The sequence below is a fragment of the Vicia villosa genome, linkage group LG3 (assembly GCF_029867415.1).
Source record: "Vicia villosa cultivar HV-30 ecotype Madison, WI linkage group LG3, Vvil1.0, whole genome shotgun sequence".
NCBI classification, from domain to species: Eukaryota; Viridiplantae; Streptophyta; class Magnoliopsida; order Fabales; family Fabaceae; genus Vicia; species Vicia villosa.
Window position 1 is genome coordinate 120,640,519 of NC_081182.1, and position 72,089 is coordinate 120,712,607.

General features: G+C 34.3%; 2 protein-coding genes across 6 annotated transcripts in view; both read left to right on the forward strand.

Moving 5' to 3' along the window:
- The first annotated feature begins 32,962 nt into the window (after nucleotides 1-32,962).
- LOC131662400 (GDP-L-galactose phosphorylase 1-like) lies at nucleotides 32,963-35,964 on the forward strand. The gene is made up of 7 exons (XM_058932171.1): nucleotides 32,963-33,612; nucleotides 33,702-33,820; nucleotides 34,022-34,081; nucleotides 34,205-34,447; nucleotides 34,758-34,943; nucleotides 35,073-35,321; nucleotides 35,438-35,964. Exons 1-7 carry the CDS (start codon nucleotides 33,504-33,506, stop codon nucleotides 35,774-35,776), a joined length of 1,305 nt encoding a protein of 434 aa, XP_058788154.1. The 5' UTR covers nucleotides 32,963-33,503; the 3' UTR covers nucleotides 35,777-35,964.
- A 26,319-nt stretch (nucleotides 35,965-62,283) lies between these two features.
- Nucleotides 62,284-72,089, forward strand: part of LOC131662401 (pentatricopeptide repeat-containing protein At5g15280, mitochondrial-like) — a 13,154-nt gene continuing 3,348 nt past the window's right edge. Inside the window, exons 1-4 of one of the 5 annotated variants that reach the window (XR_009301550.1) lie at nucleotides 62,284-65,994; nucleotides 66,588-66,646; nucleotides 66,796-66,916; nucleotides 67,075-67,165. Coding sequence is in view for 2 of the 5 variants with exons in the window: in XM_058932173.1 (XP_058788156.1) it covers nucleotides 62,454-65,994; nucleotides 66,588-66,716; nucleotides 66,796-66,916; nucleotides 67,075-67,102 (3,819 nt within the window). In the remaining 3 variants the exon portion in view is untranslated. Of the gene's footprint in view, nucleotides 66,510-66,587; nucleotides 66,717-66,795; nucleotides 66,917-67,074; nucleotides 67,674-72,089 lie in introns of those variants that run through there. The other 4 variants (XM_058932173.1, XM_058932174.1, XR_009301549.1 and 1 more) reach the window with 4 other exon arrangements.

Here is a 72,089-nt window from a genome sequence, read left to right on the forward strand (position 1 = left end):
ATTAATTACAAGATAATTATCTAAATTGAATCACGTGATTGTGCACCCACACACCTTTTATGGTAACCCCTCTTGTTGCCTGTTTCCTGTTGCCTTGTTGTCTTTTCAGTGCAGAATAGTCAAGTCCCTCGGATACGAGGACGCCTCAGCAAATGTTTCCCTCAGTTCATTCTCATCACTAAACATCATAAGTCCCTACGATGCTGCCTTCGATTATATGATCTCGTCCCTCGAGGTTGCCTACGATATGATGTGATAGTCCCTTTTGATTGCTGAGGTGTCCTCTTTGGTTGCCTAATAATGACTATTCTTATCCTTCCCTTAGACTACCTGCCCTCTCTATGGTAGGGACAGTCTTAAGGCGAACGATAACCTCGACGACCCTTCAACCTCCAATAAAAGAACTTCCTACCCTCTTATGGTATGGATAGCCTTTTCTACTCTTTTCTCAAAAACCTTCAAAAGGGCTACGCTTACTTACAAGCTAAAGTCTTATTTCATTTCTAAAATTTTGAAAACTAAAGAGCTAAGCAATTAAGAGCCCGTGGAAAACCATGGATGCAAAGGGTGCCTTACACCTTCCCTTTGTATAAATTACCCCCCGAACTCAAAATTTCTTTTAAAGGTTTTTTCTGTTCTTTTAACCTTTCTATTAATTTGGATAAAATTAAAGTCGGTGGCGACTCTTGCTTACCGCGACATTTTCTTTAAAGTTAGTTCACTGCTGGGGATTTTTCGAATAAAAGAGGGGTTACCTTAAAGGTTTAGGATCACTTAAATGTTTTCTATTGTTTTCTTTGCTTGCTTTATTTTTAAGGGCTGTTTTGGGAATTAAATGAAGGACGAATCCTACACCCGGATTCAAGATCACTTAAGATAGAAGCGTCATAGTCATGGAGACCTCCCTTGTGCATGCTTGGGATTGGTCAAAATGAAGTTCGCGCTTGAGTTAGACCTCCACTGGTTATTGTGTACCTCTTTTGCATGAGAGAGGTTTACGCATGTATCTTTGGGTGCGTCGGAGCTCAAGGACCTTTAGTCACCTTTAACCCATCTTAACTTTTAGCAACATGGTGGGAGGGCTACTCTTGGTGCATGCCAAGTTATGGTCGCAACCTGATACTACAACTCAGATAGGTTTCTTCCTAAAGTATCATTGCGTGGTATGCATGTACCATGTTCGAGGGTGCTTTAGAAGGGGCTGACAATTCTGGGTCACTGGTAGAACCCGTTGCTAAAATCTCTTTATCCATAGAAGTACCTTTGGGAAGGGTATCTCACCTGGTCAAACTCCACGCAAGCTGAGCCTAAGGAAATTGTGTGATTTGTGTAGACTTATCTGTGTTTGTGACTCATGCATCCATGCATCATTAATACATACCATGGCTAACTCATTACAATGAGTTAAAGGATTGTTAACCATAATTTGTTTTGTAGGTCATGGAAATCAAAGTTCGTAAGCCTTTCTGCCTCAGCTTCAAGGGAGTGCCCACATCTCTAAAGATTCTTTGTGGTAATGTTTCTGGTGCTTTCGTGCTTTCTGAATCTCTTAACAGATTAATCATCCGGTTTCATGATCCTCTCCTTCATTGCTTTACTTATAGAGACTTTCAGCTGGTTCCCACATTAGAGGAATTTTCCTCCATACTAGGATTACCGGTACTTGATCAGATGCCCTACACTGGTGAAGAAGAGATTCCTAAGTTGGAAGATGTTGCTGCTGCATTGCATTTGCCTCGATCAGAAATCAAAATGGCTTGGGTGAATAAAGGAGAATATATTGGTTTGCCTATTGACTTCTTGTATAGTTAAGCTGAAATCTTGATTAATGCTGCAAGCATGGACGCTCTCGAAAAAGTCACCGCTTTCCTGATCTATGGGCTAGTCTTGTTCTCTCATTATGACAAAATTGTGGATATGATTGCCATTAAAATCTTCATCAGCAATAATCCCGTTCCTACCTTATTGGGTGACTTGTTGCATTCCATCCACCATTGATCATCTAAAGGAAAAGGTTGTATTCTTGGATGCGCACCTTTATTGCATAAGTGGTTTATTTTGCACTTATCCCGTTCTGTGATAAAGAACGAAGAAGATTGGACCTGTGTGCCTGTCGGAGTCTGAAGGTAGAAGAGGATTGAACACTAGAATACCCAAAAATTTGCCTTTGCTGAAGTAGGGACCTTTGTCGGAGATGGGCTTGAAGATGCCATCCAGTAAATCATGCATTAGATTATGTTTGGAGTGTTTGAGAAGTAGTTGTTTGAGTGTTGATCGTTACGGAACTGCTTTTAGATTTTGAAAAGTTGATTGTTTAAGGAATCGTCTGAGATATCGACTTAAATCTGAAGGTAGATTGTTAAGTGTCATACCCCAAAATTTGCCCATGCTATTTTCCATACACAAAATCAAATCAATACATAAATCTCCAAGAACACATTTATTGAGTTAAAATGGAGGAAGTTAAGGATGATACAAGTGGGCTAAATTTTGAAAGGAAAAAAAATACATAAGTGCCAATTCAAAGAACTTAGAGATTGGGACTAATGGGCCTATCTTGTGAATTTTAAATATGTCTATAAGCCCATAAACCCATCATTGCCTATTTTGTGATTTATTTATTTTAATTTTGTATTTATTTATTTAAATATCAAGTTAAATCAAATAAATCATATATGTGATTTCAATTAATTCCAATCAATTGCACAAAAATCTTTTTCTTCTCCTCAGTAATCAATCAAAATCGAAATTAAAGTTGGATTAAGGTCAAAACAGCAAGTTTCAAATCTCTTCCCAAATCAAATCTCTGAGTAATTTCAATCACAAAGATTCCATTAGATTTGTTTCATCTTTAGTAACCTAAATCCATCTCTATATATATACTTAATCCTAATCAGAGGGGGGGGGGGGCGCAAGAACGATGGCATTCGGAGAATTCGCATACCACACTTCCAATCGATTCAAGCCAAATTGAGTGTGCCAATAGACTTCTGGAAAGCCTCACCGCTGCTGCAGCGTCACGGTTCTTGTTTCAGATTTTTTTTATTTTCAATTTCGCACATACGCATAGTTTCAATTCAGTTTGACCATACATTCTTGTTAACGTTGATGTTTCAATGATAACTGGGTGATTTAATTGAGGTTTTGGTGCAAGCATAATCATGTTCCATGTTTAGGGTTCTAAAGCTTCGGATTAGGGGCTCTCAGTCTAGGCGAAATCCGACAAAACCGATGTTGCCCATGAATTCAAGGACCGATTTCGACTTGATTTATGATTTTGCTTTGAGTTTATGTGCATTGTTTCATGATTCTGATGTATACAGGGCTATGGTGGCTGAAGAGCGTTGCATTCTGCAGAAATCAAGTGGAAGGGATGAAGGAGCCTGGGCGGATTTTGTTTATTTTAAAATTCGGGTATTATGCTTAGGACTAAAATGGCGCAGCACACTTGGTAAAGGAAGGGATTCTGCAATGATTAAAGCGTGGGTTCGAACCCTCCCCACGCCAATACATTTTTCATGTTTAATCTACACGAGATCTAGCGCACTTCCTCTGCATGTGTATACTGTACACCCCTCGCTAGCAACCGATGATCATTGCCCATTCAGATCCGACGCATATGGGACTGAAGATGTATATCATGGACTCCTCCATCCACCACACCAGATCAGCGCCCCAGCCAGCTAAGTTTTCTAAACCTTATTTTTCTTTTAATTATTATTATTATTATTATTATTATTATTATTATCATTATATGATTACTTTCATAATTCTTTTTGTGTTCATTTATATATATTTATATAATAATTGAGTTTTTATAATACTTTTATATATATTTATTTCAATCAAAAACCCAATTTTTTTATATAATGTAAAAAATAATAATAAAAATAATAGTTATTTTTAGTTAAATGATTATTTTAGGCTAATTAAACCTTACGCCTTAAAACCCTGATTTTATCATGATCACGTAGATGTTGTCCACTAATGCATCTTTCAGCCTTACAAACTTTGTAGGTCACAATAAGTTTTCTTAAACAAACCTTTTAGAGTTTGCAAACCTTTTTAGGGTTCGTAGATCTTGCATACACTAACCTCTTCTCTTCTTTGTTCAAATTTTCAGGGTTAATCATGACCTTCCGCCCACGCGCTCCACTAATCAAAAGCTAAGTTTTTTGTTATTTCCTTATTTAAATATTATTTTATTTTATTATTTTTTGCCTTTTTGCCCAAAATAAGGTTTGGCTCGAATAGTCAATACACTAACCGCTATTTATTTTCTGTTCAATTCTTCAATGGTCAGGGTCAATACTTCATGCTTCAAGGCGAACCTCTGCCCATCAACCTTCATCAATCGAAGCTAAAGGTTTGTCGAGTTGCCAAAGCTACGAATGTTGGTAATCCTAGAACCCTCTTTGTCTTTATTAGTAATTATGTCAAACCCCATTAAGGGATCCGCTGGTTTCATTGTCCCCTCCCCCATATTATTATGTATCTGTTCCTGGTTTGTATTGATTGGCCTTGAAGGCACTTAAACTATGATGTTATATTATTATATTACTGCGTGGTTAGTAATATAGGGAGTGACAAGACTAATCAATCAAACGTTAGATCACTAACTATACAAGATAAATGTAATCAAAGTTAACCACGTGATTGTTGCACCCACACACCTTTAGGGTAATCCCTCTGGTTGCCTTTGTTGCCTGTTGCCTGTTGCCTGTTGCCTGTTGCCTGTTGCCTGTTGCCTGTTGCCTGTTCCTGTTGCCTTGTTGCCTTGTATTTTGTGCAGAATAGCCAGTCCCTCGAATACGAGGATACCTCAGCCATGTTGCCTCGATTAAAGGTCATGGTCCCTAATGATGCTGCCTTCGATACACTAACATGACCTTGACCCTCGAAAGTTGCCTACGGAAAAGGCTGAGGTATCTTCTGGTTGCCTACGAAAAAGGCTATTCTGATCCTTTCTCTTAGACTACCTGCCTCTTTATGGCATGGGTCAGTCTTTGGGCGAACGATAATTCGATGACCCTTCTACCTCCAAACGAAAGGTTTCCTGCCCACTTATGGCAAGGATTGACCCTTTCATTCTGAAAGGCTAAAAAGAGACCTATCATCTGAGTTTAAGGTAATTGCTCCTAATTGCCTTGTCATGCTCTATTTTCTATATTCTTTCTCAAAATTCTTCAAAAAAAACTGGCTACGCTCATTTACGAGCTAAAGTCCATTTTTCCTCTTTCATCTACATTTTCTGAAAACGAGCAAGCAAAGCAATTAAGAGCCCATGGAAAACCATGGATGCAAAGGGTGCCTTACACCTTCCCTTTGCATAAATTACCCCCCGAACTCAGATTTCTTTAAAAGGTTTTTTTCTGTTTCTTTTAGCCTTTCCGATTTAGTTTGGATAAAATAAAAGTCGGTGGCGACTCATGCTTAACCGCGACATTCCGATCGATTAAAAAGTCAGTTCACCGTATTACAGAACTGGCGACTCTGCTGGGGATGCTTTCGAATAAAAGAGGGGTTACCTTAGAGCTAGGATCACTTTAAATTTGTTTGACTTGTTTGCTTTATCTTTAAAAGTTGTTTTGGGTATTCTACTGTGGGAAAGATCCTACACCCGGATCTAGTGTACCTTAGGTATGTGGCATGAGACCAGGGAGGCTGTACGACATGTATCGTTATGGTTGAACTGGTGGCCACCGTTAGTGCGATGCTTTGGTTTGTCCTGATGGCCCTTGAATATGATCGAGGAGACATTTGGCTACCGCGTGGTGTCACAAGCACTAATTCGCCCTTAGAACCTTATTTGAACTTGACTTTGGCCTATAGGAAGTAGTGAGATGGCTGGCTTTGGATTCCTGACTGAAGCTGGTTGATACTCGATGCTACACTCGTTGAGATTGGACTCAAGGGATGCTTTTGGCTGGCCGATTGTGCGCTATGTTGAGACAATGCCCACGAGAAAGATCAGAGATATGAGCACCATAGAACCCGGTTACTAATCTAGGACAGGTTGAACCAACTTAACTTCAGTGGGGAGGATACTTACCTACGAACTTCACGCAAGCCTTTAAACCTAAGGACACTTGTGTGACTTGTCTGTGCTTTCCACTAACCCTTTGGTTTTCCTGCAGGTTCTTCTTATGGGACTCACTTGTCTTTACTATCTAACGCTTTTCCTGATGCATTGCATAACATCCTGACATCATGACATCATAAGCATAACATGATTTAACTAACCCTTCCAAGGATCTTAGGGATTTAGGGCGCATAATTTCAGGTACTCTTATCAAGGACTAAATTCCTATCAAAGGGCAAGAGGATTTATTTTCCTCTAGCCACATACCTTCCGATTCAAAGGTTTAGCACCTAACAAGGGGCAAGAAGATTTATTTTCCTCTGGCCATGTATCTTCAAATTCAGAAGTATCCCGAATCAGAGGCGATGACCCACTCGATATGGTGAGCTTGATTCTCAAAGAAGGACGTTCAAAGACAAAGTTCTTAATTCTTCAGACAAAGAAGCAACCAAATCATCTTCTAAATGTTGCTAACTAAATTTCCTATAGATCCTTGAAAACATTTCATTTGCATCCATGACATCGCATATTTCTAACTTTTTTCAGGTTCCGCCTCGACAATCATTCCTCTCAGATATAATCGAGCTGGAGATTCATTCTGACAAGCCCTTTTACATTCCAAAACTTCGTCAAATAAGCATTCTCTATCAGATATGGTCTAATGTATGACCCGTTCCGGTATCTTCAGTCAGATATGGTCTAATGTATGGCTCGTTCTGATATTCCTCTTCAGATATGGTCTAATGTATGGCTCGTTCTGATATTCCTCTTCAGATATGGTCTAATAGATGGCTCGTTCTGATATTCCTCTACAGATATGGTCTAATATATGACTCGTTCTGACATTCCAACAGATATGGTCTAATGTACGACTCGTTCTGATTGTTCCTCTTCAGATATGGTTTAATGAATAACTCGTTCTGATGTTCTACTGCCAGATATGGTCTAAAGTACGACCCGTTCTGGCCTCCCTTTTTAGATATGGTTTAATGAATAACTCGTTCTGACGTCCTACGCCGATACACTCCGGAAGCTCGAACCCCGGATACTATGAATCTCTACACCAGTTCCACAACTACGAAGAAAACCAGACGTACCCAAGCGTCAATTCACCAAGATTAATGAGACGTTGGCCCAAGCATTACAACATCTGTTGAAGATCAGATTGATTACTCTGAGAGATGCTCTTAAGAATTCTAACACCTCTGGCTTTAAACTCAATGCAAGGTGCGCGTACCATTCCAATATTCCTGGACATTACACAAACAAATTGCTGGACATTGAATAATAAGATCCAAGAGCTGATCAATGACGGAGAAATTAGATCCAACTCTCCTGAAACTCCTGTGGTGATCACCGCTCCTATGCCTAGTCATGACAAGACTGATTGACGTCTAGACGGACGAACTTTTGGATCATTAGATCTACTTTCATTTGCAAGTTCCTTTTCTGTTTGTTTAAACATCTGACTCATGATAGACATTATCGGTTTTAATAATCATCATCAGTGCATTGCATATGTTTGTCTTGAATAAATTATTTCGTTATCACTCATTTTAAATTATGTCTTTATTCTGCATATGTTTTTGTGACACTCAACTCCTACTAAAGCTGTATGCCTTTTAAGGGAGGATGACGAAAACGATACCGCAACCTCATACAATATGCTTTTGAACGGACTATGCTGACGATGTACAGGCATTGTTTCAATTCCTGAACAGTGGAGATATAAGGATGATAATCCCTCGTCAACCCCTTTTGAGCCTAAGGAGTAGAAGTTTTTCTTTCACGTACTAAATTAAAACCCTTGATCATAACCTGGGGCAGGGTAGTTCTCAGTTAATTTGGCTATGCATTCTATTTTAAGAGAATCATTCAGTACACCTTTCAACAAAGGTTTCAATCGCAAGCGTTCATCCGCACACATCAAAGAAGTGTTGGAGATGTCAATCGAAAGCCAATGATGGTTCATCAATCGTTAAGCGAGGCAGTCAATATCTTTCAAAAAGAAAAAACGAATGAAAAAACATATATACAAAGAAAAGCCTGCTAAGTCAAAGATCAAAAAGACGACTTAGGCAAAAATCAAGGCATCCCGCTGACTGTAATTTCAAAAAAAAAAAAAAAACAGTTCAGGCAAAAGTTAGGGATATCAAAAAATGAAAAAAGAAAAGTCAATAAATTCCTGAACAACACAATGTCGTGACTACCAAAAGGAAGAAGTGACTGCCAACTCAAAAGTTCTCTTTGCTTGTGAACCATCGTCACTATCAAATGTGCAAACCCAAAAGTCTCTTGGAAACTGAACGCATAAGTTGAATCAACTGAGTTTAGGACTGAAGATCATCACGAAGAAGGGGATGGGTATAAATAAATTTTGAGCCTTTATCCTTTGTTTCTTAAACCGTGAACCAAGCCACGTTACAACCCTTGAAAGTCCTAACTGAAGCATGGTTAGTTCGAAAGCATACTGTCGCCAAAAGGTATCCTGACTCCTTAAGGTCTACCACAAATGCTGAGTTGATATTTTGTTTTTACAAACATCACATTGTTACAAGTAGCATGTTTTTACAAATATAACGCTTTTACATCTCATGTTTTAATCTTTTTCAAAAAACTCAAGACAGACGTATGCATTGCATCTCATGAATTCATTATTAAACATATTCTGCTACATAATTTCAAATGTTAGCATCAGAAAGAACTTGCGCAGGGTACAACTAATGACTGGAAGTTATTCCGACAGATAAGATTAATCCAAGAAGCAATGTCTCCTACGTATACAAGGGGAATGACACACTTTGCCCAAAATCAATCTGGGGCAATCAAATAAAGAGCAGAAGAATCTCTCAAGGGCGCCAAAACAATCAGGGGCATGTCACCCATAGTGCACATCTCATAAAGTCCTCGCGAGGCGAATTTTTCCAAAGTCCCTACTAACGGGGGCAAATTTATGCAAGTCCAGTTTGACATCTTGATCAATACTCAGCGGTGTGTCCTAATCAAATCTAGGAATGGTAGTTACTATAATACTGAGGGCAATGTTCAAGACATCCACGCCTTCCCACGGCTCCGATTTCACAAGATCATATCCCCACAGAGCAATTCTCAAGAAGATATCTTCAAACATACTCGTCCCGACAAAGACATGACTCCCCAACAGAGTTTACATCTTCAACACTACCGGTTCCCCAAACACTTCGCGCTTCTCCAACACTTTGCTTCTCTCCAAATCCCCAATCAGGGTACATCAAGTTACTGATCATCCCCAAGTGAAAATCATAAATCCCCAGCTGAGCATCTTCAAGACAATCACAAAGACCTGGAAATTTATTTTTTCGACTAAATCATATTTGCATACCATATGACACAAACATATTCATACATCGCATACATCACTACATAACAAATCCATAACATACAAAGTTCCTCATTCATTTTGAGATACTCATTACATAAACACATGCATCATAACATAAGAAAACTAACCTCTACTTTTCAGGATACTACTATCTCTATTTACAAGAGTTAAGTCGACACCTTTGACGGTTCCTTAACAATCTATTCTCAAGTATTAAGTCGACACCTTTAACGGTTCCTTAATACATCAAGAGTTAAGTCGACACCTTTGAAGGTTCCTTAACGACACACTTCAGATATAAGTCGATACCTTTGACGGTTCCTTATACAATCTATCTCCATATCTGAGTCGATACCTTTGACGGTGCCTCAATGACATGCTTCAAAGTTAAGTCGACACCTTTGACGGTTCCTTAACAACCCACATCAAGAGTTAAGTCGACACCTTTGACGGTTCCTTAACGACACACTTCAGATATAAGTCGACACCTTTGACGGTTCCTTATACAATCTATCTGCATATCTGAGTCGATACCTTTGACGGTGCCTCAACAATATGCTCCAAATTTAAGTCGATACCTTTGACGGTTCCTTAAAATAACCCAACAACAGAGTTGAGTCGATACCTTTGACGGTTCCTCAACATTCAAAAAAGGGAAGACAACAAAAACAGAAATTTTGCAACAAAGCCATACTCCAACAACTACCAGATGGCGTCTACAAGCCCATCTCCGACAAAAGTCTCAACTTCAAATAGGGCAAATTTCTTGGTATTCTTGTGTTCAATCATCTCCAACCTTCAGATACCGACTGGCATACAGACCACTCTACATCTTCAGGTTTAAGATAATTGAACAGGGGCAGCTGTCATACCCCAAAATTTGCCCATGCTATTTTCCATACACAAAATCAAATCAATACATAAATCTCCAAGAACACATTTATTGAGTTAAAATGGAGGAAGTTAAGGATGATACAAGTGGGCTAAATTTTGAAAGGAAAAAAAATACATAAGTGCCAATTCAAAGAACTTAGAGATTGGGACTAATGGGCCTATCTTGTGAATTTTAAATATGTCTATGGGAAGCCCATAAACCCATCATTGCCTATTTTGTGATTTATTTATTTTAATTTTGTATTTATTTATTTAAATATCAAGTTAAATCAAATAAATCATATATGTGATTTCAATTAATTCCAATCAATTGCACAAAAATCTTTTTCTTCTCCTCAGTAATCAATCAAAATCGAAATTAAAGTTGGATTAAGGTCAAAACAGCAAGTTTCAAATCTCTTCCCAAATCAAATCTCTGAGTAATTTCAATCACAAAGATTCCATTAGATTTGTTTCATCTTTAGTAACCTAAATCCATCTCTATATATATACTTAATCCTAATCAGAGGGGGGGGGGGGCGCAAGAACGATGGCATTCGGAGAATTCGCATACCACACTTCCAATCGATTCAAGCCAAATTGAGTGTGCCAATAGACTTCTGGAAAGCCTCACCGCTGCTGCAGCGTCACGGTTCTTGTTTCAGATTTTTTTTATTTTCAATTTCGCACATACGCATAGTTTCAATTCAGTTTGACCATACATTCTTGTTAACGTTGATGTTTCAATGATAACTGGGTGATTTAATTGAGGTTTTGGTGCAAGCATAATCATGTTCCATGTTTAGGGTTCTAAAGCTTCGGATTAGGGGCTCTCAGTCTAGGCGAAATCCGACAAAACCGATGTTGCCCATGAATTCAAGGACCGATTTCGACTTGATTTATGATTTTGCTTTGAGTTTATGTGCATTGTTTCATGATTCTGATGTATACAGGGCTATGGTGGCTGAAGAGCGTTGCATTCTGCAGAAATCAAGTGGAAGGGATGAAGGAGCCTGGGCGGATTTTGTTTATTTTAAAATTCAGGTATTATGCTTAGGACTAAAATGGCGCAGCACACTTGGTAAAGGAAGGGATTCTGCAATGATTAAAGCGTGGGTTCGAACCCTCCCCACGCCAATACATTTTTCATGTTTAATCTACACGAGATCTAGCGCACTTCCTCTGCATGTGTATACTGTACACCCCTCGCTAGCAACCGATGATCATTGCCCATTCAGATCCGACGCATATGGGACTGAAGATGTATATCATGGACTCCTCCATCCACCACACCAGATCAGCGCCCCAGCCAGCTAAGTTTTCTAAACCTTATTTTTCTTTTAATTATTATTATTATTATTATTATTATTATTATTATTATCATTATATGATTACTTTCATAATTCTTTTTGTGTTCATTTATATATATATTTATATAATAATTGAGTTTTTATAATACTTTTATATATATTTATTTCAATCAAAAACCCAATTTTTTTATATAATGTAAAAAATAATAATAAAAATAATAGTTATTTTTAGTTAAATGATTATTTTAGGCTAATTAAACCTTACGCCTTAAAACCCTGATTTTATCATGATCACGTAGATGTTGTCCACTAATGCATCTTTCAGCCTTACAAACTTTGTAGGTCACAATAAGTTTTCTTAAACAAACCTTTTAGAGTTTGCAAACCTTTTTAGGGTTCGTAGATCTTGCATACACTAACCTCTTCTCTTCTTTGTTCAAATTTTCAGGGTTAATCATGACCTTCCGCCCACGCGCTCCACTAATCAAAAGCTAAGTTTTTTGTTATTTCCTTATTTAAATATTATTTTATTTTATTATTTTTTGCCTTTTTGCCCAAAATAAGGTTTGGCTCGAATAGTCAATACACTAACCGCTATTTATTTTCTGTTCAATTCTTCAATGGTCAGGGTCAATACTTCATGCTTCAAGGCGAACCTCTGCCCATCAACCTTCATCAATCGAAGCTAAAGGTTTGTCGAGTTGCCAAAGCTACGAATGTTGGTAATCCTAGAACCCTCTTTGTCTTTATTAGTAATTATGTCAAACCCCATTAAGGGATCCGCTGGTTTCATTGTCCCCTTCCCCATATTATTATGTATCTGTTCCTGGTTTGTATTGATTGGCCTTGAAGGCACTTAAACTATGATGTTATATTATTATATTACTGCGTGGTTAGTAATATAGGGAGTGACAAGACTAATCAATCAAACGTTAGATCACTAACTATACAAGATAAATGTAATCAAAGTTAACCACGTGATTGTTGCACCCACACACCTTTAGGGTAATCCCTCTGGTTGCCTTTGTTGCCTGTTGCCTGTTGCCTGTTGCCTGTTGCCTGTTGCCTGTTGCCTGTTGCCTGTTCCTGTTGCCTTGTTGCCTTGTATTTTGTGCAGAATAGCCAGTCCCTCGAATACGAGGATACCTCAGCCATGTTGCCTCGATTAAAGGTCATGGTCCCTAATGATGCTGCCTTCGATACACTAACATGACCTTGACCCTCGAAAGTTGCCTACGGAAAAGGCTGAGGTATCTTCTGGTTGCCTACGAAAAAGGCTATTCTGATCCTTTCTCTTAGACTACCTGCCTCTTTATGGCATGGGTCAGTCTTTGGGCGAACGATAATTCGATGACCCTTCTACCTCCAAACGAAAGGTTTCCTGCCCACTTATGGCAAGGATTGACCCTTTCATTCTGAAAGGCTAAAAAGAGACCTATCATCTGAGTTTAAGGTAATTGCTCCTAATTGCCTTGTCATGCTCTATTTTCTATATTCTTTCTCAAAATTCTTCAAAAAAAACTGGCTACGCTCATTTACGAGCTAAAGTCCATTTTTCCTCTTTCATCTACATTTTCTGAAAACGAGCAAGCAAAGCAATTAAGAGCCCATGGAAAACCATGGATGCAAAGGGTGCCTTACACCTTCTGTCATACCCCAAAATTTGCCCACCATATTTTTATATGCTCAAGCTCATCCAAGCATCAATAGCTCAAGATCTAAGTGGATGCACACTCTCCTAAGCAATAAGGACCAAAACTAGGGTTTTGTGTCTCTTCAAGAAAAGTAAACTTCTGATACTTCAAGTGGACTTCGTAGCCTCTCATATAATTCAAAGTATCCCTGTGCCAAGTTTCGAGCCCTGATTCAAAAGATTGCTCACTCAATGGCCCAAATGATCAACAATCGACTAATTGACCTAAAAAGTCAGACTATGGTCAAACCACAGTCAAAACTTCTGATTTTTGGTCAACATGCTCATTATGAAGTGTAAATCATCATTTGATCAAGTATTGATCATGATTCATCAAAGAAAGTTCAGGAATCAACAAAACCTAAAGTTTCTAAATTAGGGTTTTAAGGAAAAGTCAACCGGACTTTGACCAGCCATAACTTTCACATGGAACGTCAGAAATTTCCCATCCAAAGCTCAATTTGAAGGAAATTGAATTCTCTACAACTTTGTCTCTCACACGCCAAGTGTGAAAATGCACCATTTGAGAGATATGAGCCAATACATTACAAGTCCCTCTAAAGGATCGCGAAAAAGCCATTTTTTCTCAAAGACCATAACATGAACATGGTAGACTCAATTGAGATGAAACCAAAAGGAGGCTTTAGAGGACATCTTGAACTTTCCGAAAAGTCCTAGATCATCCTCATATGATCAAAATTGAATGAGTTATGGTTGGTGCAAATTAGCTAAAATTCAATAAAAATGAGAAACCCTAAATTGCCAAATTCAAAGTTTTAAGTAATGGGCTTCCATTTTTGTGATCCCCACATGGTTATTAAGCTTACAAGAGGCCCATAATCTATTTCCCATTTATTTTATGATTTTAATTTATTTAGTTTTGAAAATATTCAAAATTAAATCAAAGAAAATTATAATTTAATAGACAAAAGATTGCATGGTTAAAGTTCCAAGTATTTTTGATTTTATTCCAACCAATCACAAGGGTATTAAAACACGTGAGAATAAGGGCATGCAAATAGAAAGGGAATTCAAAATAAGAAAGATTTCATAAAATCTTTTTGAATCTTTCTTCTACCAATCAAGTCACGTTCTAACCCTAATCTCACCCTTATATATATCACTCTTAAGACTCAGCCAGAGGGGGACGGAAAAAGTTGGCCTCAAGAACCCTAACCGAGTTTCCAAAAAAGTGACAAAAACTAGGGCACGAAGGATTTCTTTATACAGCGAGTTACAGCCAACTCCAAGCATTCCATCGTGTCCCTGAAGAATTCCAGCAATCGATCCATGCCATTACATGAAGCCAAAGCATCCCAGAACGCTCTCCCTCGATTACACCGGTTGTATCATGTTCTTTAAATTCAAAACTCTTATTCAGGCTATTTAAATGAATTTTGTGTGTTTATTTGGGTTCATGTTAACGTTTGTGGAAGTTTAGAGCCGTCATATATGAGTTTACATGCAGGAAATATGAATCACCATTGTTGATGGTTCGAGCTTGCAAGCTTTCGGTCTCACACTTACCGGCCGTTTCAGACAAAACGGAGCACGCCATTGAGTTCGTAGGGACCGATTTGGTGGATCTGGGCGCTCTTCATTCATGGCTAACGTGTATTCTTGGAGATTCAAAACGCAGGTGTGATAAAGATGAACCCGCGGAAAAATCCGCAGGTAAAGCTGCAACAAACGTCGCAGGAAAAAGCGCAGGTCCAAAGGACAGGGATAATGAACAGTGATGCTGAACCGTTGACTGCGTGCGTGGCACCTGCACACGATTTGATTCGCCCATTCATTCAGCGCTGGGGCCCGGTTTGACTGCATATTTGAGTTTCTTTTTGGCACGCGTAATTATATTTATTTGTTTGCACGTGATTCTTTTTCAGATATTCATGGCAGCGCGGATGGTAAACAATTGACGTTTGTAATTACTAGGACCTGGGTTCAATACCCAGGCCAGACAATATTTTTACAAGAATTCTCCATAGAATCTAGTGCCTGCTGCTCTCGCATGATCTCCATGCACCTTCGACATCAGCCTTCTGGTCCATCAAGCAGTAAATCCAACTCCCCAGGAGTGCCTCCTCACCATAGACTCTCCAGGCTAGTCCACACCGAATCCTGGCCCAGCTAAGTCTTTTAATTTATTTATTTGTTTTTTTTAATTACATAAGTTTTTTATTCTTTTCCTTTTAATTATATAACTTTTCTTCCTATTTGATTTTCTTTTTCTTTTTCTTATTAAATTATTTTGCTAAAAATTTTTACTAAATAGTTTTACAATTGTTTATATTTTATCGAAACTCGATTTTTTTACAATTTTATCAATAATTATTTTTTAAACAATAAAAATCATTATTTTTGTTAATTAAAAATTAGTTTTTTAGGTGTGTAAACCTCGATTCTGTTATAAACCTTAGAATCCTCTGGTAGGTGTTTTCCATTAACGCAGCCTTACAAACCTTGTAGGTCACAATAAGTTTTCTTAAACAAACCCTTTAGGGTTTGTAAATTTTTAGGGTTTAGATCAGTCAATGCACTAACCTTTTTCTTTCTTTGTGCAAATATTTTCAGGGTTAGCCAAGATCTTCCGACTACGCGCCCTGCCAATAAAAAAGCTAAGTTCTGATTCCCCTTTTTTATTATTAAAATTATTTTATCTTTTATTTTAATTTTTGCCTTATGGTTTAAATTATGATTCGTTTCAACATTCAATGAATTACTCATACACTTACCACTATTATTTTCCATTTTAATTTTCAGAATTGATCGAGGGTTCGAGGAAGATCAAGGCATTCAAGAATTTTTGTTAATTATTGTTCTCCCTTATTTTTTTGCCTTAATTTCCCCCGTCCCCGCAGGTGTTTATTGTAATAGCGTAGGACATTTATCTTTCCGCCTTTAATTTCCGTATGATTTTAATTGTGTGGTTAGTAAATTAGTGAGTGCAAGATCATCAATCAAACGTTAGATCACTAACCATACAAGATTAAATATTCGAACTGAACCACCTGATTGTGCCACACACACACCTTTAGGGTAATCCCTCTGGTTGCCTTGTTGCCTTATTATTGTTGCCTTGTTGCCTTACTGATAATGCCTTAAAATAGTCAAGTCCCTCGATTCCGAGGATACCTAAAGCAAATGTTGCCCTCAGTTCATTCATCATAACTTTTGTCCCTCGATGTTGCCTCGGTAAATGATGATTTGTCCCCATTGCTAAGGTATCCTCGCCTGTTGCCTAAAGGTTAAAATGACTATTTTATCCTTCCCTTAGACTACCTGCCCTCTTTATGGCATGGGACAGTCTTATGGCGAATGATTACTCTCGATGACCCTTCACATCCAATTGAAAGACTTCCTACCCTCTTATGGTACGGATAGATCCTTTCGTCTCGAAAAGCTAAAAGAACAAATTTCTAAACTTAGGGTAAGTAGCTTTTAATTGCTTGCTCAATTCAAATTCAAAATTCAAACTCTTTTTCCCATTAATTTTCAAATACTTTTCGAAAAGACTACGCTTATTTACAAGCTAAAGTTCTTATCCGAATTTCTATTCATACACTACTTTTCAAACAATTCAAACATTTTCAAAGTGAGCTAAGCAATTAAGAGCCCATGGAAAACCATGGATGCAAAGGGTGCTTTACACCTTCCCTTTGTATAACCTACCCCCCGAACTCAAAATCTTTCAAAGGTCTTTCCTGTTCTTTTTGCCTTTCCGATTGGATAAAATAAAAGTCGGTGGCGACTCTTGCTATCCGCGACATTCCGATTATTAAAAAGTCAGTTCACCGTATTACACCTTCCCTTTGCATAAATTACCCCCCGAACTCAGATTTCTTTAAAAGGTTTTTTTCTGTTTCTTTTAGCCTTTCCGATTTAGTTTGGATAAAATAAAAGTCGGTGGCGACTCATGCTTAACCGCGACATTCCGATCGATTAAAAAGTCAGTTCACCGTATTACATTAAGGAACCGTCCAAGGCATCGACTTAACTCTGAAGGTGGATCATTAAGGAACCGTCCAAGGTATCGACTTAACTCCAAAGGTAGATCATTAAGGAACCGTCCAAGGTATCGACTTAGATCTAAAGGTAGATTGTTAAGGAACCGTCCAAGGTATCGACTTAACTCTGAAGGTGGATCATTAAGGAACCGTCCAAGGTATCGACTTAACTCCAAAGATAGATCATTAAGGAACCGTCCAAGGTATCGACTTAGATCTGAAGGTAGATAATGTTTATTTGACTGCAGCAGTAACCTGAAAAAGGTAAAGCTAGTCTTTTATGCCATGTCATGATGCATGTAATGCGTTTATGTGACGGGATTCTCAAAATAAATGAGAACCTTGCATGTTATGTACGCACTTGTTGCGATGCATTATGTATTATGTATGAACGTGTATGCAATTGTATGAATATGTTTATGATTTATGACGTAAGACTATGATTTGCGCTATTTGACACATCTTGATTGAGAAGGTGGATCTCCATGTTATTGTAACTTTGATGTTTGATCCTATCTTGAAGATGCTCAGCTGGGGATTTATGATTTCTGCTTGGGGACGATCAGTAACTTGATGCACCTTGATTGGGGCTGAAAAGTATTAGTAACCCATGTTGGAGAAAAGCGAAGTGTCGGGGACCAGCAATGTTGAAGACGTAAGCTCTGTTGGGGAGCTATGTCCTTTGTTGAGAGTATTTAATGCTATCTTCCTAATGAGTACTTTGTGGGGATATGATCTTGTGAACCCGGCTCTGTGGGGAGACATGGGTGTCTTGGAAATTGCCCCCAGTATTATAGTAACTACCATGTCTGGATTTGATTAGGACACGCCACTGAGTATTGATCAAGATGTTGAACTGGGCTTGCATAGATTTGCCCCTGCTAGTAGGAACTTTTGGAAAGATTTGCCTCGTGAGGACTTTATGGGATGCACTATGAGCGACATGCCCCTAGTTCTTAGGCTCATGACAATGTCTCACGTTGATTGGGGAGTAGCTTTAGATATACTTGGATGCATGCCCCTGATTGTTCGAGCATCCATGAGAGATTCTCGGAATCTTGACTTGATTGCCCCAGATTGATTGGAAAAAACATGTCATGCCCCTTGTATACGTAAGAGACATGGCTTCTTGGAGTAATTTTGTTTGTCGGGATAACTTTCAGTCATTAGCCATACCCTGTGCAAGTTTATTCTGATGCTAACATTTTGAAATTATGTAGCAGAATATGTTTAATAATGAATTCATGAGATACAATGCATACGTTTGTCTTGAGTTTTTGAAAACATTTAAAACAGGAGATGTAATAGCGTGATATTTGTAAAAACATGATATTTGTAAAAACAAGATATCAACCTAGCATTTGTAGTAAACCTTAAGGAGTCGGGATACCTTTTTTGGTGACAGTATGCTTTCGAACTAACCATGCTTCAATTAGGACTTTCAAGGGTTGTAACGTGGCTTGGTTCACGGTTTAAGAAACAAAAGATAAAGGCTCAAAATTTGATTGTACCCACCCCTCTTCGTGATGATCTTCAATCCTAAGCTCAGTTGATTCAACTTATGCATTCAGGTTCCAAGAGACTTTTGGATTTGAACCTTTGATAATGATGATGGTTCACAAGCAGAGAGAACTTTTGAGATGGCAGTCACTTCTTCCTTTTGGTAGTCACAACTTTGAGTTGTTCAAGAATTTATTGACTTCTTTTTTTTCCATCTTTTTGATATCCCTAACTTTTGCCTGAACTGTTTATTTTGAGCTTACAGTCAGCGGGATGCCTTGATTTTTGCCTAAGTCATCTTTTGATTTTTTGACTTAGCAGGCTTTTCTTTGTATATTTTTTTTTCATTTTTTTTCTTTTTGAAAGATATTGACTTCCTTGTTTGATGATTGATGAACCATTATTGTCTTTTGATTGACATCTCCAACACTTCTTTGATGTGTGCGGATGAACGCTTGTGATTGAAACCTTTGTTGAAAGGTGTACTGAATGATCCTCTTAAAATAGAATGCACAGCCAAATTAACTGAGAACTACCCTGCCCCAGGTTATGATCAAGGGTTTAAATTAGTACAAGAAAGAAACTTCTACTTCTTAGGCTCAAAAGGGGTTGACGAGGGATTATCATCCTTATATCTCCACTGTTTAGGAATTGAAACAATGCCTGTACATCATCAGCATAGTCCGCTCAAAAGCATATTGTATGAGGTTGCGGTATCGTTTTCGTCATCCTCCCTAAAAAGGCATACAACTTTAGCAGGAGTTGAGTATCATAAAACATATGCAAAGTAAAGACGTAATTTAAAATGAGTGATAGCGAAATAATTTATTCAAGACAAACATATGCAATGCACTGATGATGATTGTTAAAACAGATAATGTCTATCATAATTCGAATGTTTAAACAAACAGAATAGAAATTGTGCATGAAAGTAGATCTAATGTTCCAAAAGTTCGCCCATCTAGACGTCAATTAGTCTTGTCATGACTAGGCATAGGAGCGGTGATCACCATAGGAGTTTCAGGAGGGTAGTGTTAGAATTCGTTGGCTCGATTGCCCTGAGCATCTGGATCATATGAGTGAATTGATTGTTGTGACTCAGTTGTCGTGATTCCATTATCGTGACTCAGTTGTCGTGACTTTGTTGTCGTGATTCCATTATCGTGACTCAATCGTCATGATTCCATTATCGTGACTCAGTTGTCGTGATTCCATTATCGTGACTCAGTTGTCGTGACTTTGTTGTCGTGACTCAGTTGTCGTGGTCTTTTCTGATTTGAGTGTCATGATTAAATCTTTAATCGCACACTTCAACGGTCTATCATCCTTTACACCATAACCTGGATTGTTCGAATAATAAGCGCATCTCGCATTGTAATTGTACCCCAAGAATAGGAGTGCCTTCAATTCTTCTTGCCCCTTGGGTGAGTTCAGAATCAAAGTCTGGGATCGGGTATTCCGAGCCTGGAGGTGTTTGACTGATTGCTCGAAATCAATTTATGCTGAAGTAAACAACAAGAGAGGATGAGATACCTGTTGCGAGAAACCTGTTATGCGATGTTATGGATGCAAATGCAATGTTTTCAAGGATCTTTAGGAATTTAGTTAGCAACATTAGAAAATTATTTGGTCGCGTCTTTGTCTGAAGAAATCTGATTTTTGTCTTTGAACGTCTTTCTTTGAGAATCAAGCTCATCATATCGAGTGGGTCATCGCCTCTGATTCGGGATACTTCTGAATTTGAAAGTGTATGGCTAGAGGAAAATAAATCCTCCTGCCCCTTGATAAGTATTGAGTCTCTGAATTGGAAGGTATGTGGCCAGAGGAAAATAAATCCTCTTGCCCCTTGATAGGAATTTAGTCTTTGATAAAGGTACCTGAAATTGTGCGCCATAAATTCCTAAGATCCTTGAAAGGGTTAGTTAATCATGTTATGCTTATGATGTCATGATGTCATGAATGTTATGCGAATGCAGTTCGTTAGGCACAGCGTGAGATAGTAAGGGCAAAAAAGTCCTTTAACAAAACCTGCAGGGAAACAAAGGTTAGTAGCAAACGCAAACAAGTCACATAAGTGCCCTTAGGTTTAGAGGCTTGTATGAAGTTCGTAGGTAAGTACCCTCCCCACTGAAGTTAAGTTGGTTCAACCTGTCCTAGAATAGTAACCGGGTTCTATGGTGCTCATATCCCTGATCTTTCTCGTGGGCATTATCTCAACATAGCGCACAATCGGCTAGCCAAAAGCATCCCTTGAGTCCAATCTCAATGAGTGTAGCATCGAGTATCAACCAGCTTCAGTCAGGAATCCAAAGCCAGCCATCTCGCTACTTCCTATAGGCCAAAGTCAAGTTCAACTAAGGTTCTAAGGGTGAATTAGTGCTTATGACACCACGCGGTAGCCAAACGTCTCCTCGATCATATTCAAGGGCCATCAGGACAAACCAAAGCGTCGCACTAACGGTGGCCACCAGTTCAACCATAACGATACATGTCGTACAACCTCCCTGGTCTAATGCCACATACCTAAGGTACACTAGATCCGGGTGTAGGATCTTTCACACAGCAGAATACCCAAAACAGCCTTTAAAAATAAAGCAAACAAATTAAACAATTTTAAAGTGAATCCTAAACTTTAAGGTAACCCCTCTTTTATTCGAAAGCATCCCCAGCAGAGTCGCCAGTTCTGTAATACGGTGAATTGACTTTTATAATCGAAAATGTACGGTAAGCAAGAGTCGCCACCGACTTTTATTTTATCCAATAAGAAAGGCTAAAAGAACAGAAAAAGACCTTTTAAAGATTTTGAGTTCGGGGGGTAAGTTATGCAAAGGGAAGGTTTAAAAAGCACCCTTTGCATCCATGGTTTTCCATGGGCTCTTAATTGCTTAGCTCACTTTGTTTTTAAAATGTTTGAATTGTTTGAAAAGCGGGGTGTGAATAGAAATTTGTATAAGAACTTTAGCTTGTAAATAAGCGTAGCCTTGTTTGAAAGTATTTGAAAATAAATGAGAAAAAGAGTTTCGAATTTGAATTTGGAAAAAAAAAGAGCAAGCAATTAGTAGCAACTACCCTAAGTGTTAAAAATTTGTTCTTTTAGCTTTTTAGAGCGAAAGAGTCTATCCATACCATAAGAGGGTAGGAAGTCTTTCAATTGGATGTGAAGGGTCATCGAAATTATCGTCCGCCATAAGACTGTCCCTACCATAAAGAGGGCAGGTAGTCTAAGGGAAGGATATAATAGTCATTTAAGGCATCATGCGAGGATACCTTAGCAATTGGGACAATCATCTTGTAAGGTAGCTTCGAGGGAGTTTAAATAACTTTGAAGGCAACATTGCTTTAGGTATCCTCGGAATCGAGGGACTTGACTATTTTAAGGCATTATCAATAAGGCAACAAGGCAACAATAATAAGGCAACAAGGCAACCAGAGGGATTACCCTAAAGGTGTGTGGGTGCAACAATCACGTGTTAACTTCGATGACATTTATCTTATAATTAGATGATTCTACGTTCAATTCATGGTTTACCACTCCCTAGGATTACTAACCACGCAGTTTAAAATAAACAAAAATTAAAGGCAGAAATTAAAAGTCCTACGCTATTACAATAAACACCTGCGGGGGCGGGGAAAATCAAAAGGCGAAAAAAATAAGAGGGATCAATAATTAGTTTTAAACATTGAAAACCTTGATCTTCTCGAACCTTCGACCGACCCTGAAAATTAAAATGAAAATAATAGGGGTGAGTGTATTGACTATTCAAGGCAAACCCTACTTTGGGCAAAAGGCAAAAAGTAAAATAATATTTAAATAAAATAAAATAAGGATTGGAAACTTAGCTCTGATGGTGCGCAGTCGGAGGATCTTGGCAAACCCTGAAAAATGAAGAAGAGAAAGGTAGAAAACTTTTTGTGGCAAATACAAGGCATTGATAATAAATAAAAGAGGAATTATGTAGTTAAAAATAAAAATATATAAAAAGTCAAAAAACTTAGCTTTTTAGTTGATGAGGCGCGTTGTCGAAGGATTTTGAAGTAACCCTGAAAAAGTTTGCACAAAAGAAAATAATTTTAGTGTATGAATGATCTACAACCCTTAATTGATTAAAAATCTACAAACCCTAAAAGAAAACTTATTGTGACCCAAAAGGGTTTAATAAAAAAATAAATGATGTTACGGAAACTCTGACAGGTTAATGAAAAGGTTAATGAATCGAAAGTTTGGTTAAGTATAACAAATAATTAAAATAAACATAAGATTAATCCTAATTATCAATTAACTAAAAGTGTATCCGAATTTTAATATATATATATATATATATATAGAAAAACAATTATTTATAAAAAATCGAGTTTTCGATAATAAACAATTATAAAATTTTTATAAAGCTAATTCACCAAACATATATAAAATATAAAAAGGAATTATAATTGAAAAAGAAAAAGAAAAAGATTGTGAATAAAACAAAATTAATTAAAACAAAATAATAAAAATTAAAAGAAAAAAACTTAAGAATAAAATAAAATAAAAAAGAATACTTAGCTCAGGATCTTGTGTGGCCTGCTTGTGAAGGTTTATGGTGGGACTGCGCATTCAAGGGCGTTTGATCATACATTGATGTGGATCCAGTGGTGACAAAGAGATGGTGCGCCGTAGGCTTCTCTGGGCTGCGCGTATGGAATCTGTTGGCAGAAATTTATCAAAATATTGTGTCTTCGTTGGGGTTCGAACCCCAGTCTCCATCATTGCCAGCGCACCCCTTTGCCAAGTGAACAGAATTTTTTTTCTGTAATATAACCATAACCAATCAATAATATATAAAAGGAAATAACTTAATTAGTGAGAAGTCAAACAATTTCAGTCTGGGCCCCATGCATGACCCAATCACAAGTGGAGAGAGGGCGTTGAATTTTTGACCAGCCACTGGGATCATCCCACGCGTGGAGAGAGACTTTGAAGATGTTGACGGCCAAACACGTTTGCACACCCATCGCTTGTGGGTCCCGCTGCATGGATCTTCATCTTCTTCATAATGGATCACGAATTTGCTACGGTTTGCCTACGACCTCGCTGCGATTTCTGCATCTATTTTCGTAGCTAATGGCTGACGATTTCAAAACATGCGGAACACAATCAAAAACAACATAGAAACAACCCAGATCGCGTATTCATGTCCCTACGAGTTTAATGGGAACATTTGTTAGGCTTGAAATCGTCCGTATCCTGGGCTGCGATCCTTGGCGGTGGTTGTGCCCTAGCCATGGTAATTCTTTAACCAAGGCTTGAAACACCCATCTCATGTATCAAACCTGTTCTAAACCTCAACATAAACATGTTAAAAGAATCAAAACAAATTGTAACGCACAGAATAATGGATAACGAAAACCAAAATTTTACATGAATATGAACATGCATGGTATGGTGTTTAACATGACATGAGGGTCATGTATCCGTCCATACCCACTATAAATCACCTCAGGAAGAGATTGAGACCGTTGCTTGGCCTTGAAATTTGCTGGAACTTGTAATACGATTCTTGCACCTTTCCTTTGAAAAATTGATTCTTGAAACCCTCGCCTCCTCGTCCAAAAAAACCACCCCTAATGCTTGGAGCTTGATGTATATATATGAGAGAGCCAATTAGGTTAAACTTTGGGCTTGGACTCTTGAGTTTTTGATCATTTGGAATTTTAATAAAATATGGTATTATTCTCTTTAATTTTGATTCAAATTCCACCTTTCTCTACCCAATCTAATTTGCACTAAATTTAATCAAATATGTGGTTTAAATGGTGATTGAATTTTGTTAGATATCTCTCTCTAATCAAATATTTGATTATTATCTTAATTACTTGATTTATATTACTTTCTAATGAATAAAAACTCAATATGAAATCAAATAATCAAAATAAATTCGTGGCATTCAGATTAGATCTTCTAGATAACTTGGGTAACAAGATTGGATTTGTCATACCCCAAAATTTGCCCACACTGTTTTTCTTATACAAATACAAATCAATACACAAAGCTTCAAGATACATTCTCCTATACAAGGCTCTAAAACTAGGGTTTGGCTCACTCAAAGGAAAATCAGTGAATCAATGGCTCCAAGACATCTCATATGGCTCAATACATCTCACATTATCTCTATGACAAGTATCAAGGCTCATTTCAAAGAATTGGTCACTCAATTGTTCAGAAAGTCAACAGTAGACTAAGTTAACCTAAAAGTCAATTGTAGTCAAAGTGAAGTCAAAACTCCTGATTTTTTGTCAAGATCCTCATATTGAAGTATCATTTACCATTTGATCAAGAATTGATCATGGTTCATCAAGGAAAGATCAAAAATCAACAAATCAAAAAGTTTCTAAATTAGGGTTTTGTATAGGAAAAGTCAATTGAACTTTGACCAGCCATAACTCTCACATGGAACATCCAAAATTTTCCATCCAAAGCTCATTTTGAAGGAAATTTGATTCTCTACAAAATTGTGTCTCACATGCCAAGTCTAAAAATGCTTCATTTGAGAGATATGGACCAAAACATTATAGGTCTTTTTCAAAAGTCAACAAAAAGACACTTTTTTCAAAAGGACATAAAATGAGCATGGAAAATCATTTTGTTATGAGACCAAAGACACTGGATAGAGGACTCTCTAAGGTTTCTAAAAAGTCCTAGAACACTTCCATACCTCAAAAATTGAGAGAGATAGGCCTTGTCAAAGTTGGGTTATTTTGGAGGGAAAAATGTGAAAGAATTTGTTTTTTTTTTTACAAATGAGCCCAAGTCATTTTGATTCAAGCTTGATCCACAAGTCATCTAAAGCCCAAGGATCAATTCCCACGAATTTATGTGATTTATTTAATTTATTATGATTTTGTATTCAATTAAAAAAGGATTAAAATCAAATAAATTAAGAAAAATCAAATATTTGATTCAAGTGTTTACAAGGATCAAATCTAATCTCCAATTATGTCCCATAAACACCACAATTTCGTGCAAATATGATTGGAAAAAGATTGAATCAATATTGGCTCAAATTAGAAACAATTCCAAATCAAATTTTGCCAAATTTCTAATCAAATATTCAAGGAGATTCTTTCCAATTTTACAACCCTAAAATCATCTCTATAAGTACATGAACCAATCCATATGCAAGGGTTACGAAAATCTGCAGTCAAGAGCATCAAAACCGGAGCTCAAAGTTCATACAAAACTCAAATTCCAAATCTTGGCTACAAGGTGATTCAAGGCTTTTGGTTGATCTCAATTCGTTCCTGGACCTCCAAGGAATCTTTCTCGATCGTTTTCAAGCACTGCATCCTCAAGAACACTACCCAAAGACTCACGGTTTGCTCGGTTCTAAATTCTTTCGATTTCATTATTTCAAGCATCCATATCATAATCTAATTGCATATTCGTGTTTAGAATGTTATGTTTATCGTTTCTGGAAAATTTGGTGCGTTATTGTGTTGTTATGAACATATTGCCATGTTAGGGTTTTCAAGATCGATTTGGGGCTTTTTGATACAGGCATTTATTTGTCAAATTGAAACCATTATTAGGTTTGTGAGAGTCCTACGAACATGTTAGGACCCTCGCGAAAAATTTTTGTACGCGTTTGGGCCTATTCGTTATTTTGCAGGTACGAAAAGGGGGTCTTTTATAGCGCTTTTGAGAAAAGCGTTGTTAAAAGCTTTGGCCAGAGGTTGAAGATGAAGAGGTGTCACCCTCTGATTGGTCCAAACGCGCGCGCGAAGGATTTTGAATCCTGGGTGATCCTGTGGTTTAAGACGTATGCGCGTACCATGTTCCATCATCATCTCTGCCATCAGATTCCAATAACTCCCGATCCAACGTGCATCAACCTGCGAGTCCACCATGCTCCACAGGCGAGCGTCACACTGGAACAAAAGTTAAGTTTTTTTAATTTTTTTTATTTATAATTACCCAACCAATTTTTATATATATATATATATATATATATATATATATATATATATATATATATATATATATATATACTTTACTTTATTTTATTTTCTTCTAAAAATATTTTCATGACAATAAAACAATTATTATTTTATTTATTTTATTCTTTTACAATAATTATTATTTTATTTGTTTTACAATAATTTTTATTTATATTATTTTATTCTTTTACAATAATTGTTATTTTATTTGTTTTATTCTTTCACAATAATTATTATTTATTTATATTATTCTTTTACAATAATTATTATTTATTTATATTATTCTTTTACAATAATTGATATTTCATTTATTTATTTTAATTAAATAATTTATTTTATAATTCAAAATATTCTATTTAATTCATAACAAATTCATAAAAATTCATAAAAAAATATTTTTACACTCGATTTAATTTTATTATCCCGATTTAATTAATTAGGTCGCGAGACCAATAATTAATTAAATCGTTTGTATTTTCTTGTTTAAATTCGTACCCTAATCAGGGTTTACGAAGATCATGCCCTACACTGAATGTTTTTTTATTTATGCCTTTTCAGGGTTACCTTTCAAACGCTCTCCGACTACGCGCCTGATTAAGACCCAAAGCTAAGTACCTTACTTATTTTAAATGTCTATTTTGTTTCCTTTTAAAATTAGGGTTTGTCTTGCCTTCATTTTTTCTGCCTTTGCCATTTTTTAGGGTTGCCTCCGAGGCTTCCTCCGACTGCCAACCATATCAGATCAAATGCAAAGCTAAGTGCTTTTTTTTGTTTATTTAATTATTTTTAAATTCTTTATCCTCTTATTTTTAGGGTTAATCTCGTTTGCCTCTGAACCGATAATACACTCACCTTTCTTTGTTTATTCTTTCTTTTTCAATCTTCAGGGTTTGTCAATTGCCAAAGCTACGCGTATCAGTAACCCTAAACCCTAACTTTAATATTTTCTGTCTTAATTTTTAATTATATCCCGCTGGTTTCAATTCCCCTCTCCTCCGCGGGTTACAATTTCCCTTCCCCATTATTATTGTTTATGTTATTGCGTGGTTAGTAATCTTAGGGAGTGCAAGCCTTTAAATTAATTTAGATAATTAATTACAAGATAAAATTTCTGAATTAATCACATGATTGTTGCACCCACGCACACTTTTGGGGTAACCTCTTTGCTGCCTGTTGCCTCGTGTTTTTTGCAGAATAGCCATGTCCCTCGAATACGAGGATACCTCAGCCATGTTGCCTCGATACAAATAAAGGTCATAAGTCCCTAATGATGCTGCCTTCGATACACTAATATGACCTCTACCCTCGGAAGTTGCCTACGGAAAAGGCTGAGGTATCCTCAGGCTGCCTACGAAAGGCTATTCTGATCCTTCCCTTTAGACTACCTGCCTCTCCAGGGCATGGGACAGTCTTAAGGCGAACGATAATTCGACGACCCTTCAACCTCCAAATGAAAGGCTTTCTGCCCTCTTATGGCAAGGATAGACCCTTTCACCCTGAAAGGCTAAAAGAACTGATTTTCAAACTATAAGGTAAATTGCCCTTAATTGTTTTGCCTTGCTCTAAAGTTTTTCTATATTCTTTCTCAAAATTCTTCAAAATGGCTACGCTCATTTACGAGCTAAAGTCCACTTTTCTTCTTCTTCTACTTTTCTTTTCAAAATGAGCAAAGCAATTAAGAGCCCATGGAAAACCATGGATGCAAAGGGTGCCTTACACCTTCCCTATGCATAATTACCCCCCGAACTCAAAATCTTTTTAAAGGTATTTTTCTGTTCTTTTAGCCTTTCCTAATATTTGGATAAAATAAAAGTCGGTGGCGACTCTTGCTTACCGTACATTTTTCGATTATAAAAGTCAGTTCACCGTATTACAGGATCGTAAAATCATGGGCTCATTTGCAATGAAATCCATTTTGAAGCCTTTTATCTCACCTTTTTTCCTTCAAAATTGTCCAACTTTGACAAGGCATATCTCCCTCAATTTTTAAGATATGGAGGAGTTATAAGACTTTTTAGAAAGCTTAAAGAGTCCTCTAAAAGCTCCTTTTGGTTTCATCTCAATTGAGTCTACCATGTTCAAGTTATGAGCTTTGAGAAAAAATGACTTTTTGCGATCTTTTAGGAGGACCTATAATGTTTTGATCCATATCTCTCAAATGAAGCATTTATGGCCTTGGCTTGTGAGAGACAAAGTTGTAGAGAATTCAATTTCCTTCAAAATGAGCTTTGGTTGGGAAATTTTTGATGTTCCATGTGAGAGTTATGGCTGGTCAAAGTTCAGTTGACTTTCTCCTATATAAACCCTAATTTAGAAATTTTTGATTTGTTAATTTCTGATCATTTCTTGATGAACCATGATCAATCCTTGATCAAATGGTGAATGATACTTCATAATGAGGATGTTGACAAAAAATTAGAAGTTTTGACTGTGGTTTGACCATAGTTTGACTTTTAGGTCAACCAGTCGATTATTGATCGTTTGGGCCATTGAATGAACAATCTTTTGAACCAGGGCTTGAAGCTTGTCATGAGGATCTTTTGAGGCATATGAGAGGTTATGAGGCCCACTTAAATTGTCAGAACTTTATTTTTCTTGAAAAGAAGCAAAACCCTAGTTTGAGGGTCGTTGTTTAGGAGAATGTACAGTCAGTCAAATCTTGAGCTTCTGATATTCAAATGAGCTCGAGTATAAAATATGGTGGGCAAATTTTGGGGTATGACATAGGGGATGCTACAAGAGCGCTTTTCTGGAAAAAGCGTTGTTATAAGGGATGATACGAGAGCGCTTTTCTAGAAAAAGCGCTGCTATAGGGGATGCTACGAGAGCACTTTTGGCGTACCAAAAAACGCTGTCTTTGCCTACGGCAGCGCTGGCTATGACAGCGCTTTTAAGCGCTCTAAAAGCCCCAAAAAATGCTGTAAAAGTTGTTATTTGGCATAGTGAATTGTGGGAAGTCTTAAAACATTTTGCTCTTGGCCCAAGCCCAAGTTTTCTGCTGCTGCTACTTTATAAAGTCTGACATAAATCCTATTTGTGCCGCAACTCAAGAATTAAAGAGTGTGTGTTTATCGTGTTGAGTCTTGAGTTGGTTTTTAATTGTAATCCTCTCTTATTTGTTTTGATATTATAGTTGGAGTATTTTAGTTGAGTTGTACTTTGTTGATCATTTATAAGATTTTAAGTAAAGGATGGTTATGTGTCTTTGAAGAGTGTCTTCTACATTTGATTATTTGTGTCGTTTATCACTAGTTGTGATTGAAGGGATTTGAAGAGGGCCTCATATCTAGGTGAGTCTTAGGTAGAAGTCATAGGAAGGGTAGCGATTAAGTGAGAAGTTGTAAACTGGAGGTTGTTTAGCTTCGAATTGATACTATCGTATATTAATTTCTTCCCTGGCTAGGTAGCCCCTAGAGTAGGTGTGTTTGTCACCGAATTGGGTTAATAATTGTCGGTGTTCTTTTTATTTTTGCTTCTATTTTACTGCTGTTATCTTGATTCCATAGTGTTTAGTTCTCAGATATTTGTGTCGTGACATCTTCTTCGACATCACATATCTGATCCCAGAATTTCACATTGTAACGAGTCGCATTCCGTGTTGCATATTTAAGTGGTTATGTTGTTGAACGGTGGTGATTTCCTGTTGTTTGTAAGTTATGAAGTGATAATTTTTAAATAATCTAATTCTAATATAGTATATATCATACATCCGATTATACTGTTTGATATCTCACCCCTTCTATTTGAATGTTACCTCTATGTTGGTAACGTGCAGGTAATCCAGAATGAAGGCTGTTTACCTTCAACAGTTCAAGTCAGATGTTGGTCGCTCTGATACGTAACACTTGGAGGGATGAACGCTTGTCTGTTATCGTTGTTAACATATATTTAGTTGCTGAATTTTAAGATGAATATGTTGATAAGTATTTTGTTGTTTTTGAAGTTGTTTCCAGTTGGAGAAGATAATATGTCATTTAAGTTGAAATTGTGATTCTGTTGCGTATTCAATGAAAGTTAGTTTGTTTTTAAAGATTAACATATGTTTTATCGATTCATCCGAGTTTTAAGTGTTATGTATCTTTTTGCATGCGATAATTGCCGTTGATTTACGTAGTAAATGTGATATCTTGTTTATATGTTGGAATTTTTGTAACTCTGATTGTAAATATATTCGTCGGATAAAATGGGGTGTTACAAAAATGGTCATCATATTCCCGTTATACGTTGTGGATATGCATCTTTAACCATTTCCCTAACATTAAACAATGTCTTACACCACAAACAGAGATGAGCCAAACATATCCTCTCCTTGCTTTTGTCTACATCAGCGGTGTGATGTCGCCACGTCAATTTAGATTCTTTGAGGACATGCCTCTCGCCGAGCTGATTACCATACTGAATTCTCTCGTGCAATATCCAAAAAATTAAAAGGTGGTCAAGCTCGAGTATCGTTCACCCTCACTTGACACTGAAAGAAAGATAAAGTTCACCCAGTTTGCACTGAAGGCGAATGTCAATTTAAAGGTTATGTAGAGTACTTTTTATCGATACTCTACTAAGGGTCCGATTGAAGTCGATGCGAGGTTTTAAAGATCGGGAGAATATGTTATAAAAATGTTACGACGTCCTCAACAACTCGTTTATAACAATATGTTATGTTAAACTCTAGTTCCACTATCTATGTTAAATATATGTTAAGTTGCTCTAGTTTTAAGGTTTTGTTTTTGTTTGTGTTTATTTCAGATAAGTGTCTAAAAACTACCATTTGATGCTTTTGAATATATATTTTCAAACTTATACGATAAAAAACTAAAATGTGGTGAGTTTATATATGCACATCCAAATTAAGGAGATATTACAAAAATATCGCTAGAAACCCCCTAAAATTTCATAAGAGTGTAGTAAAAAATTCCCATATGATAAATAAGAGAAAGAATGAAAACCTTTATGGGCTATTTGGTGTCAATTATTCAATCCAATCTAAACTAGTTCATAGACACAAAAATAGTTTTTGCAATAAGGTCAAGAATAAATTGGCTCGTACACTAGCTAAATAGACTCATGTCTATCACAATTCACAACAGAACATGAATAAAAGAACAATCTTTTTCTATTCAAACCTAATTCAAATTAAATTTGGGTTTTTTTAATAATATTTTTGTAAAGAAAATTTTCTGACTTTTTAACATATATTTTCTTTTATAAATTCAGTTTATGTTGATAAGATTTTTTTTCTTAAATTTCTCTTATATTTATCAAATTTTTCTAATAATTTTTTTATATAGTTGATTATACGAGTTATGGTTTGAAATATTAAATCTTCAAATATTTATATTATATTTTAATATTTATCTATACAAATCAACACTTTTTTAATATTATTTTTCATCCAGAATAAAATTATTTAAAAAAAACTTAAACAAACACAATTACAAATTTTAAAATTATTTTATTAGTTAAAAAACAATAATTAAAAAAACATTTGTAACCAATTGGTTGACAATTTGTTTTGGTAACAACCAAACTCATAATATCATTCAAAGATTTACTTTTTATCAACGAACTATTATAACAAATTTAACTAAATTCAAATATTTTCTTTATTTAGTCTTCTAGAACCTTTTCCATTTTTTTCTCTAACAAATAATATTAATAATTACAATTTTTATGAATTAAAATGTAAATATAAAAAACAATAATAATAAAGAAAATATAGGTGGTTGATTCTTGTGATTCCCAAAAGGAATGATTTTAGAAGATCCACATATTCCTTCAAATGTGATCTTCTGCAAAAAGGAAACATAACAATAATAAGATTCAATCACAACCACAAAACAAAATCATCTCTCTTTCTCATTTATGGGAAAAGCTAACATGTGCCCCAAAGACACATTTTAATGAGATATTTATAAAAAAAATTTCTTGAAACGCGTGCATTTAATGTATCGAAACTTTTAATATGACTTTATTACATTTAATTACATTTAACTTTTTCTATTTATAATATCCTTAACATGTGCTCTAAGGGCACATGTTAGCATGACCCTTATTTTATTTCTACTTATTTCTTTATTTTACTTTATCTAATTTTATTTTAATTTTTTTATTATATTTTATTAAAAATTAATATAAAATAAATCATTGGTTCTCCTCAAATACACCACCAACCATAACAAAATAACAACTTTTAATCCATTACAAATAACAAACCCTAATTTCAAAATTCATCCCCTTTTCAACCCAATTCCTCACAAATCTCTCTCATATTTCTCTCTTTTCGCCTATTCCTGTGCTGGCTTTGAGTTATTGTGTGTAGGTTATAAAAGTGATAGGAAAAAGAAGAGATTTTTTAGGTTGTGTGGTGTTGAAAACCCGAAAGGGTGTAGAAGCATTGTAGAAATCATCACGGCTATTCAAAGGGTTTCACGGTTTCTGTCTCATGCCCGTTGTGTACGACGCAAGGGTTGTGTGATTGAGACCAACCCTTCGCCGCACGGCGGGCGCGGTGCTTTGCCTTCTGAAGGTGGTAGTCCCTCTGATCTACTTTTCCTTGCAGGCGGTGGTTTGATTCTGTTTTAGGTTTTAGGATTTAGGTTTAGGATAATTCAATTAGTTTCTGTTGTTTAAGATCTATTGTGAAAAAAAAAGGTTTTTTTGTTTTTGGATTTGGATTTGGTGAGAGGTTTATTGAGAGATAGAGAAGATGTTGAGTATTAAGAGGGTTCCTACTGTGGTTTCCAATTATCAGAAAGATGAGGGTGATTCTGTTGGTGGTTGTGGTCGAAATTGTCTCAAGAGTTGTTGTATTCAAGGTAGTGTTTTATTGAATTTTGAGTTTTTGTTGTTTTGTTTTTGAATTATGCATGATGATGAACTGATGATGTGTTTTTTTTGGTAATAGAGGCTAAGCTCCCTCTGTATGGTTTCAAAAGGAGTGATAAGGTTGAGGGAGAGAACTTGGGTCTCCTTGCATGCAATGAAGGTCGTGTGGCGTTTTTGGACTCGATTATTCTTGGACAGGTAGTTATGGAGTTTTGAAGTTATGTAGGAGACACAAACACTGACATTAACATGTAAATACCACCAAAACATGTGTTGTTGTTGTATCGGTGTTGTAGAAGTATCGGTGCTACATAGATGGTCATGAATAAGTTTTAGTTATTTATTGTTGTACTATTATGTTATGTGTTTGATTTGAGTTTTGAAATTTTGATTGTGTAGTGGGAGGATCGTATGCAGAGAGGACTTTTCCGCTATGATGTTACAGCCTGTGAAACCAAGGTTTTAACATGTTTCTCTACTTGTTATTGTTATTGTTGTTGTTGTTATTTCCTTCTGGTTTTGTTTTGGTTTATATGTTAATATTGGACTTGGTTTCATGTATGTGTTTTTTTGGGGGAGTAGGTGATTCCGGGTGAGCATGGTTTCATTGCTCAATTGAACGAGGGTCGCCATCTCAAGAAGAGGCCAACAGAGTTTCGAGTTGACACGGTTCTCCAGCCTTTTGATGAGACCAAATTCAACTTCACTAAAGTTGGACAAGAAGAAATCCTGTTTCAGTTTGAGGCTAGCAGTGTTGGGGATGCTCAATTCTTTCCCGATGCACCAATCAATGTGGAGAATTCTCCTAGTTTTGTTGCCATCAATGTATGATCATCGGATTTTATTTTCTTTATAGGATCTTTTTGTAGTTTAGGTCGTTGTTTTAAATTGCAGTCTTTATTGTGGTTAGATTGTGATCCTTCATATTGCATGAAATTGGAGGCAAATGCAACCACAATTGTTGCAATTTGGTTGTGTTGATCTCTAGTGGCGATGTGATCTGCGGAGATCTCCAAACCCTTTATGTTGCTGCAATTTGTGGTTGTGAACTATAATGTAAAACCATGCTTGAGAGTTCAGTTGAATAGGTGTTCATATGTTTTCTTTTTGTTTTGTTTATGTACTCTTTTTATAGGTTAGTCCTATTGAATATGGGCATGTGCTGCTGGTTCCTCGAATTTTCGAGTGTTTGCCCCAAAGGATTGATCACGCGAGCTTTTTGCTTGCCCTTCACATGGCAGCCGAAGCAGGAAATCCGTATTTTCGATTGGGTTACAACAGCTTGGGGGCATTTGCTACTATTAACCATCTTCACTTCCAGGTACTCTTTTACCGAACAAATTTCGAAAATATTAGATTACAACCTTATTGTTCACATTGATTATTGGCTTATTGCATTTCTTACGTAGTGTTCCGGCACTAATGAAAACACTTTTTTGACTAAATCCAGGCTTATTATTTGAAGCTGCCTTTTCCAATTGAGAAGGCTCCTACTAAGAAAATCGGCAAACTAATCGGTGATGTGAAAATATCTAAATTGTTGAACTATCCAGTCAGAGGTCTTGTCTTTGAGGGCGGTCATGCATTGGATGATTTGGCAAATACTGTTTCTGAAGCTTGTATCTGCCTTCAACACAACAACATACCTTACAATGTTCTTATCTCTGACTGCGGAAGGCGAGTTTTTCTCTTACCACAGGTAAATTTGTCTATGAATCTATAGCATTGTACCTCCGCTTTAGCTGCTATTTATAAACACTAAAGCATAGTTTACACAATTGATATTTTCGGTAACTAATTTAATTTGAAAAACAGTGCTATGCAGAAAAACAAGCTCTTGGAGAAGTGAGTGCTGAGCTTCTGGACACCCAAGTTAATCCGGCTGTGTGGGAAATCAGCGGCCACATGGTGTTAAAGAGGAAGAAGGACTTTGACGAGGCCTCTGAAGCCAATGCTTGGAGGCTTCTCGCCGAGGTTTCTCTCTCTGAAACGAGGTTTAAAGAAGTCAATGCTCTTATATTTCAAGCCATTGCATCTGATGAAATTGAAGTCACGCTCGCGCGTCAATGCATAGAGAAAGCGGATGCAGTAAGCTCAAGCACTACTCAGCCTTCTATGGTGGCTGGTTCACACGGATGCCTTGTTCTTCAGTAACAAACAAGGCTATGATGAATAAATTCGCAGTCATTTTAATTTACTGTTGTTTTTCTGCAATGAATTTCTAAGTTTGAAGTTGAAGTATTATAATTGTTTCAAAACTTAATGGCATAAGAGGTTTGTTGTATGATAATGCTTCTCAAAGGTCTATTGAAAATAATGACACAATCTTTTGAGCTTATTGAAAGTTGGATAGATACTTGTGGATAAACATAACTATTACTCTCTGTCTCAAAATAAATATCGTTTAACGTTATTACACACATATTAAGAAAAGTAATGATTGAGTCAATAAAGACAACATTTTTATAAAATTACCCTTAATTATTACTGGTTGTTATATACTGTCATGACTTGAAAAGAGTGTAGATAAAAGGTAAAGTTGGTAAAAGTTAGTTAATGTTGCATTTGAAAAGTAAATAGACTATTATTTTGAGTCAATTTTTTTATGGTTAAAAATACACTTATTCTGAGACAGACAAGTTAGGTTTATCTCAATCCACCCTTAGATACTTTAGGTTCTTAGACACCTAGCGTAATTTCATTTATGCTTCCTCTAAAGATATATGTAATTTCATTTATGCTTCCTCTAAAGATATATGTTAGGAAGCACTTTTTTTCCAAGCACTTTTTTTCCTTCTTAAATTTGAGTTTTTCTGAAGCTTCATCTACAGAACTAACTAGTAATGCACCTACATAATAAATTAACGTTCCTTAAAAAAATTATTTAAGGGCATAATTATATAATAATACCACAACATGCAATAACCTATAGAAGGGCAAAATGGTAATTCACACACAAAAACATAACCACACAAAAAACCATAACCATCATTCAACCAAAAAATACACCTACATTAAAATTATAATACATGGGCATAATAACCTATCAATCACAATATTTACCTTGAAAGTTGCATAGAATTGTTGTGAAAGAGGAGCAATTTCTATTTTAGGGTTAGGACATAACAATCTAATAAAAACTGAGTTTTTACTATCTTGCTTTTAAAGTTCGATATTGACCATGCTGACGACAAATTTTTTTCTCCAATTCTAGCACCATTTGACAATTTCAGCATGTAAGATCGTAACATCCAACTTGACTAGAATGGGTGTAACACTTCAATTTTTCTACGTAGGTGTTCTAGTTCTACTTTGCAAGTATCTAGAAGAAATATTGTAAATATATACTTAAAAAGACAAAAAAGAGACTACTATTTCCTAGTTGCCTTTTAGGACGATATTTTAAGTAAAGAGAATGGATATTTTATTTAAGGATTAGGATCTCTCCTAAGCATCTCCAATGGTACAACTTAAATTTGAGTTCTCTATGTGATCCACTAAGCCACATCATATTAAAAGAATTTATATAATTTTAATTTTAATAAAAATCTGATATGGGTACCACAACTTTACCTCATAACTTGATTTGATTGGGTACTATAATCTTTTAGTTGTTGCATTACAATGCAACTCTATTATGACATGACAAATTTTTTAAATATTTAATTATTAAATTAATGGTACATGTGGAGAACTCAATAGAAGAAACTACCATTAAAAATGTTCTTAGTTCTCTCCAGCTCTCCCTGCTGCACTCATCACAACCATTCATCCACATGTTGTTTCACTTTTCAAAAACTTTACTTTTTGTTATTTGCTTTTGATAAACTCTTAACCATTGGATAAGCATAGGAGAAGAAGCTGGACATAAAAAGCAGGAGTTGATCCATTTCCTTTTTAACAGCAAAAATAAAATATTAGGGGTTATAAATAATATATTCTCTGGTCAGCATTGATGTGCATGTAAGGCGGGGCAGCCTTTCATCTGTAGTCATAATTGAACGCTTATTGTTGTTATGATTTTTTATTGGCCTATAATTTTTGTGCTTTAATTATCTGCAGTCAATCAAATAAAATATGATGAGATTTATGGATCAAAGGAAGAATTTTCAAGGAATGTGCTGAATTGATTGACTATCACAATTCAATATTTTTGTGAGTGGATTTTTGTGTTGTAAGTCATGGAGAGGAAAAGTGAAAATAAGTTGGGACGAGCTAATATGATAAGATTTATTGATCAAAGGAAGAATTTTCAAGGAATGTGTTGAATTGATTGACGGTCACACTTCAACATTTTTGTGAGTGGATTTTTGAGTTGTAAGTCATAGAGAGTAGGGGTGAGAATAAGTTAGGTCGAGTTAGACTTTTTCAAGTCTGAGTCTAAAAATTACAAAGTCTAAGTCTGGTCTATAGTCTATTATAAGCTTTTTTTAGGCCTGAGTTTGACTTTTTTGAAAGTCTGTTTGACCTATTAACCTACATAAAAACCTATTTAATTCGAACATTTATAAATAAGCAATTCAACTAATGTTTAAATAGGCTAATAAATTAAAATATCAATGAGACTAAATATTTATTTGCACTTACTTATTCAAATTTACCTATTGACATAAGTTTTGCAATAGTATTTGTTTAAAAAATAACTAAAGACATTGTTCATAAGTTTTTTTAGCTTATCTTAAAAAATTCTTCAAGATAACTAAACTTTATTTTTGTATTTTATTTCAAAGTATAAATAAAATATAATAATAATAATAATAACATTAAATTTATTTAAATAGGTCGACATGATAGATTTAAAAGATTTTTTATATGGCATGTGATTTAGTCTTTTTAACTAAGTAGACTTATAAAAAAATTTAGGCCTTTTTCTAATTTAAAAAAAGCCTGACATGACTTGAACATGTGTAGGCTAGACGGTAGGCAACTGTTAGTCGGTCTGACCTCTTTCTACCCGTATGGAGAGATAACTAGGAAGGGCATGGATCATAAATCAAACCAAATTGATGGTTTGGTTTGGATCTCAAAAGTGTTTTCATAAAATTAATTTATTTTTTAAAAATTAGTTTACATGATGATCGGTCGGTTCAGTTCTAAATCAATTTTTTACAAAAAAATCAATTTTTTTTAAAAATATTTAAACCATTTTCTCAAAATCAATTTTTTTATTTTCTTTTAAAAAACCAGTTTTAAAATCAATTTTTTTAAAAATAATAAATTTTATATCAAAAATGACTTTATTTTCTTTAATTAGTTCCAAAATTAATTTATTTAAAAAACAATTAGTTAAATTTAATTCATTTTGACGAATAATTAAATTTTAAAATCAAACTAAAAATCAATTTTAACATAGCATAACAAAACATATTCTTAATTTAATTTAACATTTTATTTTCAATGGGAATTTATGAGATATTAATTATCCTTGCTCTATTACACATTCATTTTCTTTTGTATATGTAAATTGAAAGAAAAGTGAACAAGTTCAAATAAATTTTATTATCTATTTATTAAAATCAAAGTAGTTGAAAATTCCATGACTAACCTTTTGATATCACGTTAAAAATTTTCTGATTCTAGGGATAAAAATGACTATTTAAAGCCTTGCTGCAACCTCATTCATTTGGTATTTATAATTACATTTTTTGATCCATTTTTTATTTTTTATTCCATCTATTTTATAAACCTAAATGGTAGTATAAGCTATTACTACTAAACAACTGCATTTTCTCTTGAAACTACAAACACAACTGTTTTTTCATACAAACTACAAACACAACTGTTTTTTCATACAGAGAAGCCAAACGTTTTGCTTCCACTGTTTCCACCCTCCCAAGATTCATTGAATTGTATTTTGCTCTGCCCATATTAATAAGCTTGGATTCATGGCAAACCTTAAATCCTTCTGCTCTCATTCTCATCATCCTACAATGTAAGTTAATCGCTAGAATTTTTTGCTGTAATTTGTTGTATTTTTTCAGTTGCATTAGAATATATTTTCGGTTGGAATATGTTTTATCAGCTGCAATGTTTTTGTTTCCGACTGCAAACGTTTATTTTGCAATGAATTGATTTTGCAGGCTTTCAGGCTTTCTTCATCAGATAGCATGGAGACACATTTTGCAATCAAAAAAGATGTTACTGAAGTTAATAGGGAATACTCCATTGATATATCTGAACAACTTTAATGAAGGCTGAAAGCTGTGTTGCTCATGTTGCTGCTAAGCTAGAATATTTGCAATACTTTAATTTTTTCACAAGAATTTATCTTAGTTTTTTTACCTTATTAATTTTGAATTTTGATATAATATTATATCTTATTAACTTATAAGACATCAGTGAAGGATAGCAAAATTATAGTTTATTATATAGTTCTTGAAGAAATTTCCAAGCATCCCTGAAGGATAGCAAAATAATACATTAATATATTGTTCTTGAAGAACATATGAAGCATCTCTAAAGGATCAAAAAATATTGAGTTTCTTATATTGTTCCTGAAGAACATATGAAGAATCGCTAAAGGATCGAAAAATATTGAATTTCTTATATTGTTCCTGAAGAACATATAAATCATCTCTAAAAGATCGAAATATATTGAATTTCTTATATAGTTCCTAAAGAACATATAAAGCATCCCTGAAGGATAGAAAAATAAAGAATTTCTTCTAAAGTTCCTGACGAACATATAAAGTATCCTGAAGGATAGAAAATTATGAATTTGTTTGAAGAAATAAAAAAAAACAAAATTGTTGTTGAGTTCCTGAAGAATTTATAAAGCATTCTCGGAGAATTACACGAAAAATATTTATCTTTATCATTGTTTAAAGATCTATGATCTACCTCTCGAAGGAAAAAAAATATTATAAAGGATGATTAGAGGATTGTTCAAAGAATAATTTATTATGCATTGATCAAAAGAATGATTATCACTTGAGGATTGATAATAAATAAAAATAAAAAATATGACAAATTTTTTCTCCATTGATTAGTTAAACAATCCCAGAAGGATTGCATATTAAAGAATCCCAGAAGGATTATATCAATAATGCTAAAGTAAAACAATCCTAAAATGATTGCATAAACAATATTATCCAATTCGAGAAAGATGAAAAGAATAATATGGAATACCCTAGAAGGATTTTATAAATATTTTTTGTTATAACGATCTAAAAAAAATTGTAATATGCTCATAAAATAATTGTCATTCCAGAAAAATGACACAAATAATTTTAACACATCCCAAAAGGATGATTATATTTTTTAGATCATTGTTTATAATAAATAATTTTAAACCATCTCCTAATAATGATTATATTTTTTTAGATAATTGTTTATAACAAATAATTTTAACGCATCTCAGAAGGATGGATATATTTAGATCATCATTTATAAACTAATAATTTTAACACATCCTAGAAAGATGATTATATTTATTTTAAATCATTGTTTATAAATATTTATCTTATTCTATAAAAACAATTTCTCTAACATTTGATTGTATTAGAAACTTCTTCAAATTGTTAGAATATAATTTGTTATATGTTTGAGATTATAAATCTATATATTTCACTAAAGGGTTTGCTATATAATATTTTTTTATTGTCTTTGATGATTGAGTCATTGTCTATGCGTTTGGTTTTAAAATATTTTACTAGAAGAAATTTCGTTGTAGATAATATATCACTTAATATATTTATGTATCAATTAGTCAATGTTATATATTTTATTACTGCTATTAAATTTCTAAATTAAGAAAATTGTCAAATTTGATATTTTAATATAGTTTTTATATTGCTTAATTAATGTCATTTTGTGCAATAATTTTAATGATATTTTTTAATTTATATTATATAACAATAGCTTATAGTAATTAAGGAATACGATCTTATTACTTTGACTCATCCCCTATTGACTATCACGCTTAATTAGTAATAATGTGGTTTTTATATTTGTTTGAAATTTATTTAATTTTTATGATAAAAAAATTGAATTGCGTTCTTTTGGCTAAATGTGTGTGACCTGAATAATATTATTATGAAATAAATTTAGATTTAATTTATAAAAATTAAATCAAATAAAAATATGTATGTATGGTTTATGAAGATTTATTTATTAGAGAATAATATGGTTGATTCAAATAATTTAGAATAATTAAAATACATATATGTATTATTGTAAACCAGAAGTTTACAAATCACATGTGTTGTTGGCAAAATCGGTTGGGTCATCTCAAATGTATTATGATGCGAGAATTAATTTTGAAGAACCAGAAGTTTCTTCAATCCAATATAATTTGCGTGTTTCCACCGAAAAATTTGAGAAATTGAGTTTTTATGACATTAATTGTTGCATTGACTAAAAGATCACGCATATGTCTCTACTCACAACCAGAAATTTGTGAAAGTATTTTCTCAACTAATTAGACTAAGATCTTGTTTTCTGGTTTTTTAGAAATTCATGTATAAGTATCACATATATTATAAAAATTGATATTGACTATCATGTAATATATGTTCATAAAAAGAAAATAGACTTGAAGATCCATTCTTTAGACGTCTAAAGTTAATTATATGGTTGATACTTATGAGATCATCAATTCTAAATTATATATTTGAAACACCCAAATTATTTTAGGTTAATAACCATATACGTCTCATCTAAGTAAACTTTTGTATGTGTTGTGATTTTTCAATTGCTTTAATATAGTACGCTAAGATGAGTTTTGAAATAATGTCGAGAAAATGTGTTTTACATGAACTGTATTTGAAGATATATCGTGATCCAAAAATTAGATACTTGTTTGAAACCCAGTAGGCTGATTATCAATTGATAAATTAATTTTCTCAATATTAGGGGGAGAGAATAAGCAGCTAAAAGTGTGAACCAAAAGTTCAAATGAACATTTTGAAATAAAATATCATTTTATTATTTTGATCCTCGAAGTTCAAAACACTATTCATTTGCAAAGTTTATGAAAGAAAATTATCGGCTGCTAATACCCCATGTAACGCCTCGAATTTAATTAATTGGTTAATTAAATTATTAAAGGATTTAAATATTGGATTTAGTTGAATTTGGATGGTCGGTATTATTTTAAGAGGCGTATTTGGATTTATTAAGTTAAAGTCAAATTTTAGTCGGATAGTCGGAAGAATAATATTATTTATTTATTGAAATATTCGTATTTTGAGACGATTTAGTCGGTATTAGTTCGGGACAGCGGATTGATATTTAATCGAAGAATTTAATATTTTTAGTATTAAAAATATTAATGAGTTAATGGTTAGCGTTTTGGAAATTTTCCGAGTATTTAAGATTAAACCAGAAATATGGGACATTGAATAATAAATCGGTATATTAAAATTATCGGATTTTATTTTAATGGAATTTAAGTGGAAGTGTTATTTTTACATTAAGTGTAGAAATAATATTGGACTTAGTTGTGGTATCATTAAGTATTATGGGTATATTTCTATTAGGCCCATTATGATGTAGTAACCAAGTGGTAATATAATTTTTGTCACTTTGGAGAAATAGAAGGGTGGAGAAAACCGTGGAAGGAAAGAAGAAGAGAATAGAAAGGGGGCTAGGATTGTGAAGAGGAGAAGAAGGAGACCCAAAGTATTACTCTCAAGTGTCATTTTTCCTCATTCTTCCATTGGTTCTCCTTAAAGCTGCACTCAATCCAAGGTAAGGGGGTGATTCTTAGTACCTAAATGGGAGTATGATGAATTTTATGTGGGGTTTAGGATACAGAATGGTCATTGTATTGTGTTGAACTTGTTTGCTGTGATTGTTGAAATTGCAATTTACTTTCATAATAAAACATTGTTGTTCCTTAATAATGGTTCCGAAAATAAGTAAATGCACAGCAATTGCTTAGAATAACAAATACCTGCATAGTATTGCTTGAGTGACGACCGGTGTTAGGATGAAGGAGGGTCGGCAATGGTGATGTCATTATAGTCCCTAGCATATTCATTACATGTTCCAGATTTCCTCTAACTGCTATTCTATGTACATGCTCCATGTGATGTACCAGTATGTTTGTTAAATTGATTTTCTTTTTTTCAACATTCCTCATAGTCACTTAGTATATTATATTAGTTTAATATAAATGGAATTGGAACATAGTTATAAGAATGGATTAGTATATTATATTAGTTTAATATAAATGGAATTGGAACATAGTTATAAGAATGGAAATATATAATTTGATTTTCAAAAGTGGTTCACTTTTGAATGATAAAGATTTACCTTATGATTAATGCTATTGCTTTCAATGCTATTACTAAAGAATATATATAAAATGGTGATATAAAATAGAAGTCTATAATGGATATATAATATGAATATATAATAGATATATATTGGAAATGAAAAAGCAGGATAATGTAATTGTAAAACAATAGAAATTATAGAACAAATGTATTCCAAACAGTCCCGTTTGACCGAAATAGCTGAATTAAGCAGTATAATTAGTTGTCCGGAATTTGATGAAAATTTACGTGGTAGCTAAGTTTAATTAGTAGATTAATGTCGTGGTGTTATTTTGTTGAAATTGTGATATTTTACTAATCGACCGAAATTGTGTTTGATTTAGATATTCTTTATAAATAAATGTTGGTTTTGTGATGGAAATTGACACAAATTTTAGGAATAGAATATAATGGAATGAGAATTAATATAGTGTGACATTAATCGGTTGATTAAATTAAATAGTAGAATTCATTTCAATAATTCTAATTAATAGGAATATACTTAAACTTGGATAAATTATTCGGTTTATCGGTAAATTACGGTATCTTGTGAATTTGACCGTAATCGTGATTTGGTTGAATATTTATGTTGAGAATAATATATTGCTATGCCAATGATGTTGTCTTGATAAATAATATTATGTCTAAGTGAATTAGTTGATAATTGGAAGTTGATTCGGTTTACTTGATAAATTAGCATGTTGAGATTATCTTACGAATTGATCGAAAATTGTGGTTTTGATTTGGATGACTTTGTAAATATGTGAAATTGAGTAATTGTGCCGATGTGCCGAAACATGATGATAATTGTAATAATCTTGATGATATGCGAATTGTATATTTGTGACGATTTTGTTAACACACGAAGTTGTATGTTGTTGTGATATGCCGAAGCATGAGGATATATATGTAATGACCTGTTTATATGCAAAGTTGAATAATTGCGATGATGTGTCGAAACATGACGATGTTTTATGATGATTTGTAATACGTGGTGTTGTATATATTTGTGATGATGATTTTGTGACTAATTGAAGATGAAATATTATGGTGACGTGAATTACCTCGTATAGATGGTAATTGATTGTGATATAGGCTTATGCCTAGTGAAGATATGTGATTGTGATGAGTATGCTGTATTGTCTTGTTTGTCGAGTCACATTTCATATGCATACTCTGTGACGGCCTGGATTGGCAAACTAGTGACGAAGGCTTATGCCTTGTGCCTCTGAATTGGGAAATTGGCGACGGGGGCTGAAGCTCCGATTGGTACCACATGCATATGCATAGTTGAGTCGCATTTGAGTCGTTGTCCGTTGTTGTTGGTTGGAGTTATTGATTATGCATTGCGATGCTTATATGACGATATATATGCTTATATGTTGACTTGTTGAAAATGATTATATATTGATAATGACGCTTATATGGTGACTTGTTGAAGATGCCTATGTGTTGACTTGTTGACGATGCTTATATGATGACTTGTTGAATATATTTATATGTTGATATCATGACTATTCATTGAAGATGTTCTTTGTGTTGTTTATATTGATGTTGTGTGAGGCGATGATTCATTTATATTCTTTACCTAATATATGATTTATCATTATCCTATTTATATAGTTTGATATCTCACCCTTGCTGCTGATGTTTCCCCTACCATGGGAAATGGGCAGGTACTCAAGTATAGCTGTGGAAGTTTGTTGCTTCACCGAGTCCAGTTGGCGTGTCTCTCTAATACGTAGCACTCAGGGGGTTGCTTATATCGTTATTTCTAGGTTGTTGATGTTTTAGTTGTTGTTATTATAACCGTTGATTCAAAGTTGAATAATATGAAGTAGTTATTATACTTCAAAGTTGTTTGAGTTGAGATAAGCTGATAGTTGACTGTTCGAATGCTATGTATCATTGTTGAATGAAATACAAGTTGAAGTTTTAAGTTGATATGTGATACTCCAATGTGTTAATTGAAATTTTTAAATACTCTGATATTTTCCGCATTATAATTTTCGGGTAGAATTTGGGGTGTTACACCCCACCTAAAGTAGATTCTTCTATTGGACAATTTAATATTGCAAATGAATTATAATTGCGCCTGAAGCGTGGTAGAAAAATCGGTTCCAATGTTAAAAGTCTTCTACCTAGAAAAGAAACTAAAGTTAAATATGACCCAAGTAAGGATTTGAAAATTCTAAGAGCACTTTGACATAATTTATTTTTCAGTTCCAGAAGAACTAATCAAGTACTTGAAATATGAAATAAAGAGATCTCGATAAATTATGTCATGAATGAAATAAAATGAAACCGAGATTAAGATAACCAAATAAAGTCGACATTGACAATGTATTTGTAACAATATAGCGCTAAAGATGATAAATGATAACGAGGATCATGAAAGAAAGTCTACCAAAGATTATAGACAAAGTGAGAATTAGTCAAAATGAACAAATCATGAATCAAAGTCTATTAAAAATTGTAGACAAAGTGAGAATTGGACAAAATGAATATATTCAATTGAATAAGATTTAAACTCACTTTACAAGAGAATTGATTTTGGACATGTAGTCCGAACACCTCAAGGTGTGAAACCAATGGGATATAAATGAGTTTTTATGAAAAAGCAAAATAAGAATGGTATAAAGTTTGATTTGTGGCTTAATGATTTTCACAAAGATCTAAGATTGGTTTTGATGAAACATATCCACCTGTAGTAGATTCAATTAATTTTTTGATATTTTATTAGCCTTGTAGTACATGAAGGGCTTAATATGAACATGATGGATGTTGTAACATCTTATTTATGAAGCTCACTTGATAGTGATATTTACATAAAACTCCCTAAAGGGTTTTATATATCAGAGTCACATAATTTCGAATCTCGAGAAAACTACTCCATAAAATTGAATAAATCTCTCTATGGACTAAAACAATCTGGACGCATGTGGTATAACTGTCATAGTAAATATTTGCTTAGAGAGGGATATACAATTAACTCCATTTGTCCTTGTATTTTATAAAAATATCAGGAAAAGAATTTGCAATAATAGTTGTCTATGTTGATGACATAAATATTATTGGAACTCTTGAAGAGATTCCAAAAGCTATAAATTGTTTACAGAAATTATTTGAGATGAAAGACTTGGGAAATAAAAATTCCTTACTAAATGAACATTTAGAAAATGAAACTTTTATATACCAAGAATGTTATATAGAAAAAAAGTCAAAACATTTCTATATGAGAAAATCTCATATATAGAAAAATGTTAAAATATTCTTATATGATGGACAAATCTCGTATGTTGTCTACCTCTATGATGTTAGATCATAGAAGTATCATATCCTAGTGTAATTGGTCCCGAAGTATCATATCCTAGTGTAATTCAAGCACTAATCTATCTTGCTAAGTATTCGCACCCTGATATATCATTTGCGATAAATCTATTAGCAAGATACCATTCTTCACCTACACAAAGGCATTGGAACAAAATCAAACATATACTTCATTATCTTAGAGGTACAATAGACATTGGTCTATTTTATACCAAAGTATCCAAACTCGAATTAACAGGTTATGCAGATGCAAGTTACTTGTCAGTTCCACACAATGGTAGATCACAAACAAGTTATTTGTTTATTTACATGTGGTGGTACAACTTTTCATGAAGATTTGTGATACAAACAATAGCAACAAGTTCATCTAATCATGTAGAAATTTTTAGCATTACATAAGACCTTTTAGTGCAAAAGGATTGGTCTTCTTCGTCAACGAAATAATTGTTCAGCTGAGGGGGAGATATAATTTTTCCTTAAAAGGATATTGTACTCTTTTTCCTTCACTATTTCCCACTGAGTTTTTTCTAGTAAGGTTTTAACGAGATATATTCTTTATGGACATCCAAGGGGGAGCGTTATAAATGGTATGATTATGGATGTCCATCAATTAGGAGATTTCAGGTTGATTTTCCATTTATTACATATGTCCTATAAATAGGACTCATATTGTATTAGAATGTCACACACTCAGAATATGAATAATAGAATATATTATCTTTTTCTCTTTCTCTCTTATTCGGTTTCATAACACACTTTAATATTTTGAATGTTTTCAATTATTGTGTTTACTAATTAAAATGTTACAATTAAATAATATATTAATTTAATTTTAAAATTGGAAAATATATGGAATGTTTAATCAGAAAGGGTATTACCCAACAAAAAATAGTGCAAAATCCCAATCATGATTAATTTAGTTTACAATATCATTATTAATTTACAAAACAAAAGCTGAAACGTTAGATAGATAGATTATTATTTATAAGAAATAGTGAAAAATGATGTTTCAAATTTATTAATATAACACTAATTTTAAGGTAAGAATATAAATCGATAAATAAAATAACATCAATAAAATTTCAATATTTATTTAGTATGCATGTGATAATTTTTTATTAATTGGTTATAAATGACTCAATTATAATTTTTTCATTTACAAATCTAAAAATTAAACCTATAGAATTTTTAAAATCAAAGAGTTTTGATACTAATCGGACAATTATAATTATATATTAATAAATATTTATTAATTTATAATAAATTGTTTAGTAATATAATTGTTTATAATAACATAATTGCAACTTATATATTGTGTCTCTTTTAAAAAAAATGTATTAAATCACAATTATTGAATTGGAAACTAAATCATATTATGATTATTTCACACGTTATATTTTTTTTTATGCAAATCAATCAGTTTATGATGTTTGTTAGGGGTGGCAAAACAGACCGCCCGTCCCGTCTCGCCTTAAGCCCGCCAAGTAAAATTGGCATAAAAATTATGCCCGCACCGTCAAGGTTGCGGGTTGGCGGATTTGTCCGTCTATTTTTTATTTATTTTTCTTTCATTTTTTAAATAGATTAATAGTCTTTTTTTACCTTTCAATTAAATATTTCACTTATTTTTTAGAACAGTTTTTTATAAAGCATCTTTTAAACAAATTTTACATAAAAAAATATTATATATATTTATAAATATAGGTATAAAATAAAACCATCAAGAATTTGAATTACTAGAATTAACTAAAAAAGGGCGGGCTTAAGGCGAGACGTGCTCAACGAATAGGTGAGGCGGGCTTTAGCGGGCGGCGGGCTTTGGAGGGGCGAGCTTAGCAGGCAACAAATATTTGCGGGGTGAGTTTTGGTGGGCGGCGGACCCAAAATCCCAACCAACCCCGTCATTTTTGGGTGGGTGCTAGGGCCGGCCAGGCAGGCTACCGCCCGTTTTGTCACCCCTAATGTTTGTACATCGACTTTCTTACTAAAATAAATATTTTAGTCATTTAGTAAAGTTTTATTTAAGTTTTTTTATTTTAAAATTTAGTAATATGTTAACTATAAGTAAAACTACTATTAAAATATAATAAATTATATTAAAATTTCCATTTATCAAAAAATGATAGTGTTTTTTTATGATATAACTGTACCATTTATACTAAAAAAAATTATAAATATTTGTATATAATAAAAGAACATGAAACAATTATGATAGAAACATACATAAATTTGTTATGAAAAATATAAATTTATCATTCTTTTTACATTTCCACATTTATATATTATCATTTTATTTAATTAGTACACATAACATAAAATTTTATAACCGCATCAAAAGTAAGTTTTGTCTCTTAATAAAAACGTAGAAAATGATATACATTAATTATACATTAAACGTAGAAACTTTTAAGCATTTGACGTGAGCTGTCATACATTTTAGGTTTAGAAAAATGAGCTAATATATTAAATGGGTTTAATATATTTTATTCTCTATGTTTAATTTCTTAATTAAAATTATATTTTTTCAAACTCATAAAATTATATTTTTTATATTATAATAATATACATTAAATGTAGAAACTTTTAAGCATTTGACGGAGCTCTCATACATTTTAGGTTTGGGAAAATGGACTTATATCTCAAATAGGTTTAATAAATTTTTAAAATGAACTCATTTGGATTCAACTGGGGTTTGTTAACTCATCTGAATTGACGGGTAAATATGAACGTATATTGACTTGTCATTTTAATGTCTATCTTTTAACTATTTCTTTTGTTGTTGTTTTATAAAATTGAAGTTATAAAAATAATTGTACGATTTATTATAAATACAAATCAATGCTTAAAAGTTGGTACATATTATTAGTATATAATTGAAACTACGTGAATATTTATGAACTGCTAAATAAGTTATATTATATTTAATATTCCAAATACATGAATTAAAATTTGATAAATTATTATAAGTTATAACTATATTAATGTTATCCAGCTGAAAACATGGTGTCATACTTAACAATTTAGTTATTAATACGTGTAACACAAATCCAGACATGACCCGTGCGACAACACGGATTTCTTACTAGTTTATTTAAAGTTCAAATTTGTTTGGACAATTTTTTTTATGTTTATGACAGATTTTGAAGTTAATTACAAATTTGATTTGTGCTCTTGTTTTTTTTTCATTTTCTCTAATTTTTATCCCTCAACCTCCTATCTATTTTTCAGAAAAATAATTATATTAAATATCACAGGCAAAATACAGTCTATTTTATTTTCTAGAATTTATTATCAATCCGTATCACTATTCACGGTTACCAATTTTGTAAATATTTACTCTACTGTATTGAGCGAGTGTTTGTATCACTATAATTAAGCATCTTTTTTTTATTTGAAACGAATTAAACAACGTTCAATTTTTATGAAAATAAGCCGAGCTTTTTTTTTTTAGAAAGAAAAATTTAATGAAAATAATATTTGGATACCCAATAACCAAATTTATGGGTACCGGTTCACCATTTTTATTACAAATGGATCACCAAATCCATATTTTAGTATTTAGGTTGGGTTTAAAAAATTGGAACAATTTGACTATGGGTAATCGATTTTTTTGCACACCCCTAGAGGTAACTAAGTCATTGTATTTCACAGGCAATGATGGTTATAACGAGATACTCAACATCATAATAGCTTTTGGAGATGATGGCTTTCTTTTTTGACTTCCATGATATTAAGGAGCCTCTTAGAAAAATACATATCCATTAAATAAGTGCCTAGAATCAGGACATGATGCTTAATTAGAGTCGCATAAAGCCTTCTTTTGTACTATGAAGTTGGAAGGCAGGAGTGTTCCAAATGCTAGTGTATTTTTAACGTATTATAGTATAAGTATGAGAAGGAATTTAAGAAGGGATGAATTAGATTTGATATATTTTTCTTATTTTTATGCAAAGTTTCTTTCATTTAATTTTATCACAAATTAGTGATATGGTTTGTATGGAAGTTGAATGTAAAGGACAAAAAATTAAAAACATAAAAGTAAGAGACACACAATATTTTTACTAGTTTCGCTTATCAACCAAGAGTACATCTAGTCCCTGTATTCTTTAGAGGATTTTCCACTACGGTTCGATCTTCATACAAATCTTCAACAAGACCTTATTATGATCATCTAAACACAAGAAAAAGAAAAAAAACCCTACTTTCTTTACAATAACTTATCACTACAAACTTAGTGATTAAGATACGAAAAACACTTTGAAAAATATTTGAATAATTTATGCTTTGGCTTGATTCCAAGTTAAAAATTTGATCTTCTCTTTTCACAATATTAAAATCCAAACTAATGTGTTTCAAGTGCTCAAAATGAATGAAGAAACATTTTTTATAATATGAAATTGTTGCAAGAAGTTTCAACTTTTTAAAATGGATGAACACTTAGAAAGTTTGTTTGAATTAATATGAAAATAAAGTTTTGAAAGAGGTAAGTTGTGTTTTTGATGCATATACACTTATATACATCCTATACATAAATTAAAAACATGAAACATTTTTATGATTAGCGAATATTCCGGTCAGGAAAAGAGACATTTCTTCAGCCTGGTAGTCGAATACCAATATGTGGTGGTCGACTACCACTTGTTCCAATAAAAAACATGAAACATTGCTATGATTAGCGAATATTCCGGTAAGGAAAAGAGACGTTTCTTCAACCTGGTAGTCGAATACCAATATGTGGTGGTCGACTACCACTTGTTCCAATGTTTAATTTTTCAAATTTAAACACAGGTAGTCAAATACCAATATATGGTAGTCAACTACCACAACTTCCAGAACTAAAAAACATGAAATTTTTATGACCTGGTAGTCGAATACCATTTCTTGGTAGTTAACTATAACTTTCCCTTTTTGCTTAAAAATAGATTTTTAAGGTATGGCTTCAACAATGATCATGAATGATGATGCAAGAAAGGTTTAGATTAAGTGAGTGATTAGTTTTCTTAGCAATTGAAAGTGTTATAGCATGAATTGCAACATGTACCTTAGTTTTGATTTCTTACATCAAAATTCACTTGAATTTCAACGTTTAGTTAATCTTGATAATCTTCTTTTATGAATTGCATGGTACTATTTAATCATTTTTCTTATTTGATAATATTTTACTTTATCAAAACTATACTTAATACAAGATGTATTCACATAGAAGACTTATATGGTTAAAATATAAAGAAAATTTGTGTGAGAGCTCATGCACTGTTGGATGAGCTGTTCAACATAATAGTAGTAGATATCAAGTTTGGTGGTGGTTAGGTAGATTAAGTTTCCAATAATTTTTTTGGTATAATGATAGATTAAGTTTGTACCTTAGTTTTGATTTTTTGTATTTAAGAAATAAAAAAGTTTGTAAATAATTAAAAAGCTTTGTAACTTTTACATTAACGTAAATTAGCATTTTTGTATTTATTCATCAATATACGTTTTGATTTTAGTCCCATAAGAAACCTACATACAATCCATTTTTATATAATATTTAATAAACTTCTTACGCGTTTAATTAATTTTAAATAAACATTAAAATTCAATCAAATAAATAAAACAAGCATTAATATCATGAAAATGAAATAAACATGAACTCCGCCACGTGATACATAAGGGGTTGAATGGCAAGAAAGTCATGCAAAGTTTGTTCACAAATATTCAACAGCTTGATTTATATTCCGGTTCACTATTAACAAAGTTAATCGAGTCCATCCGCCAAGGTAATTTTGTCTTCTCAACAAGGACTTAATCCACTATAACCAAACTGATTATAGAACCACAACAAAACTAACTATCAATGTTACAAACCACAAAGACTACCTGTCAATGTATTTTTAAGAAATTATGAATATACCCTAGTCTCTGAAGGAACTATCGACTTACAAGTTGAAATATAAGAGTTGTGTTTACATAGTTTCTTCTTCAAAGTAGATTACACAAAATTGAGTACAATCAAAAACACAAAAGTGTTTTGCAAGTATATGAATAAAAGCTCAATTGCTGCAAGTTAACGAACAAAAGTTCACTTGCTTTTACAAAACTTTACAAATAATATTTCAGAGAGAATTGAGAAGCGTTTCAACATAAGTTTTGCAGAGTAGAATAGAAGATTTTCTTCTTGTCTTCAATCTTCCTTTTATAGCCAAAAATAAGTCCATTGAAGGGTAGAATATGAATACTCAATTCTAGTTGTTTTGTCCACAACGGTCAGTGAAGGAGAGGTCGACAACATAGTAACGTAGTACAGTCCTTGCGCCACCCTATCCGGGTAGTGGAAACATATGTACCTTGTACTATTTCCCCAATGTATACCAATTTTAATCTTATCTTCTAATTTTCGGAAGCTACTGATAGTTGGTGATGAAGCATGCTTAGAAGGACTAAAACCTGAATATTCAGAACCTAAGTCTTCAGACTCTTTATAACTTGTTCATCCATAACCTTGTCTTCAACACTTTCTCTCCAGAATATTTGTCTTCAAAATTTTTAGAACTTGTTTTTTTGCAGAACCTTGGCTTCAGAATCTTCAGAACTTGGACAACAGAATATCAGAGCTAAAGGAGTCTCTTGAAGCTCTTCCATAAGAGTCACAATCAAAAACTCTATCACTAAAGCTCATCAGAACCATTGTTATATAAACTTTCTAGAACTTGATCGAATCTTTCTAAACACCACTGGTTTTTTCCAGAGTTAGAGTGTGTTGAGTTCGAAACCTGATGACGTTTGACGTCTTTTCATCAGAGTCATAACCTGTTAGCAAAAGCTACACACTAGTTAGAAACTATTAGAGTATTAAATTGTTCGCTAAGATATTATGTAATATAATCATCAAAACATAAGGTCAGATGCAGATCCAAATCTTGTTCTTAAAAGTCTTTAACAAGACCTTATTACAATATTCTAAACTATACTTGATACAAGATGTATTCACACAGAAGACTTGTATGGTCGGAATATAATGAAAAATTATGGGAGAGCTCCTGCACTATTGGATGAGTTGTTCAACATAATAGTAGACAGGGACAGACCGACACCATAGCTTGTGTAGGCATAAGTCCCCACTAAATGTTTCAAACCCACCAAGTATTATATATTTGTGTTACATACATATTTATACATATTTGTAGTTGTTATATTTTCTTGTACATGTGTAGATATTTAGGCTACAAATGGTTTCTAAAGAATTAATGATTAGAGTTAATTTCAATAATAAAAATACTAAAACACTTCTATTTACTATATTTAATGGAGTAAAATTAAATAAATTAAGATATATTAATAAAAATATAATCAATGATGTATTTATAATTTAATGTGATAACTATTTTAAGCTAAAAAAAATGTCAATTTGACCATTTTTATGAAAAAAATGATATTTTTATATCTCAATTTTATTTGTTATATTTTTAATTATACAAAGTTATGTGAGTTTTGCCCCACTGCATAATAATTCTGGGTCTGTCCCTGACAGTAGATATCAAGTTTGGTGCTGGTTAGTTACATTAAGTTTCCAATAATTTTCTTGTATGATGATAGATTATCCAAAACAGTTTATTCATCTTGAACAAGTTGGGCTCCCTTTTCATGGGCATGTTGGCCAGTTTTGAGTCAAGTAAGCCATTTTCTGTTACAACATGTATTTTCATCGACAAATTTGAATTCCAAGATATTCTCTCGCCACTTCTATTACTAATAAGTACTTTATATTTAAGTATTTAATCTTGAAGCAAGTGTTTCGAAAGACCTTGGTAGTGGCAAGTTCATGTTGATTGTTGTGTTCAAACAAAAACATCATCAACATAGATCAAAATAATAGTAAATGAATGGCCTAGATTTTAAAAATTGAATTTTGTCAAAAGTTATATTAGAAATAACCTTTTGAGGCCGTGGATAATTTATGAAACTATTTTCTACTATGTTTTCATCCATAGATGAACTTTAACATTTTACGAACATGGTTGAGATTTTTAAAATGAATTCTTTGGGGGTAATTGCATATATACTTCCTCATTCAGGTGCCTATTAAAAAGACATTGTGCACAAACCATTTTTAAAAGAGGCTAATGCAATGATTGGTCTAATTTTTTTTGAACCAATAAAAAATATGTTGATTAATAGTATTTAAGTTAGAAACGAGTAGGTGTAAAATATATATGCTTTTTATTTGATTAATTTTTTTAGCAACTAATCTAGCCTTATGTCTATAGCTCCATCAAATTCATATTTGATTTTATAAGTTCATTTGCAGTCAATGGACTTTTTGACAAGAGAGATGTCATGTGACAATTTAATTTTTATTTTGATCAAGAGACACATGTTTTATTATTCATAGCTTTAATAAAATGTCCATGTTGAATGAGTTGTTTAAAAGTGTTAGGTTAGTTATTGTTATAAATAACACAAATGAAATTAGAATGAGATGCATAAAGTTTAACATTGGAAATGAATGAAGAAATAGTGTATAAGGGCACAACATTACCAATATTCAAAGAAAATGTGCACCTACAGTTTTCTTTGTGGATAATAGGCTTTCTATGACTAGTAGATTTTCTTGTTGTGTGAGTTATATGAGTAAGGTAATATCATTTACATCAGTGAGATTTTATTTTCAATGGGAGGAATATCATGTTGTGTGGGTGTAGAGTTAGGCATGGAGTGTTGCCTCTTAATGCCAAAATCATGTGTGACAAAGTAATAAAAAAAATATAGTAGAATAGAAAGAAACATTTTATACGAGGGTGAAATTATAACCAAGTGCTTGGGCTCGAGTGGCAAACGAGTCTCTACAAAAGGACGATATTCGGGGAATACCGAATTCGATTCCTGGCAGAAACAACGCTTGGTCAGTGCACGTGCCTCCGTAGCACGAGTCGGATACAAGCACTAGTACGAAAATTGTGATTCAATGTAAGTAACATTCCTAGAAACCAAATTATGTAAATAAAATAAAAAGTAATCTTTAGTTCCATATTTATATCATAGAAAAATTATTTTTCTAAAATTAGGGCCTAATTTAGTTTTAGATTTAATCAATATCAAATTATAAGCAATACATCCTAAATCTTTTAAATCATAAATAATAAGTGGCTTAATATATGTTAATTCAAAATGTGTTTTAAATTTCAAAATAGTAGTAGTTAATCTATTAATGATAAAAATATCATGATGCAAAACATATGGCAAAAAAGACTTCGGTAATTTTGCTTGAAAAAGGAGGGGCATAGTAACATTGAGTAGGTGTAGGTGTTTGTATTTTCTTTCAACTGTGAAATTTTTCAGGTGTTACAACACTGGATGTTTAGACGATTCTCCTGTTTTTCCTTTCACTAAAAAACCCGGTAATTATACGACTCTACAAAGGCAGGCACTGGAATCTTTGAACGTTTAGAGACTCCTACCTTCGTTTGGCATGAGGTTCCCATCGTGTAACCCCAAATCATAAATACTCCCACGCATATGACACCACAAGAGTTTTCTCACCAAGAAGAATCCCTAAGAGTGTGCGATTAGATACTGTTGCAACTATGGAAAGCGTAAGCATTGTGTTAGGAATCATGTCCACCTTTTCGATATATTAAAACCTTATGATATGCCTGTCTTCTTTTTCCCACATTTTCGTCACCAACGATCTTGAAGAGCATCTAGTCGTTCGTTTTTCGTTTACTTTCTCCTTACTAGACGACCCACAATCAATGGAAGAGATGAAGATTTGGAAGGACAATTTTAAGGTTTATGAACTAGTGGTGATTTTGGCAACTAGATTGGAGATCATCATCGTCCTTCAAGTAAGATCGTTGTAGCTGATACATGACTTTAGAATTAGAAGGATTTTACCATGGAAATACATGATAATCAGAAAGCAATTCTGATATACGACACCACTATTTTGTATAGGAGTAATAAATGATGGATGTGAAGGTGTGAAGTCGACTAGAAAGACACCAAGTGCTTTTCGACACCGTGGAGATGGGCTAGCCTGCAAGATTATCACTCCAAAACCAAGTTAGTGAGACGTTGGAAAAATGGAGATGTGAGTTATGGTAAGAACATATTTGTGAATAACGTGTCGTGAAACTTATATATGAAAGACAATTAAAATCATCTTATATCCTCCGATTTGAGATGCGAGGTACGTTCTGATCAAATATGACGTGATCCTTGGGAGGAAGGAATCAGACGTTCGATTCTTTGGCACAATTTTACCTAATCCTTAATTACTTTGTGAAGGTGCATTTTAGGTTGGACTCTCATACAATTGGGCCTACTATCTTTTGATCTTTCGGCAGGCTTAAAAAAATGTTTCTGTTTTTCTACTTTTCTCGCATTTTACCTTTTAAATAATTTACGATTCCGTGTTACTCACATATCAATCTTTTTTGCTTTAAGGATATTTTTTTATACGCTTTTAAATATAAAAATCCAATCAATTTCAAATAAAAATTCAAATAAAAAATATTTTAAAACTAATTGTTAGACGCATGAGTATATATCAACAAGTTGTTCAAAGATTAATCACACTGATTAAATATTTATTTATGTTTTAAATTTGATTAGTTTTTCTTAAATAAAAATATCGATAATCATATTTAAAGAGAGAGAAAATGAGGAACTTATGTTTGGAATTCTGTTCCGATCCTTTATTTATTTTGATAAAAAATGTATTCCTTTATACATACTTTAAAGCAACTCGTTTTTGCCAAATATAGCACCATTACTTATGTATATCATGAATTATTTTTGTCGGTAGCAGTTTTCTTTCCCATGATTTAAGAAATTAAAAAACTTTGTAATTTTTCCATTCACGTAAATTGGCATTTTTGTATTTATTCATCAATATATGTTTCAATTTTAGTTCTATAAGAAACCTAACTACACTCTATTGCTATATAATAATAATTTATAAATTTCTTACGCGTTTAATTGATTTAAAATAATCATGAAACTTCAATCAAATAAATAAAATAAACATTAATATCATGAAAATGAAATAAACATGAAATCTCAAACGTGATACTTAAGGGATTCAATGGTAATAAAGTCACGTAAAGTTTGTTCACAACATTCAAAAGCTTGATTTATAAACAACATAGTTGTCATAATTAATCTCTATATAAACCTACCAAAATCCATGTCCTATTATATAACTTTTCCTCATGTTCATCATGAGAATAATTCAGGTACTTATGGCATTGCTTATGTTGGTTTTGATCCATATAGAGGGAAAACCAACACCAAATGTCACTAGTGTTTCATCATCATCACGCTCGTCATGGCTACAAAAAACTACGAACCAAAGGTATGTAGGTTGTCGCGGCCGACTCTGGGTGTGCAGCAGAGGAGAGTTTCCCCCGAGGAGTATGTGCTGTGGAAACCGATGTGTGAACGTGACATCTGATAATAACAATTGTGGGTTTTGTAGGATTCGATGCCCTTTTAATTGGAAATGTTGTAAAGGTTTGTGTAGAGATGTAAACATAAGTGTTTTCAATTGTGGGAAGTGTGGTCATAGATGTCCTTTTGGCGAACTTTGTTACTTTGGTATGTGTGGTTATGGGATGGGGGGACGTCCTCCATTTCTTCCCAAGCCACCAAAAAGACCATACCTCCCACCCTATCCTCCTTCACCACCAGATGCTCCAAAGGAGGAATTTTAATTGGCTTATTTGTTTAAGTTGGATATGTGTAGTTTGGTATTTTGTTTAATGTGATTATACTAGCTTTCCTTCCAAATGTATTTCACCTAATCATGAATAAATATTACAAGAGAATGATGGCTATGATTTGACATGTATTTATGGTTAATTATAGCAGATACAATTTTAATTATTGTTATCTATTATATATATATATTAATACTGAGCCCCTAATTATTTGACACTTCATCTATTATATCTCCAACTAAATAAAATATTTTCACATTGGCAAAAATCTGATGTGTCCTCTTTGTTATTATTTCTCTCTCTTCTACATTGAACATTACTTCTTCCTCTCATCTCATCTCATGATATAAATTTTCACACAACAACACTAAAAAACATTAACTCTCTTCTAATCTAATAGATTTCACTTTTTCAATCTATTATGTATATTAGAACTCCTAATTTCTTTTCAAGTCAATTTTCTCACATAATCTAATCCAATTAAAACCTTAAAATTTTGCCGAATTCTTACCAGTAGCAATTATCATTGCAGAAGTGAGTTTGTCATTCCAGGAACAAAATTCCTAAGTTTCTTTTCATTTCTATTAGTGACTCATACCAAATAGTATTCTTTATGCATTTCTACCTTCTCATGAACTCATCATCTTCCATAAAAAGTACATTGATTTCTTCATTTAAGATATATATCCTTATTATTATTATTATTATTATTATTATTATTTTTCATGTTCTCCAACGTTTATTTGATTAATATTGTTACTTTTTTGTTTTCGAATCAATGAGCGCTCATCAAATGTATGAACCATATTCATATCATGGAAATAATATGGTGGTTAGTGTCAATTTCAATAATGTTATAACTTTACTTCTTTTTTTTTAGATTAAATGTGTTTTTTTTATTTGATTAAATTTTTTTTTGTTTTGATATTTTTTATTAACATTGTTACTTTTTTGTTTTCGGATCAATGGTGCAATAGCGCTCATCAAATGTATGAACCATCTTCATATCATGGAAACAATAGGGTGGTTAGTGTCAATTTTAATAATGTTATAACTTAATTTTTTAGATTAAAGTCTATTTTTTAGTGTTTAAACCCTAATTTGTTAAGTTAGCTTGTTTGTTAAGCTGGCTTGTGTAATGGACCTTGTGGAAAAAGCCCATTAGTTAGTATGTTAGGTTTTATTATAAATAGCATAGTAGTCTCTCATCATTGCTAAGCTGCAAATCCTAATTTAGGGTGAGAGAGGTTATTTGTTATTCTTGTAAACTTGTAATCTTGTTTTAAGAGAAAGTAAAAGAATAGCAGTTATAACCAATTCTTGTGTTCCTCTTATCTTCCCTAATTCCTATTATATTTTGTTCTTGACATCGTTTTTACAACAGTTTCTTTATTCAAGCGCGCCAAATATTCTCTTAAAGGTCACATATAACCATGGTGAATGTTGAAAAGGCTCATGGTGGAGACTTTACTGTGTTTGCTAGGCGAGAAATGGTGGATCATCTTTCCTCATGTACCAATAGAGGGTTGCTTCTTTCAATGTTCCCACCAATAATTTACATTTGAGCGAATCATTAGCTCCAACGATATCCATTTGCATGTTGATAGTAATAATTTGCTCTTGAGGCTCACTTTTACCGTCAAACATTGTCAGGGAAGGAAATTTGAAGTTGTTTGGGACCTGCGCATCTCAAATCTCCACAGACAAGAGTTCGGGGGAGGGGGGTCCACGGGGTCTTCTTGATCGTGAATTGCAGGTAGTAATAGTAGTAGTTGTTGATGTAGATCACACATATTATCTTACAATGTATCGTTTTGGTGATGCAGTTCCTCCATATTAGCGATAATGTATGGTACGACGGTTCGATTGCTGTCGTTAGTGCGTGGGATGATAAAAAGTTTATAATTTTGTATGGTTGCATGATCCACATCAATTTTATCGTGCCCCATACTGAGCATCAAATGTACGAGTAGAGTACACTAATTTGATAACTCTAACGATATTAGGCCGATAAGTGTCACAATTTTTATCTGAGTGTGAAGTTTATGGAAAAGTATTTCCTCAATGTATAACGATTGTGAGTTTATATAAGGTCTCATAGGCTTTGAGTCCTTTATGATCAATTCATTTCTCATTATGGTTTAAATCTCCTTATCTAGCCAGGAACAATGAATAGCTATAAAACCCCTTGTTTCTTTGTTTAAGATCGACCATTTATGACCGTTAATATGCTCTTAAAGTTATGTTTGCATATTGAAGTGCATCAGTTATCAAGTGAACGTGACTGCTTTGGGTTGACCTGTCATTTTAGGCCATTTATGTTGAGATCAATACGTACCTGACCAAATCACTCCACCAAAAGGAGATCAGAATTTACACAGTCTTTCAAACTTGAGGTTAAAAGAAACAAAATACTTTAAGAGTGTGTTTAGATGAAGCATTTTAATGAGGTAATGTAATGTTTTGAGGGAATTTAAAATGATTTGCACAAAATTTATTGTTTGGATACAAAAATGAAGAATTGTTAAAATGATAGAAATTTATGAAGTATTTTATCTAAGTTAAATTTAATCATTTTGAAATGACACCAAAAATCAAAGAATTTGAAATTCCTCTCATACTCCATAGAATGTATTTGTTACTATTATTTCTTCAAAATTTGCAAGTTGGCCCTCATATTTTCCAAAATTATAAAATTGACCCCACAATTTTTTAAAACATTGCAAATTGGTCCTTGATAATTTTTAAAATTTACAATTTGGTCATGCAAATTTTTAAAAATTGCAAATTGGTCTCTAGTTTTCAATTTTTAAATTTGGTCAAAAAAATTTAAATTTTATACCAAATGACCCCAAAAATCTAACAATGAATTATCTTAATACTTCATTCAAACAAAATAATTTTAAAATAAATGGATTTCAATTGAATCATTTGAATTGCTTTAAATTTTAATTTCCTTTAAAATTTTCAATTACCTCATCCAAACACATTCTTAGCCTATCTCAATTGAAGAAAAAACCGAAGAATTGGTCATAATATTTTTTTTTTATGTAAATAGGGTTTATGGTCATAATATAAACACTCTTAGGGTTTAGGGTTTATCTAAACATAAATCCTTTAATTGAAGAATATTAATATTATTAGTCAAAATATTTTATTCTATACTTAAATTGAAAATTAATATTATGTTTGAGTTATTATTATTACTATTATTATTATTATTATTATTATTATTATTATTATTATTATTATTATTATTATTATTATTATTATTATTATTATTATTATTATTATTAACTCATCTAAAAATAATAATAGTGTAGGAAAATTTAGAGTGATCAATTAAATATTTCATTAGAAAAAAAAAATTGAACCGACTTCAACGTTTTTGAATGAAGCCGTATTCGGCTCGGAGCCACGTACTGTGTTTTAAGTCCCCAACACTCCGCCTCTCCGACATCGTAGCCGCCGTTACCACCACCGCAGGCAACACCTCCATCTTCGCCACTCCAATAAATCCATAGAATTTTCCCATGCCATCGGATGCTCAACTCTCTCACCACTCTGCGTCGCCACTACCCAAACCTCCTCTCTTCTCTACACCACCTCACCACCAAAACAACAACCATTCCTTCCCTTTCCAACAACTCACACCTTAACCCTTCTCTCAAACCCCACCTTCTAGAACTATCCACCGTTATCCCCGATATCACGCGCCAATTTTGGAGGGTTTCAGTTTTGAAACCCCAGCACGTGCTCCAAATTCTACTTGGTTTTCAATCCGAGTGTACTCGCATTGGTCTTCATGTTGAAAAGGTTCGATCTTTGTACGAAATTTTCAAATGGGGTGTTGAGGAAAATAACACCCATTTTTTACAATCTTATGAGGTTATGTCATTACTTCTTGTTCATGCTGGGTTGTTTACAGAAGCTGAGGATTTGATTACTTCATTAGAGGGTAAAGGAGTTTCATTAGGGGAGATCGGTAGTGGTATTTTTGATAAACTAATTGAAGGGTATGTTGGAGAGAAGCAATTGGAAAAAGCGGTTTTTGTGTATGAGAAAATGAAGGAAGGAAGAATGGTTCCTTCGAGGTTGTCTTATCGGGTTCTGCTTGATTACTTGGTGAAGATGAAGAGAGCACATGCCGCGTTTCGTGTGGCGTCTGATTTAGTGGAATTGGGTGAGTCTTTGTGTGGTGATGAGATGAGAAATGTAGAGGATGTTATGGTTTTGCTTTGTGTCGACGGGAAGATTCAAGAAGCGAGAAGCTTGATTCGGAAGGTGTTGCGTTTGGAAAACTATGAGGTTAGTAGCTTGGTTTTCGATGAAATTGCTTTCGGGTATTGTGAGAAGAAGGACTTTAAAGATTTGATTAGTTTCTTTGTTGAAGTAAATTGTGTTCCTAGTGTGATAGCTGGAAATAGAGTTATGAATTCGATGTGTAAAAGCTATGATGTAGAAAGAGCGAGTTTGTTTTTGAAGGAACTCGAAAGTGTAGGTTTTTGTCCTAATGAAGCAACCTATGGGATGTTAATTGGTTGGAGTTGTTATGAAGGGAAAATGAAAAATGCGTTGAGTTATTTATCGGTTATGCTGTCAAAAAGCTTTGTGCCGCGTTTATGTACTTATAATGCTCTTGTAAGTGGATTGTTTAAAGTAGGTATGTTAGAGAATGCTAAGGATATTCTTGATGAGATGATTGAGAGGGGAATGATACCTGATATTTCGACTTTTAGGGTTCTTATAGCAGGGTATTGTAAGTCAAGACGGTTTGATAAAGTGAAAAGTTTGGTTCGTGAGATGGAGAGCCGTGGTTTGGTTAACCTTTCTTCGACGGAGAGTCCACTTTCCAAGGCGTTTCAGATTTTGGGTTTGGACCCTGTGAATGTGAGGTTGAAACGAGACAATAACAAGAAACTTTTCAAAGCAGAGTTCTTCGACGAAATGGGGAACGGACTTTATTTAGATACAGATGTTGATGAATTTGAGAATCATGTTAATTCAGTTCTTGAAGAATCCGTGTTACCGGACTTCAATTCATCTGTTATGAAAGAATGCAGCAGCAATAACATAAAAATTGCGCTGGTTTTGGTTGAAGAGATGCTTTGTTGGGGCCAAGAATTGCTTTTGCCGGAATACTCAAAATTAGTGAGACAACTTTGTTCATCTCGCTCGCAAATCACGTCAGTTATCAAACTTTTGGAGAAAATGCCACGGTCTGCTCGCAAACTCGATCATGAAACCCTCAATTTGGTTGTTCAGGCATACATCAAGAAGGGTTTACTTTGCCGAGCAAAATCTTTACTCGATGAAATGCTTCAAAACAAATTTCATATCGAGAACTCGACGTATACCTCCTTACTCGTACCTTTATGTAAAAAAGGAAACATGAAGGACTTCAATTATTATTGGAACATTGCTTGTAGAAATAAATGGTTACCAAAGTTGGAGGAGTTTAAACATCTTCTTGGCCATATCTGCCATCAGAAAATGCTTCCCGAAGCATTACAGTTTCTTGAAATCATGCTTTTAGCATACCCTCTCCAAAGGTTAGATATATATGATATATTTCTAGAAGTACTTTCTTCTGTGGGTCTTACTGATACTGCACTTGTAATTTTAAAACAACTACAATTTTATTCATTCTTCGATCAAGCTGGTTATAGTAATCTTATAAGGGGCTTATGCAAAGAGAGAAAATTTCCGCTAGCTTTTACGATATTGGATGATATGCTTCAGAGAAATTTCGCACCTTGTTCGGATGTTTCGGTTTTGTTAATCCCTCAACTGTGCAAGGCTCGTAGATATGATGAAGCTATTGCGCTAAAAGATATCATTTTGAAAGAACAGCCTTCGATTTCTCATTCTGCTGATTGTGCTTTGATATGCGGATTTTGTTATTCGGGTAACATTGAGAAAGCGGATTCTCTGTTCCGAGATTTATTATCTAAAGGACTAGTTTTAGATGATGAGCTTTGTAATATGCTCATTCAGGGCCATTGCAAAACTAATGACTTGAGAATAGTCGGAGAGTTACTCGGTGTTGCAATAAGAAAGAGCTGGGAGCTGTCTCTCTCAAGTTACAGAAATTTGGTGTTATCGATGTGTATGAAGGGAAGAGTCCCGTTCGCACTGAGCTTAAAGAATCTTATGCTTGCACAATGTTCACTTGATGACGTTATCGTATATAACATTCTTATTTTCTATCTTTTGTCTAGTGGAAACCATTCGGTTGTTAATAAGATACTAACTGAAATGGAAGAGAAGAAAGTTATACTCGACGAAGTTGGTCAAAATTATCTTGTTTGTGGTTTTTTGCAATGTAAAGATTTATCCAATTCTTTGCATTATCTGACTACCATGATTTCGACGGGGCTCAAACCGAGTAGCCGCAGCTTAAGGAAGGTAATAAGCAGTCTGTGCGACGTCGGGGAAGTACAAAAAGCCGTGGAGTTGAGTCGAGAAATGGGATTAAGAGGATGGATACACGATTCTATCATCCAAACACGAATTGTGGAAAGCCTTCTTTCTAATGGTGTGGTAAAAGAAGCAGAAAGTTTTTTGGACAGAATGGAAGAGGAATCTCTAACTCCTGACAATATCAATTATGATTACTTGATTAAGCGTTTCTGCCAGTACGGAAGATTGAAAAAAGCAGTTCATCTTCTGAACACAATGCTAAAGAAATCCAACATACCGATTTCCACCAGCTATGATTTTCTCATTCATGGATTCTGTGCACAAAATGAATTAGACATAGCTTCAAATTTTTATTCTGAGATGCGAAACTGGAATCTCAAACCAAGAATCAACACAGTGGAAAGACTCGTGTTTAGCTTCTGCAAACATGGGAGGACAGAACAAGCAGAACAGTTCTTAGTGGACATGATTCGCGGAGGCGAAACGCCAACGAGAAAAATGTATTGCGCTGTGATTAAAAATTATCACATGGAAAAGAATCTTAAAAAGGCGTCGGAGCTCGTGCAAGCCATGCAGGAAAAGGGCTACCAGCCTGAGTTTGACATACATTGGTCTCTGATAAGCAACTTAAGCGATGCCAAAGAAAAGGATGCTTATGATGGTAAGAAGGGATTTTTATCAAGGCTTCTTTCTAAAACTGGTTTTCTATAACGTTTTGCTTGGATTGATGGAATCAAGTGAAGAATGGAGCAAGATCGTTATGAGATGGAATGAATTTTTTTTTTCTTCTGGAAATTGTGTATTGATGTTATTAAAAAATTTCCAATATAAATTTTTTTTATTGCTTTTTCAAATATAAATTTTCTATTTGTGGGTTGTTAACACCTCATAGATAAATTAGCATTATCTTTAATTTAAATATTCATTTTTGAACTCCTTATATATTTTTTATAGTCTCTGAAAAAATCCAGTCTTTTTTTCATCTCTTTATTTCAAGTTTTTTGGGTTTTTTTACATAAGATGATATATAGAGTGGTGAATTTTTTCAAGATGCTTCATTCTGCATCAAAATAACTCTTAAATAAGCCATATTCCATGTCATTAAAGTTGTTGGCCGGATCGGAGAAGTGAGCAAAACTCTGAATGGTGGTTGTGCATTGCTTCACAGTTTGAATGGTGAGTTGCTCGGTGAGGTGAAATGCTAAGATTAATTTATGATTATGTGTTTTACGAAAATATTATTTTTGTGAACAGGTGGTGGTAGTAGAGGCAAAAGGCAGAGACACAGGGAAGATGTTGTTCACCCTTTGAAGGTCTCTATGGAGGATCTTTACCTTGGGACATATAAGAAGCTTTCTCTAAATGTTGTGTTTTTGACGATGGGTGTCTATAATGTTAGGTATATTTTTTTGGTCCTTTGTAATGATTTTAATTTCATGATATTGTATTTATACTTCAACAGAAGGAGCATCTCAAGTTCAGAAGAAGGGGTGGAAATCTTATTGTAGAGCACACTTTGTCCCTCACTGGAGCTTTATGTTTGCCCTGACTCTAGCAAAGTTGCTATTATTGATATCTTTGAGGTAACCCCAGTTCTATATCCATCCAAAAGTTATATTACCCTCCTCATACCTTCATTGGTTATTCATATTTTCTCTTATGTTATTCAGTTTTTCGATTTAAAGTTTTAGATCCGAGTAGTTCGATCTAATTTTTGTTTCATGTCATTTTTGTTTTATAGATTGAAACGCAAAGGCACTCGAACATGAAGAAAACAGTAGAAAAAAGCTGCTAAGGATCCGAACAAGCCCGAGTACCTTCTCTGTTCTCATGTATGAGTTTTATATCTTGTGATTTCATTTTCGCTTTCTTGTAAGAACCATTATCGTTGATATTTTAAGTAGTTTTTTTACCCAGGTTTCTAATAGACCCCAACAGTAATAATAGCTAATAACAGTGTCATATATTGATGATTGTGACAACTTCTTACAATGGAAACAGCACTAGGGTGGAATGGAGAGTAGCTCCTTACAAAATGGTAAATGGAAAATACTAAGATTCCTAAGATAATAACCCTACTGAGAGTGAAAATCCTCTCACTACTCAGCCACCAAATGCCCTCTCAATACCAGCCTACTCACATCATTTCTTCCGTCCCCCTTTATTCCCTCCTGCCCCATGTGTTCACTGATTTCCTCAATCCCATCTTCCACTCTCTGACTGCCACCTAAGCAATTAGTTATTTCTGCCCCCATTTCCACTACCACCTCACTATTCATTCATTCTATCATTCCTAACTGTGTCCCACGTGCATTTTCTCCTTCCTCCTTATTTCCCTTTCTGCCCCTTCTCTTATACACCTGTGTCAAAGGCCTATCAACACTCCCTCCCACCAGTTTGACCTTGTCCTCAAGGTTGAATTCCGGAAACACTTGGTCAACGACAGCAGCTTCTTCCCAAGTCTTATCAGAGTCCGGTAACCCTTCCCATACAATGAGTACCTCCTCAATTCCGTTTAACAGTCTCCTCACCCCTTGAACTGCCTTTGGCTGTACATGTAATTCCCAGTCATCATTCAGCATTTTAGGTAGTGGTTGACTCACCACAAAACTGCCTACAGCCTTCTTTAATTGCGACACATGAAAAACCGGATGGATTTTTGAATGCACCGGTAAAGCCAATCTATATGCAGTCTGTCCTATCCTCTCTAACACTTCAAAAGGATCATAATACCTGGGACTTAGCTTTTCATTTGGCCTTCTTGCTAGTGACTTGAATCGGTACGGCTGAGCCTTCAAATAGACCTTATCTCCCACCTCAAACTCAATGTCTCTTCTCTTCTTATCTGCCCATTGTTTCATGCTATTCTGGGCCTTCCCCAACTGCTCCTTCAACTCTTCCAAAATGGTATCCCGTTCCCACAACAATTGATCCACTTCATGTACTCTAGACCCGTCTTTAGCATATTTAATTACAGTGGGTGCTTCTCTACCATACATTGCCTTAAAAGGACTCATCCCAATTGACATATTGAAAGAAGAATTAAACCAGAATTCAGCCCATGCCAACCATTTAATCCAACTTTTCGGATGTCCATTCACAAAACATCTTAAGTATGCTTCCAAGGTTCGATTCGTCACCTCCGATTGCCCATCCGTTTGAGGATGATATGCGGAACTATACTTCAATTTTGACCCCGACATTTTGAACATCTCCTTCCAAAACAGGCTCATAAACACCCTATCCCTATCCGAAATGATAGAAGAGGGAAAACCATGTAACCGAACCACTTCCGCAATAAAAATATCTGCCACATCTTTAGCAGTGTAGGGATGTTGTAATGGCATAAAATGTGCAGCCTTTGTCAATCGATCGACCACTACTAATATCGTGTCCTTGCCTTTCGCCTTTGGAAGTCCTCCAATAAAATCCATGGTCAACTCCTCCCAAATCTGATTCGGAACCGCAATTGGTTGTAACAGTCCAGCTGGCTTCAAAGCCTGATACTTATTACTCTGACACACCCCACATTTCTGCACATACTCCTCTACATCCCTCTTCATATTCTTCCAATAAAAAACATTTGCAATCCTTTTAAATGTTCTCAACCCTCCTGAATGGCCTCCCCATAATGATGCATGGAACTCTTCTAAAATAATAGGTATTTTACTGGACTTGGAAGATAAAACCACCCTTCCTTTATGCCACAAACATCCTTTTTTAAATTCAAAAAAAGGATGAGACTTCGGATCCACTACCAATTCTTGGATTAACTTCTGCAATTGTTCATCTTGAGTTGTTTCCTCCACAATAATACTCCAATCTACCGTACTCACCATGGAAATAGCCTTCATATCCACCACACGTGACAATGCATCCGCGACTCTATTCTCCTTTCCCTCCTTATAATGAATCTCAAAATCGTATCCCAGCAACTTTGCCACCCATTTTTGTTGTTCTCCATCTAACAACCTTTGCTCCAACAAATATTTTAAGCTTCGTTGATCAGTTCGTATAATGAAGTGGCTACCCATCAAATAATGCCGCCATTTCTGTACAGCTAACACAATGGCCATCAGTTCGCGTTTGTACACAGATTTGAGTCTTCCTCTGTCAGATAAAGCTTGACTTAGAAACGCTAAGGGTCTGCCCTGTTGCATCAATACTGCCCCCAACCCAAATCCGGACGCATCAGTTTCGATTTCAAAAGGAATTTGGAAATTTGGCATATTCAACACGGGTAACTCCGCCATCTTTCCCTTCAATGTCTCGAACGCCTGACGTGCTTCATCACTCCATTGAAAGCAGTCTCTCTTCAGCATATGTGTCAAAGTTCTGGCTATCAGCCCATACCCTTTAACAAATCTCCTATAGTAACCCGTCAACCCCAGGAAACCACGCAATCCTTTCAGATTTTTTGGTAAGGGCCATTCTTGCATAACTTTGATTTTCTCCGGATCAGCGGCAATTCCTTTTGAGGAAATTATGTGACCCAAATACTCTAATTGTGCCATTCCAAAACAACATTTCTTGGCATTCAACTTGAGAAATTGTGTTCTCAGTACCTCCAGCACAATCTTGAGATGGTCTAAATGAGTATGTGGATCACTACTGTACACCAATATATCATCAAAAAAAACCAATACAAACTTCCTCAAATATGGTTTGAAAATGTCATTCATAAGAGCTTGAAATGTAGACGGAGCATTTGTCAAACCGAACGGCATTACTAGGTACTCGTAATGTCCCTCATGGGTTCTAAATGCGGTCTTATGAATGTCACCCTCCTTCATCCTAATTTGGTGATAGCCAGATTTTAAATCCAACTTAGAAAATATAGCGGCTCCCCACAATTCATCTAATAATTCATCGATCACAGGAATGGGAAATTTGTTAGGGGTTGTAACATTATTCAAAGCCCTATAATCGGTGCAAAACCTCCAACTACCATCTTTCTTTTTCACCAAAATTAAAGGGCTAGCATAGGGACTTACACTTGGTCGAATTAGACCGGCAGCTAACATATCCTTCACAAAGCTTTCAATTGCCTCCTTTTGGTGATGGGGATACCTATATGGTCTGATGTTAGGTATCTGAGCTCCTTCTTTAATATCAATAGCATGATCGTATCGCCTATGAGGAGGTAACTCCACCACCTCTCGAAACAAATCGCCATACTCTTCCAACATGTCAGACAAGCCAGCTACTTCCCCTTTAACCTCTTGGGAGCACAGATTCAGAACATTCAATTCCACATAAAAACCCTCACCTCCTTTATGAAATTCTTTGAACATAGCTTTCAAAGACGCCACTGTCCTTGATAATTGAGGGTCACCCCGTATTTCTACCCTCTTGCCATCAATAGTAACCCACAAAACATGCTCCCTGAAATCTGCTTCCATCTTCCCTAACCCTTCCAACCATTCATATCCCAACACTACATCCACACCCCTCAAATCAAACAAATAAAAATTTTGTACCACATTTACATTAGGCAATGCTAATTGCAAATCACGACACATCCCTCTCTTCCGCACCTTATGACCATCACCAACCTCCACCACATACTCTAAACTTGAATCTGGTTTGATGCCAAGTTCAGCTACAATCTCATGAGAAATGAAATTGTGAGATGCCCCTGAATCCACAAGTACCATGACAGCTTTACCTTGAATTCTTCCCCATAGCTTCAACGACTTCTTAGACGTCATACCCGCTGCACTCCCCATATGCAATTGCATAGCCCGCACCTCCTCCTCCACGCCATCGTCACCGTCGCCATCGTCTCCACCATCCCCAAGCAGTAACACATGGAGATGACGATTCTTACACACGTGACCCGGTGAAAAAGCTTCATCACAACGAAAACATAAACCACGCTGTCTACGATCTTCCCATTCCGCATCAGAAAGACGTCGAAAACCCGACTGCCGACGAAACCCGCCACCACTTGACCCACCGGAACGTTGCGCCACTGACCCCAAACTCTCCGAATTACTTGGTTGACCAGACTTCACCGTATTTGATCCCTGGGCCTCAGTAATGGAGTTATTTTTTTGTGAAGACCCGGATCCTTGACCCGACCCATCCCATCTACTCTTCAAAGCGGGCCTATTATCAACTGGCCCAATTTTCTTACTCGCTACACCCCCATCCAGGCCCATCACCCTATTTTTTTCTTCCACCTTTCTTGCCATCTTCATCGTACTACCCAAATCGGTGGTGCCATGTAAACGCACCTCTGCTCTCACAGCTTCCTTCAATCCATTCATGAATGCTCCCCTGAGCATCTCTTCATCAGCATGGCGTAACGGTGACGACACGAGTTCAAATTGCTCGATGAATTCAGCAACAGAATGAGTCTGCTTCAAGCTCATTAACACTTCATATGGATTCTCCGACGTCGCATCCTGGAAACGTCCCAACAACGCCCGTCGCAACAGCACCCATGTAATACGCTCCGTCCTAGCTTCCCACCATTGAAACCAATTAAGTGCTTTTGCTTCAAAGCAAATCGAAGCTGCAAGCACCTTCTCCTCTTCTGGAATGTGGTTGATTGTGAAATATCGCTCAGCACGATAAATCCACCCATAAGGATCTTCCCCGGAAAAATACGGGACCTCCAAACGCCTCATCCTCTCCTCTCGTCGATCTAGTCGGCGTTCGCGAACAGCAACATCGTCATCCTCGCGTCGATTTTTGTTTTGTTGTATAATCAATGCACGCAACTCCATCATTGCCTCATCCAACAACTGC

Excerpts from the sequence above, each read along its gene's own strand:
- LOC131662400 (XM_058932171.1), top strand. The coding sequence starts at position 33,504 with ATGTTGAGTATTAAGAGGGTTCCTACTGTGGTTTCCAATTATCAGAAA. Across the intron at positions 34,944-35,072 it reads TTAACCATCTTCACTTCCAG|GCTTATTATTTGAAGCTGCC; the intron begins GTACTCTTTTAC and ends GACTAAATCCAG. Across the intron at positions 35,322-35,437 it reads GAGTTTTTCTCTTACCACAG|TGCTATGCAGAAAAACAAGC; the intron begins GTAAATTTGTCT and ends TTTGAAAAACAG.